This window comes from Ambystoma mexicanum, chromosome 12 (genome assembly GCF_040938575.1).
Source record: "Ambystoma mexicanum isolate Mex_15411 chromosome 12, UKY_AmexF1_1, whole genome shotgun sequence".
NCBI classification, from domain to species: Eukaryota; Metazoa; Chordata; class Amphibia; order Caudata; family Ambystomatidae; genus Ambystoma; species Ambystoma mexicanum.
The window spans coordinates 616323724-616395812 of NC_090936.1; positions in this window are offsets into that span (position 1 = coordinate 616323724).

A 72089-nucleotide genomic window follows, 5' to 3' on the forward strand; every position below is an offset into this window, starting at 1 on the left:
GTCTTTTGCGTATCTGTATACCTGATGTAGCCCCCGTACCATGAGGCGTGGCTATGCCAGACTATGCACCCACCGTTTACTTTGTCTTTTCTGTATCTAGCCCCCGTACCATGAGGCGTGGCTTTGCCAGACTGTGTATCTACCATTTATTTTGTCTTTTGTGTATCTGTATACCTGATGTAGCACCCGTACCATGAGGCATGGTTTGCCAGACTGTGCATCTACCCTGTTTGGTCTTTGCGTATCTGTATACCTGGTGTAGCCCACTATACCCTGAGGCGTGACCGCGCCAGATTGTGCACCTACTCTAATTCTGTATTTCTATGCATACCTGTACTCCTGCTGCAGCCCACTGCACCATGAGGCATGGCTCTGCCTGATTATGCTTCTCAAGATCCACCTGCATGTTGTAACCCTCATGCATGGTCTTGCACTTTGTAGAATGTCACTTTGCACTTACTGCAACTAGCGTCTAGATAACTGAGGGTTTTGTGCGCTGCTAAAAATCCAAAAATAAAATAAATACATAAATATAGATCTGAAGAAGGTACATATGTGGACCCTAAACCGTTGGCCCTATACCAGCTTTTTAATCATATATACAGTTCATTAAACAATATGTTATTCCTGGCTACAAGATAACGAATTTGTTACCAGACAGACAGGGGCACAAACAACATTTGGGCATCTGCATAGGGAGCGGCTGAAAAAAATCAAACATTTCTGTCTGATTTTGGAAAATGTAAGCAAATGTTCAAGATTCTGTAATCCAAATGATGATTGGAATTTAACAATACTTGTCTCTGGCTTGTGGGTCCAGAATATTGTAAATATCAAATATGATGATTTCAGATAAACCCTTTAAATCAGAAGTTTCAAAACAAATCCGAAAGCCACCACAGAATTGCCTGAAAACCTATCTTTGGACACCATTGACATTTCGGCCAAAATGCGGGTGTTTCAGTGGAATTTGGAAGTTCTGGAAATCGTCTACTTTTGCCAGTTCTGTCCAGTGTTGGGAAGTTCCACCCAGGTCACCTCCTTGTACTTTTCTGGGGCATAGAGTGACTGAGGACCATATGGTAAATAAATCAGCCTGTGATGGGCAAATATTCATAAAGGCACAAGCATTTTAAGAGATAATGATGCAGAATCGATGGCCAGATCAATTCTTTCAGAGTAGTACATCAAGCCCTTACTCAGATACCACAGAACTACATGGAAATCAAAGAGAATGTCTTCAACTGGGCAACGTCGTACCATGAAGACCACCATCAGTTTGTCCAAATGAACATCTCCAGATCACCATCTTTACCAATCATCCATGGAGTCTCACAGTCACCCATCATTTCACCCATGACCTACAACGACTAAATGGGCCCCTGGGGACCTGCCTCATCACCCACAATATTCACGGCCTCTAATATACAGAGTATATAATCCAGCCGTCGACTTGGAAATATCTTCCATCAAAAATATTCAGCAACTCAAGGTTTTATTGACTCTTATCCAGAACTGGATTTCCATTGTCAACTTCAAGATAAACCCCACCAAGACAGAATTCCTGCTTCTCACCAACAACAACTAAAACATACACATACATATCAGGCTGTCTAACTTGAACTTCACAGCAGACATCCTGGGCCAAATCTCTGGGTTTCCGGATGGACACCTCTCTTTATAAATGCATATAGGTAAAGACGAATCAAACTGCAGGGAACAACTAATCCATTTCTGTGGAAAATCAAGCCCTTCCTATCAGACACCATCATTAGATCCGTGCACATGCCCTTGCACCACCTCACCGAGACAGGGGAAATGCCATGCAGACTGGCCTACACAACACTTTAGAACCTAGAAGAAGCATCGTCCATGCTGATGTATCCATCCCTCATCAAAGGTCTCCACAAATGCAACCACATAATGGCCAATGTCATTAAACTTGACTCGCAAACCGACAAGCAGGCATCACCTTTAATAACCTTCAAAGCCTACTGAGTCATATAAAAACTGTCAGCCGGCACACTCCTTACCTAACAGACAAAGTCATCATCTCATCACCAGATGTCGCCACCTGGCCAGACAAACAACAGCATAAATGGAGAAAAAAAAGGAACCAGGAAAAATGCATCCTCGTTCGGTGCCACAAGACTGTGGAACCTCATAACCATCAACATCAGATTGGGCCCTAACCTCCTGCAATATAGAAGGGAAATGATGACCATCCTCATCATGGATCACACCCCATGTGATACACTCCCCCACGCCATCCAGCCCAGTGTTCGTCTTAATGACCACCCTACACAGAAGACCCCACTGCCCTGCTGCCAACCCCACATTCAACATACTTATGTTCCCCACTTACTGTACATGTTAACTATTACCTGCTACCCTAAGTGGTGTGCCATTAATAACTGCTATGTCAGGATTGCCCAGTCCCTCCTTTATCCATGTAATGTACACATGTAACCCCTGGTGATGTACAATGCTCTCTTGTTGCTTCCTAAGCGTATGTTCATACTCAATGAATATTCAATTTAAAAATAGAAAATAAAACAGATTGACGGCCAGTTCGTTCTTCAAACTGCCCTGTCTTGTACACAATAAGTGTTTAGAGCACTGACATGAATCCTTTGTTTTTTGGCATCATGTGTCAGAAGGACAGGCCTGGGCTTCGTTTATTACTGGAAAGATGCCACCGCATGATGCATAGGGCTAGCGTAGCAATGCGCCTTCAGGGTAACATCGTATTTATTCTGCGTCAATTATGTCGTGTCACTTGATTTCCCCCTTTTCTCTTCCGAGAAACTTTTAATAAATTGCTACTTGAGCAAACGAGTTAAAAGACACAATTTAAAATAAGATAATAAAGCATTATTTGTGAATGTCTTTTGAAGACATTAGTCTAAGCTGCCCTGGTTCAGGAAAATCATTGTTGAAAAAACATTTCTTCAGTCTGTTACTGGCACATTCTGTCACCTGTGAACTTTTGGACCATTCGACCATCTTCCTACTACCACCCAACTTTTTTGTAACTGTATTCTGGCTCTCATCTATAGTAGCTTTATCTTTTTGCGAATCGTCAAAGTCCCAGGCAGGTTCGCACGTACACTTGGTAATGTTGTAACCAACCAGACTAGGACTGGTTCCTAATCTCACCTTCAGCTCCCAGAGGTCTTGCTTGCAAAGGGTGCTGCTTCAATTCTCATCCTAAGAGTTCTGCCATATCTCTACAGTAACATCGACCCTAGCCGGGGCGACCATCCATTGAGACATTGCCCGTACAATGTCTCCTCGCACAACAGGGCCTCTGCCTCATGTTGGCGACGAAGAGTTTATATTACAGGCGTCAATGTGTGGAGACTCTGGGGGGATAATTTAGGCAGACTCTGCGATATTTCTGATGAGTCTCCTGAGATGTTCACACATGAAGATTTCCCACTTCAGTATTCCGTGGGGTATCTCACTCACAAGGAGAACACATGGGAAAACCATACATGTGACCCAGGAGAATATATGGCTTAGGGGCACAAACTGCTAATTAGAACTAAGTGACAGATGGGACAATACCAAGGTTGAGAAAGAGAAAATATGTGTGTGTGTGTCTGTGTATTTTTGATCTGCACTACATGCAGAATAAGCGTTTCCAGCAGAGTAGCCGAGGCCGGCCCAAGGTCAACATAGGGCCCCTCTACAGCATATCAAGGCAGTGCCTAAGGGGCACTGCCTTGATATTTCGTGGAGGGGCCATGACTGGGGTAGCCCACTTCTAACCAACATAGGCCAGTGGCACTGCCATGCTCATGCCACTATAGTCTTATATGTGCATTTATAGCAGACATAGCTGCACATGTCAGGTCTAGTAATCAAGTGCCAAGTAAAGCCCCACATTCCCAGGTGCTGCCACAACACAGAATGCCAAATCTACACTCCATCTGGGGATACGGCCATTTTATGTCTGTTATAGCCTTACAGTCTAGGTACAGTCAAAATATATTAGTTAAAGCTTTATAAAGTTGCTTCCATCATGGGCCATGTACACCCACAAATGTCTTGTAAGGCCACCCAATCCCAGTTAATGCCTCATACACCTGGTATGGTTGCAATATGCAAGGGAGAGCCTCACCTGTATGTCTAATTGCTGCTATCATATGTGAAGTGCAGCCTCACATTCCAAAGTAATGCCATTTAATGTCATGTATGCATGGTATGAGGTACTATGTGCACCGCCTCACTTGTAATTGATTCCATCATGTGCCAAGCTCACCCTCAAATGATCAATAACAACTATATAGCTCTGTTCCCTATAAGCCCGTCTCCGTGAAATGCTCGGTGGGAAAAAAATCCTTTCCATACCCATTTGGGGCCGGAAATGCAAGTGTGTCGACTGTGGTTTACACGGCGGTCGACAAACTTAAAGAAACATCATTTTTTTTATGCGCAGAAGTGCCCCATGATTTGCACAAATGTGCAAAGTGTTGGTAAATAGCATCTGAATGAGCGCATCTAAGATGAGCAGGTCCAGATGTCCTTTGTGGATTGGGCTGATGCTTTTTTGTGCAAGTGATGAGATGGACTAGCGCATCTACTCAAATGCACTAAAAACACTTTTGACAATCTTCCCCAGCAACATGATTCTGAGCCTATGCTTGGGTTTATTCACGCAAACACTTAGGCATTTATAATCAGGGACGTCATTTGGGGGCACCAGGGGTCGCAGCTGTGAACCCTGTTGTCTCCCTTGCTACCCTGTGGTCTCCCTTGCTTGCCCTAAAAAAAAAGTTTTTTAAAAAAAGGAAGCTCCTGGGCTGTGGCCAGGGCGATGCGGCTCTTTGCTTCTGGAGTGGCTGGCATTCTTATTCAGGCCTCTAAATAAACAGGGTTTCGCAAGTGTAAAACTTTGAGCAGTGACCCTAAATAAGAAAGAACAGGAATAACAAATAATTTCTATTTCTGGAATTCTATACAATAAATGGTAGACTCATTAAAGGTTTATTTCAGGCACACTTCATGGGCTGAATCACTGATTTAGCCTCTTCTTAAATACCTCAAATTCACAATGCAGACAGAAACTTCCAAAAAGTATTTAGAGTAGAATAAGCATCAATTTCTGCCGTTGCCTCTGTTGCGATCATCACAAGACATTCCATCTTAGTGTCCTCGTCACTTGACAAAATCCTTGTGCCTAAAAGCTTGTGTACAGTGTAGAAATGTTTGACTATGGCATATAAAGTGGCCCTTGATTTCATTTTGGCACAATTAATGCTCTGTTGTAATGTGTCTATCTTTTCTATCTCCATGGCACGTTGTTCAGGATGTTTGTTTGTATGGATGATGTAACGAGTGCCCAGAGTACTGCTTTCTCTGCGCGACTCTAAATTCTTAAATACACACTTACGAACCCTCCCAATGCTATATTTTTGCCAACCACTGATGCCTGAAAAGTAGATCCACGCATGCTTGACATGTGGCCAACTTTGCACCAGATGAACTGACCTGCTGTTAAATCTCAGTTACCAGTTTGATGGTATCCACTACACAGTATAATTTGCTTTCTGATTTTGAGAACATTCAGACATGTAATTGCTCATTTTACTGTAGCCGGTAATATAGCTATAGAATGTAAGATAGCTCAGTGGGTTGAGCGCTTGCTACTGCAGGTTCGAATCACCACATGGCGAGCTCAGCCTTTCATGCTTCTGGTCTTGATAACACAGGTTGGGTGATATTCTATGTATATTTGTTATATAGAAAGCACTTAAGCGTAAGTGCTATATAGCTACACATCATTATCATTTGGCCTTGGACGTCTGCTTGCATTCACGGTAATCTGGTAATATGGGCCTATACACACTGATATGCATGATACATACAGCGATTAATTCTTGTATGAAATGTACATCACATTACAGTGATATTGTGACCATATATTTCGTAGTGGAGTTAGGAACAATGCTATATGATGCCACTTTGTGTTTTGTCAAGGGGTGAAAAGTAATGTTCCATCACATCCTGTGATGTCATCAGAGGTCAATGGTTGTGTGATGTCACTTCCACTTCCCCTGGCATTTTTGGTGAAATGGCGTCCTGTTTATAATAATCCTTTCATCATATAATGCTTTTGGCAAAGCATTGAAATAAAATCATTTTACCCAGCAAGGGAAATTATTGCTCATGTGTCGACCTCAAACGGATGAAAAGTGAGTAGGCCTTGGTAGGATTCAAACCTTTGACATGCAGAACACACATAGATCCCAGCAGTGAACACTTAACCTGCTGAGCTATCTTACCAGCCGTTTCTCCTTAAATTTGCATACCACAGCATTTGGTAATGCCTTGTCTCTTGTGGATCAATTTCTTATCATAACACTTAATATTACAGTGCTTAGAAGCAGGAGAATTGTGTCATGGCCCACTAGTAAACCTGCTAATAGCAGTGTTATATTTTGTTTTAAAAAAAGGACCGGAGGGGGACAGGAGAGGGTGGTGTATAGATATCTTAATAATTGTTTCTTTTAAACTGCATAACTGATTAAACAACATAATGTGTCACAATTAGATATCTCAGCAGGTTAAACACTCAACATTGAGCCTGCACTTCCAAGTTCATATTTTAGCTGGGCCGATTCAGTCCTTCATCCTTCTGAGGTTGATAAATTAAGAATCACTACTATGCAGATGGACCTCTAGTCATCGTAACCCAAAGCAGGTCCGCCACTTAAGAAGTGAGTGCACTTTTGTGTGTAAAGCAAGTTTATTGTACAATCAGCCGGCAGGACCTAGATGGCGTTGTAGAGCCAAATTAACACGAGGCTCCCTGAACCACACAAGTTGACACATTATATACATTTTTGCAACAGTAAAAACACTTCCATATATTTTATTACAAACCACCCCACATATATGATTGGTCAAAACCTATACAAAGAAAATCCAATCTTCTCCAATTTTCCCATTCTCAGGGTCACAATTATGTTAACTAGCATGAGAGATGAGAAGCAAGAAAGCATCGAATAAGACTTGGAAGGTAACTTTTAACAATTTATAACTAAAATGGACCCTCCACCCAGCAAAATAACATCACAGGAAGGCAGATTTAAAAACAGTGATCATTTTGCAGGAACGCAAAGATCCGTAACACAGCTACGTGCCGATAAGAGCTCAAAAAATCATATCGAACAACTGCACGCCACCCAGTGGCACTAAGACTCCTTATCAGCTCACCAGCAGAGGTGAGAAATTTCTATACATGATGAATGTAATAGATAGGAATGAAATACTAAAGAAATATAGGTTTTTTCACTGAGGCACAGTGCTATTATTGTAGCGACTGGTCCCGGTGCAAAAACCACTGTGCCACAACAACAAGGATTCAATTTACCTCAAATTCACTTTCAGATTTGGTCCATATGGTGCTCCCTTTGAAGTCAAGATATAGGTTAAGGACCTATATGAATACTCAACAAAAGTAGTATCTCGGCAAACAGAGGACAACTCTACAATCACAGGTTTACAGGTCAGAGGAACAGATCATTACCACTATCTTTTTTTAAATTAAGAAAAGTAAAGTAAAAAAGCGGTGTAACAAAACTAATAGAAATACCAATATGATTTAATTTGCAGAAAAACCTTTATGGAAAAAGACACTTTCCACACCTGAAAAAGGGCGTCACTAGCCCAAAATGCATTGTGAATACAAGGTTCACTACAATAAGAAGATCATCTGTTAGGAACTATGTAATGAATCTTGAAAACATTGATTAGTGTAACAGGAAAGAGAAAAATAGGCAACAGACCTATTAAGGACTCCTATGAGACATTGATCACATGTACTTTTGGATTTAAAAGTCACTAAGAAGTATTAGACATTGTTTTGTAATGTCATGTTTATTTACTGTCTATAAATAATTGAATGCCTAAAGTTTGATTTTGAATTCTTATTTTATATAACTCAGATTAAAAAGTTGACATTAAAAATGTTACTTTGAAGAAGTATGATTTTGCATTTTTAGATGCCCAAAAGTATGCACAGAGCATTGGTCACTTTTTGCTATAAATTGTTTTACTAGCATCTTCAGCTCATGTGTGCAATACACCCCCTTTTAGGATTTGTCCATGGTAGGTCGTGACATCATCAAGAAGTTACACACTTAAACATAAACATAATTTATTACAAGTTCCAGCTGGCCTGGGACCTTCTCACCACAGACGTGACAGCACATGGTTTGCAAAGGCACTTCAAATAATATGGGGAGGGGGAAGTAAATACATTCATTTTGAATTGGTGATAACTATCTCACCCACCCAGACTTACTGGCATCCTTTTTTCATTATAATCTAAACAACTACCTATTCAATATGCATGGCTCCAGACCTAACCTGAGAAAACAATTGAATCCCATGAGATATCAGTCACTCTGCCGTAGTTGTCTCTTTCACCCATGTTTATTGCTCAGCCACAAACAGATGTCAGACCTATCTGAACAATGAATAACAGGCTCTCATGTACTTCAAAGGACTGTATCTCCTTTACGCGATACTGCCAAGCTATAAAAACTGAGAGCCTGCCTTTGTGTGACTATCTGATTATTGTTGCAGCTGCCCTTCCTCTGTCCTTCAATCCTTACCAAACCAGTTTTTCCAGTCACACATAGTTCACCTCACGAGCCCTGGCTGCAGAGTCTAACCAAATTATGAAAGAGCACATGGCCTACAGATTTTTAAATTTCCCCATTTATGTATATCAGTGCATGCATGTTTAAAACTATGGTGTCCTCTTTACAGTGGTTTCTTCAGTTGCAAATGACGTTTCTCACATGAGCATTATGAAGCTCCTCATTCCCCAGTTCTAGGCACTTACGTGGCACACCATACCTGTATTATGTTTATATTTCATCAGCAATTTTGACATTTATCTTGCTGTGCATGTGCAAATCTAAAAATATCAACTTAAACACAAAGTAACACTAAAGTAAAACATATCCCATTCTCATTAACTATGCCAGATACATATAAAATGTCATCATTGTGCCAACTTTGCCGCTCCCCCAGTCACCGATATGGCGCGTGCAACGTGAACCCCTCTTACTCATCGGGACCTTTCCTGACCACTCCAACACTACATTTCATAGTAATAACACCTATTTTTTCAGTGCATAGAAGCAGGAGGAGTCAGACATGAATTGTGATACATAAAAATGTGTCACAATACCAACTATTTCAAGGCCACAGTAACATTACAACAGGGAGTGTTTTTAAACAAAATGATATGCTCCAGAAACATACAACATTAAAGTAATTTAAGACACTCTAAGTCAGCCACTCTTCCTTAGCTACAAAGCTACAGAGATACATTTGAATCTCCAGATGCAGTTCTGCATTTATTGCACACTAGAGAATGACAAAGCTCCAGGTACTTGCTTGTTTCTAGACTGCCCTGCAATTCTTTACCAGGGGTTGCAGAGGCAGTGCCAGAGGTCGCAAGGAAGTCACCAGGAACTCTGTAGATCGCATCTCAGAAGTGGCTTCTTGAGATACATTTTCACTGCTCTCCCTGCATTCAGGGAGTGAGGAGGCGCTGAAGACCCCTGAGCCCTGGAAGCCAAGAGGGTGGGGAGGGCCAAGTCCTGGTTCATACGTAAGTCAGAAGTCACCTTGGGCTTGAAGGAAGGGGATATGTGGACAGCTAAACCCTCAAGTAAGAAGCTAAGGAAGGGGTGAGTCGAGCGCAGCATCCCCAACTCACCCATTTACCTAGCAGATACAACATCCAGAGAAAACAAGGTTTTAAAAGACAGACACTTCCAGGATGTCCTAAACCCAGAACCAAGGAAAGTTTTAAAGGGTGTGGGGACTATAGAGCCCTCAGTGTTCACGGGTGGGCCCACGTCAGAACGGGAGAGGGGTTCCTGACTCTAGCCACTTGAAAACTCTTCAGCAATTGTTCAGCATAATTCTCAGTCTCAGAAATGCCATTGCATGTGTGCCAAAAAGCTCTAATTGATCTCAATTGAGAATTAAAGAAGAACACGGCTATCCCTTTCTAAAAATCCTCCATCAGAAACTCTAGATATACAACAAATGGTGACACCATTTTCTGGAGAATCCATGTACTTTCGGTGCTTCACAGAGGAATTATGTGCAGTAGGTCTTCAGGACTCAGAGCTGTTTCAGGTGCCATACCAAACATAAACAAATTCATTAGCCCAATGCTTAAACTTCTAGGCCATAGTTCAACAAGGGATTGCAATGGGAAGAAGGCCACCTTATGGGGTATAGAGGTCACTGTAGAGACCAGAATGACGCCAATGTCATCCAAACACTAAGAGGGAACCACAGCTTCTGTCCAGTGTAGCCACTAGAGTTACACATGAGCATTCCCAGATGAACTGCAATGGGACTTCATCTAATAGGGGGAAGGGGGCAAGATAAAAAGGAAAGAATGTGTCAAGGTACGAAAGATCAATAACATCTTCTAGTGGTCTACGTTTGCACATGACACATTTGCCAGCTCAAAGTCAGTGATGGCTCCCTGGAAATGTTGTGGGTTATCAACACAAGTTTCAATGGTCTGTCACTCAATTGTCCACGATGTTCTTCGTTCCTCGAAACTAACTTACCTTTTCATGTAGCACCCAGTAACTGGCAGTCTGAGGCCTGCAGTTATAACGCCTTGCTAAGGAGAACACAAGGAATGGTGGTCCTGTCACCCCCCCCCCCAGCAATACAAAACGTGTAGAACACCTGGTTTTAATGAGGTGGTGCTTGCACTCTGCTAAGTACATCTTTGTTCATCACTGCCGGGACTGCTCACACTGTATTCTTTACCACACATAGGGTTCCACCACACCAGAAAGAATTGCACCACACATAAGCACCTACAACTGTTCGTATATGACAGAGACACAGCCTCAACACCAAGAACCAGCAGTGGGTTCATCCGGAGAAATTAGGGCGATTACTCCAGGGAACCAGAGCAGATCTGGCAGGGCCAGTGAGCAGAATAGTGAATGGAGCACCAGTAAACAGCAAAGCACATTTAATTTGTTCATATCTGTAAGGAATTCAACCAATCCATACAGTGGGTGTGTGTTCGCTTGGCTTTTTTGAAATTTTAAATAAAATTGAATGATGGTAGATCAACCTCTGGAAAATGTGTGGGGCTAATCCATACACATTTTCCTATGCTCACTGAATGACATACACATAGACCCGTGTACTCTGGGTGGACACAGCCTGCAGACACAGTCCTCCCTGTCAAGTTTAGTTGGGATCTGACAGGTGGAGTATATGATGCATCTCAGAAGGGGTAGGGCCCAAACCTACCTCCTGCCAATGCCAGCCTAATTAACTATCAAAAGTTCTATGGATTCACCCTGTCCGTTTCTTTATGCTCTTCAGATGGTGCCAGAAATTAACATAATTAACACATGGTGCCTGGCTGCAGAAGTTAACAAAAGACAGGAAAACCCCAACAATCTTTGATACGCACTTTGTCAACCTGAAGCCAGCACCCGCCTTTCAGTATCAAGGGCAGTGACCTGTAATGTCTCGAACTATGTATGCACATTAGTCATTCCCGCAGCGGGACCCAATTCAGAAGGTACGAGAATGAGGCTTGCAGGAGACAGAAAGTAAGTTCTCGTTGCAGCTTCAAAGGAGACCTGCTGCTTTAATCGGGAACCACAGAGAGCTCAATTAGCCAGACAGACCCTTTGATCCACAACAGACAGGAAGATGGATGAGACTTAGTATCACATGTTTTCCCCCTTTACCTTTTCTGTTGCAAAGCACTCTGGTTATGACCTCAGGCATACAGGAGATTGTTGGTGGGGACCCAGGATTGGATCATTAAGGTAGGCATAGCCTACACCAATCACTGTGGACCATTTGGCTTTTTAAAGAGGGCTGAGCCCTCAGATCATCTGAAGGCTTCATCAGAAGCAGGAAAGAAGAGCTCAGCATTGAAACCTGGCTGATGGTACAGTCTGCCTTAGATCTTCCACCAGTGAAAGAAGGCGAAGACCTTCAAGAGGGAAGTAAGATCCCTCGCCTAAACATCTCCAAGGGAACAGAGGGAGATCCTGAAACAAGCAGACCCTCCAGCAGCTCCCGAACTGGTACCCAGTCAGCACACTGCATGCCCTACTAGGCTCTGCAGCAAGCTTCCTAGGTGAGAAGTGCCAAAGAGTCTCTGAGCCAAACCAAGGACAACAGAGCTGCCTGCAACACTCTCCTCAGCTTTGGACTATCCACCTTAAAGGATGACACAAGCCCAGTGAAGGAGCTAGGAGGAGTGCACCAACAAGCATCTACCAACATCAGCCTGATAGGACATTTTTGAGCCAGTCAATCCCCTCAAGCTGCAACCGACTGCACCATTGATGTTTGTTAAGCCACAGTCACTAACATCATCTGAGATGCCTCGGCCAGTGCTTCAGAATCGCCAACTAACACTTGGACGATTCCTGACCCGAGCCGCCTTGTAGGTCAGCCTGCAGCCGTCCGTCTTGCCTCGCTCGCCGAACTGCCTGCAGCCTGATACCTGCATCTGTCTCCCATCTTGAACTCTGTCGTAGAAGCTGCAACGCACCCTGAAAGGTACTCTAAACTGTTGAGCATGAACAACTTCTACAAGCACAAGTTACTTTATGGTTCTGTCCCCCTGGTCCTTCTCCAAAGGCGCCTAGTAAAATTGTACGACCCATTGCTCCCTTTGTGTTCAAACCAAGTATCCTTGAACTATTGTGATTACTTACTATACCAACTACCCTTCTGTCAGTATCCAGAGTGCATCCCTTTTCCTTCTTTGAAACTGTCTGTCCTCTGCATAACTTTACAGGGTGGTTTTTATTTTGTAGCTGGCTCCAACTGTCTGTTGTGATAATAATAAAGTAGATATTTTTATGCAAACTTGACTGGACAGTCCCTTTTATCATTGGGCAATACTTATATTTTTGCTTTGTTGCAACTGACCAATGATCCATGACCTTGCAGAGATAAGCATGTCGTTCCCTCCATGCTACCAACAGTGGAAAAGGAGGTTTATAATTTGCTTGTGTTTCCAATCTGTTCGGATCCCTTCTGGTATATTAGAGGTGTGGGGCTGATTGATGGTTTACAAACCGATATTTATGCCTGGATCACTGGCGCCCTGGAATTTGATTATCACAATATCATCTAAGATCTGACTGGACTCCTTGCTGCAGTGCTAACAAAGTGTAACAAGTAAGTCAATGAAACTTTACCATTTATAGTACAATTACATATGTTTGTCTGATGTGCAAATATTCTGCAGCATGCTCGCTCTCCATAGGAGCCTCCATGAAGCAGACTGCCTGGCATGGGTTTGGGGCTGCAACTATTTCCCTGTATGATATTTAGGACCTAACTCAGAGAATGGAAGTGTTTAAAAAATGTCCAGTGATAGAATTGCCACCACTATTACTGCAATGTCTAATTCAATCATCTAAATTTATGCTTGGTAAAAAACACTTATAGCCTAATTCACAGAGCATTTTCAAATGCGTTTTTTGACATTATAAAACGCTTCTGTGAATTAGGCCCTTAATTTTGTGTGGAAGACATTTCTTCCATACAAAAGCATTACTGCATGCATCAATTGCTCAATTACCATGTGCCACAGCTACATGCAGACAGTAATACGCAATCCTCAACTTCAAAAATAGGAAGTCAAATATTGCCAATCAAAGTGGTTATCTGGAGGTTCTGCCTCCAGTGAAAGGGATCCTCCTGGAGTGTGTTAGAGGTATTTTGCATTTTTTTGGTGAGCTTGTTGGGGTATCTTGTGGTATGGTGGTGAGCTTTAAATACAGAATTGCCTTATATATTTTTATGCTGAGGTCCTCAACAGTAAGCCAAGTCTGGACCTGGTGCGCTCTAACTCATATTTTCATCTTACTGTGGTATTTTACTCACAATACCATGTTGTGCCCTTTTGGCAGTATTACAGAACAGACTTACCATGTAATCTAAATACTGTCATTCATTTAAACAGCCCCTGAGAAAGACCCAATTCACAGTGACCAGTTTTGTTCTGCACTTTACGACAAGTGGTAATATGAGGTTACCACCTGCAGCAAAATACAAATACCACCTGCTACACAGTTGTCTGTGTGCTATCACAAGAAACCAGAATACATAATAAGTAGTCATAGGCTTATTTATCTTTCTCTTTTTATTTTTTATAAAGGACTAAGATTACGCAAAATATCAAAAACAAGACATGCAGTGCACAATGTTCTCACATGAAATGTTCTGTTGATTAAAAAAATGAAAATGAAATATCCACAAAAACAACTAATTTGCAATTGCTTCCGCTGCGATAAATGAACTCTTCCCCACAATGTGCTTCAAGCACCTTTTTGTGTCGCAGTTCAAAACATGGTTATCTATTGACCTTGAAAGATAGCATTCGCTTTGCACTGTACAATGCCTTCCGTTACATTTGAAACTTGGTACTTGTCAGTGAAAAACACATGTAATAATAAGCCACATTAGTTAATGTAACACAGAATTCACCACCAGTCTGCAATTGCCTGTAAAATATTCTTGTAAAAATCATTAATTCACCTTGCACCTCAATTTACTAGAAACTCAACAAGGATAATGCTTGATTCTGTGAGCCCACGGTACAGCAAAGTCAGGCTTTCTCCCTCCACCCAGACAGTGAGAATGTTGCTTCCTTACTGCTTGGACAGAGCCAGCACGGGAAGTTTCCTTATCTGCTTCACCCCTTTCTTGGCAGGACACTCAGCGAAACTCTCTCAGAGAGAAAGCCAGCCTGCTTGCACCATCAGAAACTCCAGCCCTGGCCAACATACAGAGAGTCCGATGGAGAGAGTGACAAAGAGTATCCTCCCACTCATGGATAGCTCTTTTTAAACGCTTTTTGTGACCTGCCCATGAAATGTATGGTTCCCTACATTTTATGTAAGAAAATACCGCCTTTAAAGTGATGTCATGTGTCCATCAAAACCACCTCCCTTTAACAATCAGCCCGCCCTCTCGAAAGTTCTTGTGACAGATGTGCCTCCTGCACCGTCAGAAAACAGCAACGTAAGAAAGGTTTGACATTTCTCCTGTGCTGCATTCCAGTTCTGCAAATGAACAATGGGCCTACTTTGAGCCACATTGTATTCACCGCAACATGAATCTAGTTCATCATGTATATTTTCTTGCACTTCCAGTTAACCTTGCACAGCCTCCATTCAGTTTACCAAAACGCACCAAAAAACCATTGACTGAGGTGCATTGAATATTAGTAATGGGACATGTTAGTGGGTTTAAGGTATCAGTAGAATTGATACATGTTAGTTTATATTCTACTGCACTCAGTGCATAATTGTAGTGTGGTACAAAATGATACAATCAGCTGTTATATAAAGCCCAATTAAAACGTTCCCTTTTGCTGGCATGTGCTCCATGCCTTCACAATACTGACATATACTATATTCATTCCAGTGTTTCACCCCTGAGTCTCACACACTTTTTGTCAAGTGGGGCCAGTTTTCACCGTTGTTGAAATTCGGAGCCTCCGTTAAAATTCAAAACCTTGGCTAAAATTTGGACCCCACTCTTCCTACAAGTGGTCTCATATTAAGAAGGATGGTCAAGCCACTCATTAATGTTCCTAATGCTCCACACCTTTCCAACAGAACTCAAACCATGGCAAAGCGAGGTGAGGGGTGATCCATCCTCAGCCTGAAAGTAGGTTGGAGAGAGATAGAGAGTATGAGAGCGTGAGCACTCACACGTAGAGCAATATGCAGACTATTTGTGTGTACGTGTGTGTGTTGTGTGTGTGTGTGTGTGTAATATCCGAGAGGAAGAGGCAGGCAGAAAAAGAGTGCAAATAAAGCAGGAAAGGTAAGAAAGAGGGACATGCAGAATGCGGAAGTGAGAGATATAGAAATTGAAGGAAAGAAGGAAGCAGTGAGAGTGCAAGTGAGAATTGGCCAGCGATAGAGAGCGTGGTTGTGCTATCCACAGAGGAAAGACAAGGGTGGAAGACAGAAATACATGTGGTGAGCCCTGAAATGATTGCCCAACCTAAAAGCAGAGATCACAGCTTGATGAGACACTGCATAGGTAGGGAAGAAGTACAGAACCCCGTCGTAGCAGTGTACCGCTATCTGCCATGAATTCCCTCTGCGTCACCCTTCTCTAGCTGGTGCCCTCCCCCCTCTAGGACCACTGGATAATGCTGCAAGGAGTTCTGATAACATTAATGCACGAGTCTCCAGGTGTCTAACCAGAGAACAGGCTCTTCTTTGTAGACGTGCTTTCATTCCTTTTCTAATGTGGTAGTTTATCAAGTCTATTGATACATTGCAATAGGGTTTATTTCATCAGGTTTGCCAAATTCCCAAATAGTTGTCTATGGGAAACCAGTGGACTCAAAGAGTTTTACATACACAGTGTTTTTCCTTCCTTCAATGTTACCTTGCATGACAGAAAACACCATAAATGCAATTTAATCCATGTAATTTACTGAATAATTGCCATTATGTTATTTTGCACGCACGTAGTCCGTTGTGCTCCTTCCTCCTTCTGGACGAAATCCTACATGTTTTGCGCAATACCAGTTCATAAAGATTTGCTCTTTGCGGTCAGGTTGTTTCAGTGTTTTGTAGATGTGCTGTGCTGAAAACATTGTGCATGGGCTTAAAACTGAAAGGTGACAGGAAGTGTACTTTGCTGCCGAATTCCAAACTGTGGAAGTAAGACATCTGGAATCAAATCCTGCCCTTCACACTTAAGCACATTTTATTCTGTTACATCACTTGATTTCAGTGATGCTAAAGTTGTGTACAACATAGATGTGATTTTGTTAAGTGTGCCCCAGGGAAACAGCCTTAATCAAAGGTTACAGACCACATCAGTGTTCTGCAAAACCTTTCAACTCGCGGCACACTTGAGGACCCACTATAATTTTGCAGCACATCTACTTGTAAGGTTGCAGATTATAATATGTATACATATATATATATGTGTATATATATATATATATATATATATATATATATATATATATATATATATATATATATATATATATATATATATATATATATTATATTTTCACATAATGCTTGTTAAATGAATATTTATTTCTCTTTAGAAAAATACATAGAGAATGAAAAATGCATGGCTAGGTGGTAGGTTATTTAAATGAGATGTGTATGTCTGTTTTGTGGATCACACATTCTGTATGATGGGCTTCATATGAGAAAGAGCTACTCACAGGTCTTGGTCCAACCTGAGCAAGCCTGCCCTCTTGCTATATTTCTATTTTATTTTATTTATACATGTATATTACAATAATGTTGAAAATGTAAGGTGACACAGATACGTTGTGGAAGAGGGTAGCGCAACCAAAACAGCATCATCAGAAATTGCTGTTACTTGCAAACAAAAAGCATTGATTGGTACATATCTACATTTCCGTTGTACATTTTGATGACCTTTTGGGTCTCCAACTCTTCAAAAGCTTAAGAGACAGCAGTGTTTCGGTAGGTTTCAGCAGATGTCACAAACGCATTGTCAATCCAATTCTAACACTCAGTAGCAGTTCCCTCAATATAACACTCACATTTGTACTGGCTCATGATCAAATGTTTCTCAGGCAATTGTAAAAGCTTACGTTTGCTATTTTTTTAACCTTCTGTATCCGTTCAAACATCTCGAGTGACCCACGCGTTAAGTGCCACTTCCTTTTAAATACTTTTCATTTGTCCAAACCGGGTTGCACGTTTCTATTGGGAACTTGCACCTTGCAGTTAAATTCAACGACATGCTTGAAAACATCTGCCATAAAACAAAGCTCAGGCAAGTAGAGATAATCATGCAGTAACCTTCAATAATCTGACTCGTTTGGATGCCTCCAGAAATGTGTAATTTCATTCCAGAGTTTGCATATTCCGGATACAATGTTCCCCTAAACAGCCAATGTGCTTCGCAGTGAAGCAGTTGAGAGCGGTGTTCAGCTCTCATTTCCTCAGACAGAATTTGAAGTTTGTAAGAACTGAGAGTTTTTGATTTTTATTAAGTTAACAACTTTGACACGTTGACCCAATGCTCTTGTCAATTACTCTGGTAGGGTAGACTCTTGGCCATAAGTGCTTCATGGTGAATAAAACAAAGACACTTATAATATTAGGGCCTGATTAATGGGACTGTGCAAAGTGTCTTTTTGCCGTGCAAAGTCACTTTGCACTTTGCACTGCTCCACTCCGATTCATGGAACTGTTCCATGAATCCATGTTTAAGTCACTTTGCACAGTGCAAATTATTCCATGAACCAGGCCCTTAAACCACTGCATTTCTTTGACGTTTGAGAAGAAACCTGTTAGACTTTTCATTGCAGGAGCCCAATCAGGTATGAGTTTTAGCAGTTTTTCCATTCATGTCCTTGATTTTTCATGACTTTTCATGATTTCATATTAACTGGAACAATGTCTTTACCAGTTGTTGACTCAGGTAATACTTTATAAGAAAAGGAAACTGTTCTTTTATGGAGCCCTTGCGAATAAAACGTGCAACAGCTGTTCATTGGGCGTGGAATGTGATGTCTGTTGGTTCATCCACTTGTAAAGAAGAAAATTGAGCAATTGCTGTTTTTTCTGCAACATCACTAATACATCTTCAGACAGAGCATTAACAGGCCTGTGGATAGTTTTGTCGGAAGGAGGTCGTGCTTACCTCATTTGCTACTTAAGATTCTATAATAACGCATGCTATTTCTTTGCATACAGCGACAGCTTCCTAAATGAGGAGCTCATTGGAAACAGATTCGCACATTTGGTCAAACAACTGCAGACTATAATATTGCTCTACTGGCAACAGAGAAATAAAACAACTTAAAGTAACAATGACCACCAGCATATGCTTGCAATTTAAAGTGACAAGACTATGCCAATTTGTCATTATGTGCTTATTGTCAGAAGATGCAGGGCACCACACTTGTGTGCTTGTTATTTGAAGTGGATGATGACTGTGATTAAGTACCCCACCTTGCTCTGGTGGGGGGGTTCAGGATGGTGTGGCCAGGGGGTGGTGTGAGGCTACCTGCTATGTGAAGCAGGGCCTAGGGGCCATCTCGTGAGGGTCTCTTTGTCTATCCCAATATCTACTATTAGCTTGGCAGGGATTTGTGGCAAGACTTGGTCGCTTATTTTTGGCCGCAACGTTTTTGTTGCAGGTACCCTGTTCGTTTCGATCTCCGTTTACCCCTTATCCTCTTCAATTTCATCCGTGCCTTCTGTTGCTGCCATCCCGTATCTTCTGCCTGGACACTCCACGTTTGCCTTCTTTTGCTGCCATTCTGTGTTCCTCGTCTGAACTCCTATATTGTCTCCTTGCCTTCTGTTGCTGGCATCCTGTATCTTCTGCCTGGGCACTCCACTTTTGTCTTCTTTTGCTGCAATTCTGTGTTCCTCGTCTGAACTCCTATTTTGTCTCCTTGCCTTCTGTTGCTGGCATACTGTATCTCCTGCCTGGACACTGTACTTTTGTCTTCTTTTGCTGCCATTCTGTGTTCCCTCTCTGAACGCCTAGATTGTCTCCTTGCCTTCTGTTGCTGGCATCCTGTATCTCCTGCCTGGAAATTCTACTTTTGCCTTCTTTTGCTGCCATTAAGTGTTCTCCTTCTGAACTCCTAGATTGACGCCTTGCCTTCTGTTGCTGGCATCCTGTATCCCCTGCCTGGACATTCTACTTTTGCCTTCTTTTGCTGCCATTAAGTGTTCCCCTTCTGAACGCCTAGATTGTCGCCTTGCCTTCTGTTGCTGCAAACCTGTGTTCCCTGCCTGGACTCTCTAGTTCTGCCTGTTTACCTTATCTTCATTCAGTGCGTTTTCCCTTCATGCCCAGCGCTGAATCAACAGCATGTTAGGGGTTTTATTCCTCAGCAGGTTCTTCCCCACCTGGACCGTGCTTTTCCTGGGGTAGGTCTGGCTGGAGGCTGCTTTCTCAGCCTTCAGGCCGGCCTCACATAGGGATGGACCCGATGTTTTCAAATCCAGAGACCACAGACAGAGCCGAAATAACACAAACACATAAAAGTAAGATATTGGTGAAATGTGTACAGCTCATGACAGATCCGACAGACTCGCCAGGTCTCGCTGGACAAGCTGGTGTCACCTGAGGCAGGAGACTGTTCACCCAACTCACAAAAGCCAATGAATGCTTTACCAGAGTCTTTTTGGTCTTTCAGTGATAGTGAGGTGATAAACATACATAACGCTGAAACTGTAGGGTTTTCAATTGATCCCTCTAAAAGTTACCTTGTGTTCTGCAGTACCCATTGCAACTAGAAGCTAAGGAAGGAATTACCCCTGTTGCTGAGACCCTCCTGAAACAAGGTATTATTATGCCTACCAACAGTCCATGTAACACTCTGATTTTGCCTCTCAATAAGCCTGGTAGAAATGCTTATAGTTTTGTATCTGACCTGAGGGCAGTGAACTTTGTTATTATTCCATCCTTTCCTGTTGTCCACCAATCCAGCTACCATTTTATCCTGCATATCACTATCAGCCACGCACTTTACAGTAGTGGACCTGTGTTCTGATTTCTTCTCCATACCCATACATAAAGACAACATCTATTTGTGTGCATTGTCATGTAGGAGAATTCAATGACTAGGCTGGCCGAGGGTTACACCGAGTCCCCGTCCCTGTTTTCTCCGAAACTGAAGAAAGATCTAGATGACATCAACTTTTCAGGAAAGTCAGTGCAAGGGCAGTAGATTGAGGACTTATTGTTAGCATTCCCTTCTTATGTGGCATGCAAATTAGACACAAGGGTGTTAATGGCCGCACTAGCTGACAAGGGTCATAAATCCTAAAACCAGAATCTGACATTTTGTAAGGAAAGAGAATATTATTTAAGACATAGGCCCACATTACAACTGAGCTGCTAAGTGCACCAACTTTACCACCATGGTGTAAACTACGTTTACACCATGGTGGATGGCGGATTTACCGCCCCATTACAAGGTGAGTGGGGCGGTAAATCCCCATTTCCCATTTTCCCTTCCCCATTCCCATTTTTGCCCCATAGGGCATAATGGGAGTGGGGAAGGCGCTAATTACGGCACCGTAAATTACGGTGCCGTAATTAGCACCAAGGTGCCTTAGCACCATGGAACTTAACGCCTGCAAAAAGCAGGCGTTAAGGTGGGAATCAGGCGTTAAGGGTTAACGGTGGCGTTAACCCTTAACGCCTGAGTTGTAATGAGGGCCATAATATTGTATTGGATCATAGAGTCATCAACCTGCCAGAAAAAAGTTAGTGTATAAAATTCCAAAACCACAAACAGCTGCACAAATGAAAGCATTTTTAGCTATGGGAGTGTACTATAGAAAATTGACTTTGGGATACGCAGAGATAGTAAAACCATTATAACACTATACGAAGGCCAGCGCTATAGAAAAGGTGTAATGGTCACCAGAGGCTGACGAACCATTTGAAATCATAAAGAGAAATGTGCATTGTATTGCCATGATAGAAATAAGTGTGTTTGCTCTTGCAGTACCGACACAAACTCATGGATGCCATCAGAGACCCATGGCATATTCTAGCAACGATCTAGTGGCCGCGGGCATGCTGCCTTGCTTGCAGTCAGTGGCTGCAGCAGCAATAGCTATTCAGCTCAGTGAAAATATTGCATTAGGATCACCCCTGGAAGCAGCTGTTCCTCCCTCAGTAGTGGGGTTACTGTTCAAAACCAAACACACAACATGTCTGTTTCCCGTGCCAGCAAGTATGAGATTCTGCGGCTGAACACTTCCAACATTACACTAACCCAATGTCCTGTGTTGGATCCAGCATCACTACTGCCCACTCCCCAAGATGGTCAACCATATGAAACATAGTGATTTCCTCCTAACTCTGCGAAACAATCTGACTGATAATCCAGATCTGATATATATTTTGTGGATGGATCATATTATCGAGATCAGAACGCTGATTGGTGGCAGGTCTTGCCATATGTGCCCAGGGAGAGGCGATATCGCCTAATGTGAAGATCGTTGAGCTTGTGAGACTCACAAGGGCTTGTAAGATGGTGGAACAACCGTCTGTAAACATGTACACTGTTTCAAGGTACTCCTTTGGTGCGGCACAAGACAACGGATAGTTGTTGCATCATAGGGAACTCTAACCGTCTTCAGGTTCCCCCTTAAAAACCATCAGCACGTGAGAGCAGTTCTGGGTGTTTTTATGCTCCCTAAACAAATAGCAATAAACACATCGGCAGCACATCAGTCACTGGATCGTGAAGGCTCCACTGCAAACGGGTGGCTGTGTGACTATATTCTTCCAATTAGGAAGATGGCAGAGCCGCCCCCTTGAGGAACTAGCCTAGACACAAGAAAATGCTCCCTAGATCGAAAAAAAGTGTTGGATTCGTAGAGCTTGTAGATTACGCAAAGACTCTTTGTTGAGAGATGAACAGGATGACTTGGTACCCCAGCAAATATCATTGAGACCCTCAGTTAGAATACACCAAGGGCAAACGTCTGCCGGAAAAAGTAGGCTGATTTCAACATTGAGGAAACAGTGCAGGCATTGCTATCTGCCTTCAGAACAACGTGGGGAAGGCGATCCGCACTACACAAGGAGCGCCCCTGACACCTTATGGTAGCTTTGTGAACTTGTATGGTTTTATTTAACTGCCATGTTATCCTGGATGTTTTCGCTGGTTGGGTGGAAGCATACCCATTAATTGAAACCTGTTCCTGATTGCCATGGGCCTCAGTGGAAGTATAATCAATCCCACGTGATAAAGACAGCCAATGTTGCATCAAGGCCCAGGCTCAGGTGTCTCCAGCGGTATGTTGTGTCCTGGCAAAGTGGGATATTTGGCCTAAATGCAAGTTAGGAGTGTGGTATCGATCTACTTTTGGGTTTCTTACCAACACCAGCTCAATATCAGCCTGGACAAGTCCTTTATCCACGTGAAGCCCTCCCAAAATGGCTCTTTGACAAAAGCTATGCCCATCACTGGCTGCAGAGTGCTAGACTTTAACTCAATCCCCAATTACGCAGATGGATACTTTACTTAGTTACATTAACCCCGCTGCTGCTACTGAACATGCGGCTGAGCCGACAGGCCTTTCCAAGCTAATGCCTTGTTGCTACTCTATTTTATATTTTAGGAGAGGGAATTGGGAAATGGAACGGACCATTGTCTGGTTCTATAATGGGTCAATACTTACTGAGGTGACGAATGCCACAGTGCAAAGGTCAACTCAAGAAGAAATAAGCATAGCATTAGCTAACCTACAGGGATTTCACACAGTGGCTGTTACGCGCATGTGTCGTTTAGAGGTGAGGGCCCAGAATATACAATGATACTAGTGAGCTGTTTTGATTTCTAATAACTACTTGGAGATCCAGGAACACTACGGAGGCAGGTAAGGTTTGTTCTAATGTGTCTCAGGTAATCTGCCAGTACAGTATGCAGAAGGAGAATCAGACATGTTAATTATTACAATATATGGATTCTATTGCTTTTGTAACAATTCCAAGACTGGTTCGCTATCTCCAAGTTATGAAACGGTTACTGAGATCGTTAGGTCCAGGCGTAGGTATGTGATTATTAATGCATCCTTGTCTCAGGAGGATAGCTCAGGGGCAACATGCTCGCCTTGGAAGCAAGACCACACGGAGCAACATAGGTTCGATCCCCGGGTCAGCGCTTAGAAACCTCTGGGTATTAAGCGCATTATAAATAACATATATCATATCCACAGACACTAAAGCGTTTTCAATCCGTTTGTCAGTCTTGTAGGTCGTAACTCAGTTTGCAACCTGCTCCGAGAATCAGTGGCAGGGTCGGATTGGCCCCTCGGCCTTTTGGACTGTGGCCGGGCCAAAATTGTCCCTGGGGAGTGTGGGCCGGTTTGAAAGAAAAAAAAAAGATTTTTTTGTAAATTTTTTTTCTTTTTTTTTTTCAAAAAGCCTTTCATCCCTCTTAGGTAGATAAATGAGTACCAACACAGGTTCGGTGATATTGTATGCATATATATATTTTTTTTTTTAAAGAGCTTAAGCGTAAGTGTTATACAATAACATATCATTTAGCCTTGGACGTCTGCTTGGATCCACAGTAATTTAGTGTACTTAGGTAATAGTATTTGATGCCACTTCCTGTTTTTTCAAGGGGGGAAAGATCGTGTTTCATCACTTCCTGGCATGTCATTTTGGGGTGGGGTCAAATGACATCACTTCCGGTGATGTCTTCAGAGGTCAAGGGCCGTGAGGCGAGGGATGGGCCACTTTCTTTTGGGTGACCGGGCCTATTTCTTGTCCCAGTCCGACCCTGAGCAGCGGTAAGATTGCGTCAGCAGAATGAAGTATTGTTTCCTAGAAGGATTAAGAAATAATTGGTTGACGGGTTTGGAATGATGTAAGTACAACCCTTGCAGATGGAGGTGTCTACAAGGGACAGGCATTATATGGTCGACTGGGTAGATTAGAGCGGCTACAGGGTTTATCACTAAGGTACACTTTACCAACAAAGAAGCAATCTTGGTGAGTTACACGTGAGTGGAACGTTAAGTACTGCCACCTGAGACATGCTGATTCAGCTGATGCAAGGAATAGTGTCATCAAGAACAATGCTAGAGTGGGTCTCTTCCTGATTCCCTGTGCAGAGCTCAAGACTTCCTGATCAATAAGCTGCTAAGCATTAGAAATAGATGTTTTGCACAAGAGCTGGCCAAGAATCCTCGGCAATGACTCTGGAATCCAAGAAAACCTGTGCCCAGGAACAACATTGACCTGCAGCTAGGTATCGGTCCTTGGAATGTTGCACCCCTGCAACCTCCACAGCTGCATTGTCTTAGCAAGTTAGCCAGTAGACAGGTTGTACTAGTGAGTAAAATAATATGCTGGAATGGATGGGCCTCAAGTGTTGCTTTGCAAGGCAAGCTATTTTTCTAAAAGGAGGATAGGTGGGTAGAATTGTGATCTTTGCCGTCTTTGGAAATCCATTTTGTAGACAAGGGTTGGGGCCAGTCGCTGGGAATCCTTTTAGTTCGTACTATTGGGGTGAATTCTTCAAATAGGCCAGTCTGTTTCTAGAATGGTTTCAATGGTAAATGGTTTGCAGCTGCTGTTATCTCTCTCTCTCTGACTGTTGCTGGCATAACCCTCTTATTTGGAGTTCATTTTGGTACTCTGGGGTCAGCATGTCAGTGTAGATGTTGAGTATTCATTTTGTGGATGGTAAGATTGCAAATCATTTCCTTTGCATGTGGATTTGTTTCTCACATGGGTTCTCTTTAAAGCAGTGGCTGCAGAGAACTCTCAGTCCAGCCGCAGCTGTGAGGGAGATATGAGCTTTCTTTCCTCTTTCCAGGTTTCTCCCTAGTGTGGGTAAGAATGTGACTTTAATCTGGATGCCTGGTTGCTGGTGGTGTTTCTAGGGCAAGGGGTGCACGTTCCCTATGACTATCCTCTTTGTAGGGTAGAAAACACTTCTGTGGGGGGCTAAGGCCCTCAAAATAGGCTTTTGGACCCAAGATCTGTAATTATGTTTTTCCTTTCTGGTACAGCTGTTTCCTATGTGGAAAAGAGGGATTGTGGATGACGTTATTGTTCTAAGGGGAGTATGTTAGCCTGGGTTCATATAATGTGGGCTTGGATCATGTCCTCTCATGTCCCTCCACATATTTCTTTGTTCTGAATCTGTAGTTGACTCTCCTGAATCCATTCCAGGATTTCCCCATTACAGATGGGAATTCCAGAAGATATATTTCCTGAATCATAGGGTGCCCACAATAGGCGGGGTAATGTGGCTTGGGGATGTAGCTTTCTGGGTCACATCTGGCTTCAAGGACAAACAGATGCAATTACCAGGTCTATGTGACGAGCACCCCGAGGTCACTTTATTATACTCTGCACCTGGAAACATATGGGATTTTTAACACATTTCGATTTTTCTAGCTGTTTACGGCATAACATATGCCAGTTCTATCATATCTCAAAGGTCAATATCGGTCGGTAATTCATATGGTAATTTCTGTCGAGGGGTGTACCGAACTTTAGCTTCAAGTAAGTATTCGTCCGAATTCTGACTGAAAACCAATTGTACAGCTTTGGCCGAATAGCTACTGGGAGCCTTACTAGAAGCCGAAGTTCAATACACCTCTGTATGTCATTTTTATTTGGTGCTAGTATGGTGCAGTATTGCATTAAAGCCACCAGAGGGCAGCATTGCCATATGCACATGTTGTGTGGACCTCGACACACTGAGGGATTGTTTCTGGATGACTCCGTCCTGCCCTGCAGTTCGAGCATCAGCGAGCTCTTCATTTACTACCCATAATCCAGAAAGCCACAAATAATTAACAGCAAGATTGGTAAATGACAGTGTCCTAAATGTGAGAAGCAATGTGCATTTGGCTGGGCTCAGTGACATATTGGCGACCGTCTGTACTGTCCCTCTGCCGGTTCCCACTGCCATGGAATCTATGCAGTGCTCTCTCTACCCACATCACTTTTAACACTGGCAGGCAGGAAAAGCCAAGGGGACTATCTATCTGATTGGTTTCCATTCAAGGCCTGAATCTGAAGTGGGCGTTAAGTACCAAAAGGTTATCAAAAGCTTTAACAACCCTTTCGGTACTTAGGGCCTATTCTGAAGGTGGTACATTCTTTCGAAGTCGGTATGAATGTGCCACTTTCGGAATATACGTAGTGATTGCTAGGATGGGGGGGAAACCAACCTGGCAACCGCCAAATTCGTTACCGCCACTTAACACAGGTGTTCCTGTGGCACTCCTCCACTTTTTTTTAATGTGCGCTGAAGTGGCGCACGTATATGGTACCATTTCAGTGGTGGTATTGTGGAGGAGTGTCACAGGAAGCCAGTCGCAGTGCAGATGGGCGGCCAATCATAGAGTCTGGGCGGTGGGACAGTACATAGAAAAAGTAAATAAATATATTTCTATTATATATATATATGTATATATAAATATATACATTTATATATTATAATATATTTATATTTCTATATGTATTTCTCTGCAGCGCTTTGGCTAAATAGCGGATATGTCATTATTTAAGGAAAGTGCTCATGCATACCTGTATTCTCAGCAGCACTTTCGTAAAATAACGATGATGTCGTTATTTATCGAAATTGCTGCCGAGATTTCTCCATTGCACCTGTTATACTAAAAAAACAGGTGCAATGAAGGCGATGCACTATCGTGCACTATGAGGACGCCCATTCCCACTTTGGAATAGTGGTGGAGCCTGGGCGTCCAGATTTGGCGCAGTCATTCATACTTTTTAGCACGTTCACTGCGCCAACTTCAGAATCGGGGCCTGACATTCAGTGCGCCTGATTAATAGGAAAGCGTCCCTCAGCCTGAGAGATGTGGCTGCCGAGGGAGCTGCGGTGCTTAGCTGAGGAGGCTTAGATAGCGAATGAAGGATTTACTGTGCCTTACAAACATGTGCGCTCGCTGGCAGCCAGTGCCATTTGCAAGTGAATGCAGTGTGAGGGTACCAAGAGGAGGGCTCTCCACTGAGATGGCAAGAATCTCGGTGTCTGGAGTATTGGTCAATGAGACCTTTCGAATCCATCTTCAGTGCACACGTGCACAGCTTGCATATCACCAGGAATGCCGACAAATTCTGGGTGTCCGTGCAAGTCCGGTAGCAAAGCAGCCTTTCAACACCCCTACTTATAAAATATTACATTCCCACTGATTAAAATACTGTGCACCTCTACTAACCGAACATCTGCATTCCCCCACTGATTAAAAGTACTGTTCAGTGCTACTGATGGAACATCTATTTTTCCTCCGATCAAAAATACGGTACACTCCTACTAATAGAATATGTGCATTCCCACTGATAACAAGATACTGTGCACTCCTAAACATGCTCCCTGATAGAATAGCTACATTCCCGCTGATTAAAAACACTGCACACTTCCACTGACAGAATAGCTACATTGAAACTGATTCAAAATACTGTACACATGTACATTCCAGCTGATTCAAATTGCTGCATACTCATACCAATATAGTAACTTCATTCCCACTGATACAAAGATACCTAACACTCACACTAATAGCATATTCACCATTCCGACTGACGACAAACAGTGTTCATTCCCACTGATAAACGTACTCTACATTCCGGCTGTTGGCAGCGCTCAAGCCATTCAACAGGCGTCCAAAGTTATGGGCAGTCACCGCATGTCTGCTGAAAGTGTTCTACTTCCATCCCTCCTGCATGGTGCAAAACAATGCGCACTGATGGAACTGACAGCCTGCAGCATACACACAGCCACAATGAGCCCCCTAGTGGAATACAATGGGGTCTTTAGTAGTGGGTTGATGTTGGTGGTTGAATGTAGGCGACAGTGATGTACATAAAGGTCACTTCATTTTGATAATAATTATGCAGCAGGCAAGACAGTGACATCCAGAGACAGCCCCAGTTCCCTACCCATTTTATTTTCAAACAATGAAAGCAAGCAAAAATAATACTCCCCTTTTAGAGCTTAGCTTACAGGTATGGTATCTGGTAGTTTGGTACGCAAAAAAGAAAGACTAATTTGATGTGGGTATTCAAACTTTCTTAACACAATGCAAAACAACAAACTGGAAGTTTGTGGGAAAGAACCCCACATATACTGTGTTGCCAAAGTGGCTGATCTTTGGAACATAATGTAATCTCACTGGGCATTGCCTGCAAATAAACAACAGGGTGCATATGTTGACACATGTGTAGTAGTAAACCACTATTCGGTCACTATCCGGCTCCGGCCAAATAGTTAGCCCAACTATTCGGTATTCGGCCAAATAGAACATTTACTATTCGGTACACCCCTACTTCTGTCCCCCTTCTCAAATATCGGAATTATCACTGATCACTTTCAGGAAGGATGCATAGGTCCCTGTGACTTATTAATGGTCATTGAAAAGGCTAAACGTATCAGTTGGAATGAGAGGTATGCATGGTATATGAACAGTATCTGAGTTCTATAGATCATACAGGCCTCTATGATGTGTCTTTGTAGATGGGGAATTGTCAACCTTGTTCCATTGCAAGGTCCCCGTGATGGCATAAGATTGCGTGGTTGCATGATTAAAGCATCTACTTCCTGTTAAAGCTCGTGAGGAGGCATTCGTCCTACAGCGTTAAGCTCTTTAGAGACTAAAACGTTGAGCCATTAGTGTTCATTGGCACTAGAACCGCCATGCCCTGTGTGAAGAGAACTGGGGGTGGAAAGAAGTAACTTCCGAATGTTTGAGATAGTGGAAGGTGAATGCGGCTACATTTAAGCATGCTCATTCTGTGTGTTGAAATTATAGCAGTTGTTGAAGCGGGTGCACCTTGCCATGTGTACAGCAGAGGACAACCTAACACTGATAAATTGCATCCGTATGTTGAAATTATAGCTGTTGCTGAAGTGGGTGCACTTTGCAATTTGGACAGCAGAGGACAACCTGATACTGACAAATTGTATTAGCTGAATAGGGAAACAAGTGTTTTATATTTATAAATAACAGCGTGACCACTTTACTAAAACGATAATGTACGGCCTACTACAGTATGTGCTAACAATGCGCTACATGTAGGTTCAACTGAGGCTAGTCTTCATTTCATTTCACAGTGTACAAACAGTAATTCAGAAAATGACAGTGAGACCTGCTATTGAAATGTGTTCTTTTCATTTTGCTTAGTCGCAGTGGTTGGCAAAGTATTACATCAGCCCTGTTTAAAATTAGGAAGAGTGTGGTGGAGACTATGTTCGGTATACAGTGTTAATACCGACAGGAGAAATAATGATAAGATTTTCAGTGAATTAAAAATAATTAAAAATCTTTTGTTCAATAACATAAATAACGAATGAATGAATTTTATATCGACATATTATAACATATAAAACTATAATTCTTTTAAATATATTTTCCAACTGTAATAATATGTTCCCCCAATAGGTATCACGCTTTCTATGGCCTTTGGCAATGTATTCCGACCGAAAACACTCCGACGCCATTTATGGCTTCAACTTTGTACGGGATTGGATGCTTTTCGAGTTCCTGTTTTCTTTGGATTTTACTTTTTTTCATGGTTTTTCAACTGCTGGTTGCCTGACGTCTTCAATTTAGCATACCTGGATTCGGTTTGACACTGCTTCTTCAGATTGCTTGGACCACTTCTCGCACAATGGACTTCAGGAATCCGGTTGGATTTCTTCGGATAACATGGGATATTCTAAACTTTATTTATGGATTTCTTCCTGCCTCAGTTACTGGATGTGGATTTGGGTTTTTTGGGTACACTGGACTTCATGTTTCTGGTTGGATTTCTTTGTTTATCTTGGGATTCTTTTCCACATTATTATGGTTTTCTTCATGACGTGGTTCCTGGATGTGGATTTTGGCTTTCTCTGTTAGGTGGACTTCTGGTTTCTGTTTGGATTTCTTTGCCTATCTTGTGTGTTTGTCATCCTTTTTATGGTTTTCTTCATGACTTGGTGGTTCCTGGATGTGGATATTGGGTTTATTTTTCTGTGTTCCAGATTCTCACATGGATTTAATTGGATTTGCTTTTCAATGGCAATCGGAACTATTTGCTTTCTGGATGCCTCTTGGTAAGTCTTTTTTGCTTTATTTGGAACTGCAAATGAAATGCGAGGCTGTGTAAATATGCGATTTCCTCTATTTTGCAGGACTCACTATGGTTTCATTTTATACATGTTTTGTTTCATTTTTGTTATTTGGACACTTTACATCGGACGCAATGCATTTCGTGATTAGTGTTTTCGTTATTAGATTTTCGTTATTTAATCATTTCGATATTTAGTTTTTGTTATAAAGACATGGAACCACATGTCCCACTAGTTAATAGACCAAGCCTCAAACTGGTTTGAAAGCTGGGTGCACCAATTAATATGGGAGACAGATCATATTTGGAAGATGCAGTAAAGGACTGACTTAAACAGTTCCAAGAGTGAAAGAGATTGTGTTCTGTGTTTCTCCTGCCTGTTCCAGTGAAGTAGCTGCCACTACATGCTGCTTGCAACTGATGGGCTCTAGAGTTTGATGAGAGTGTAACAATTCATAACCCAAGACTACATTTCCTCCTTTGTGTTGCCCCTCTGTGGTCCTAATGGTTGCCAGACATTTCGTCGAAAAAAATTGGTCGACCAGACAAATGGTCGAACCAATTTGGTCGAAAACCAAATGGTCGAAAAAATTTGTTTTTTTATTTTAACCCTTTTTTTTTTTTGTTTTTGGGGGGGTCCCCCCCCAACCCCCTTTTTTTCTCTAAAAACCCCTTTTTTAACTAAACGAAAACCCGAAAAATAAATATATAAATAAAAAAAAAAATTCGACCATTTGGTTTTCGACCAAATTGCGTCGACCAAATTGCAGTCGACCAGTTTTTTTTCGACGAGTTGTCTGGACACCGTCCTAATTATGTATTGAGACTAAGGGGCCCCAAAATGATGCACTCTTAAGGCATCCGAGTGCATGGCTTTACAAAGTAAGGTTGATGCCTTCAAGAGAGAAACTGCTTCCACATATGTTGTGTTATGTTATTTGATATTTGCATAGCGCCTACTGCCATTCATTTGGCCTCAAAGCACTGTGGTGGATTAATGCCCTTTGGTAAACCATAGTCTGAGCAGACATGTAAATAAAAGGAGCAGTACAATGCGTGCCTGCAGTTATTGACAAATTGGTCAAAAGCAGAGATGACTCGGTTAAAGCAATTGTTTTTAGTCATGCAGCGCATATTGCAAAGACGTGAGGAAGAGTGTTGTATCAATGGCTATTTGACAGCTTGACCACATTTCTTGTGGGTCTCAGCTGCATTCTATGGGTTGCAGCACGAGGGAGAACAAGGGTGATGTACGAAGCCTATCAATCCGCAGGGGAACTGTCTTCAGTTGATGGCTCTGCTGTATGCATATGCAGGACACCTGCCTTGATGGCTAACATGCAGTCGACATGCGCAATACATGCACAATTGTAGGACAGGAAACAGATACCACCAGTATTACATCCTCTAGTCTGTACCATCTTTTTTGTTGAGTAGAAAATACTGAGTTGGCCTGAAGCGTGGTGGTGATAATCCACAGTCACCTATGGTGTTGGGAATCGGGGGTGAAATTCAGGCTTCCTGTGCTCACAGAGAACTAATGATGGGCACTAGGAATAACACAGTGACCTTCATTAAAGCTACCTGAGAAACAGCAAAATAGCTGAACTTCACAAATACTGCTGTTTTACCACACAGCACACAATGGGCCTGATTCATGGAATGTTTTCCTATGGGATTGCACCATTATAAAACCCTTCCATGAATCAGGCCCAATATGTTTGGGATTATTTACCACCTGCAGTGCTCCAAGGGATTCTGCTAGTGCTGTTCTGCAAATATTACAAGATTTACTTTCACCATGTAATACCTCCAATTTTAATCTTCAACCAAACACTGAAGGTAAAACATTGGAAAAGCATCACCGTTTGGTTTTGCAGTAAATAGAAGTGAACATTCTTCCATTCCATTAAGTTATTGGCATGTGGCAAGAGTGTAGAAACCCTGTCATTTTTTATTTTGATTAATTAGTACAATGATGCTGGAAATTCCATCTCATAACATGTGGTCTGCTAACTTTTATTAAGCTCCATTTCAAAAGCATAGTGACACCTGTGCCCTGTTGTATCTGTCTCCTGATCCGCAGCCCCTACTTCGCAGTTGCACAGAGTAGGTTGAGAGGTCACAGGTGCACCTTTGACAGCTCTTGGGACAGGTAAGTCACTTCAGCACAGAGGTTTCACTTGAATCTCCTCCTTTGCTCCACAACTACATAACTATGGTGAATTTACATCTTGGTGGAAATGTAAACTTTCAACATAAGCCATACCTGAGTTTGGGGTATGGTGGTGTATAATTCACATCTATTTATATATTCATATTTATGAACATATGTATTTATATATACAGGAGGAACAATGCTCTTTTGACCACAAAACGACGTTCAATAGATAAGATATCAGATTTGATTTATGTGAGAACCTGAAGGTGTCGCACCCGCTAGTCCCCGGGGATTTGACCTCCAGGTGGCCAGGACACGGCCATCGCTATTGGATCCAGTTCCTGATTGTGGACCAGTGCGGGAGGATGCCCTGGATGAGGGGTCCTCGGGGAGTGGAAGTGGGTCACCGACGGGTTAAACACGGTACCCCCTTCCTTATATTACGGAGTGAGCAGATTGTGTTTACTCTGAGTGTACTGCTAACCTGTTTTGGCGATCCTTGCTGTCTGCTGCCTTTCATCAGTGCGAAATTCGTTCTGCTCCTGCTATGCTCACAGAACGTGACGATCCTCGTGCACGCACAAACTGGAGTCTGTTTTCAATTGCACTCGAAATTCCAGGAGGAGGAGCCCATAAATCTTACTGCCTCGGCAGAGCCGAGACGTGTTTGGTTGGAGGTGGTGAGGTAGACCATGAGTAAGACATATCAATTATACCATACAGAGGTGCCTACAGAGGTGTCTGCCTTTTGCTGCCCTTGCCTCCGCCGGCTTGGAGAATCAGCCTCTGGGTGATCTACAAACTTCTTAATTTTTGTTTTTTTGTTTACTTTTTCTGAAAGAAAAGGTGCCTTGGTCTTGAACAAGCAGCGGCACACCTTGTTCTCTGAAAGTACTTAATCGTTGCTCTTAATACCGGGTGTGCTTGGTGTGACCTTTGCTTCAACCATCGTGGTGTGTTATCTTGAGGACTGTGGGAAATGTTCCTTTGACCCAGGTAGCATGCGAATTGTCTCCTTAAAGAGCAATTCACTAGCACTGTAACCAGCAACCACAGGCAGGTAGTCCCTGGCACCACCCAGTACCTCGTGGAGGTCTGAAGACGCTGTTGTTGAACATCATCTGGCCTCTTATAGGGAATTGAAACCCTTAATGTCGACCCAAGTTCAAGAGTGTAACCTGTTTCTACATACTTGTTTGTTCATAGTGTGCTGCTACGTGAGCAGGGGAGACTGCAGAGCCTCGCCCTTTGATCCTGCCCGCGATGTACTTCCGATAGCCCTCTGTGCCTCCTACATCTACAGGCAACCCCTGGCTGGTTCTGTCTTTACGGCAACTTGGACTTCTAATACAGACAATTCATGAAGACATCCTTGCCTGTATGCTGAGCTTGGTCGCCTCCATCTAGCCCTACAGATTCTGCACCCACCTTAAGGTCATTTTGGTGCGACTTTTGTCAACTGCCCTCTTGTGCTGCAACTTTCTTACAGTTGCGGGCCCAGGGATGCGATGCCCGGCACCGGTCTCTGTTCTATGGTGGGCTTTGCTGGCCCGATGGTGAGGTTGAGGAGCCGGCTGCCAGCGGTCCCCGCTGCTTGCCTCCCCTGGGAGCAGGCGCAGCGTGTCAGGTAGACAACCTGTGCTCTGGTGTTGCAGCCGAACCCCTGAACCCTGCCCCTTTCACCGCCCCTCTTAGTACCTGCCAACTGGATAGCTTGATGCAGACGGTGGCTGCTCCACCTGTCGCCCGTAGTGAGATGACACATGTTCCACTGGCCATACAAAAAGAAAACCTGCCTTGCCCACAGGACAATGTGGAGCAGGTTCAGGAGCATGTGACTGAACCACATCATATTGACAACATTAAACCTGACACTTTAACCATCACTCCCACATTGACACAGAACAGGGTGCTGATAATCTTCCTTGTAAATCTCGGCAAGCATCCCTTATCGATAGTCTACCAGCACTGATGCAAAAAGAGAAAGTTGCCATAGCTAAGAAAATATTGGAAAAAAAACATGTGCAGACTACCAAACCTCCGGGAGACATCCAGAAGAGTTGCAGTGCAGCAGAGGCAAGGAAAGCTTGTTTATCCCTTGACATCACAGAGATTGAGGAGGTGATGAATAGTCGAGAAAAAAGAAACAAAATCTTTCACCCCTCAAACAAACCTAATTATGTAGATATGTGGAATGCCTCAACTCCACGATCCACTACACCATCACACCCCATGGTTACACACCTGAACTCCCCCCTTAGACAACCACACGATACATGGAACGATCCTCCCAAATTGAAAGAGGAACCTAATCTGTCAAAAGGCCAATGTAACGGCGAGACAACAACAAGAGTCCATCCCCACAACGATGGTCGATCTACAAAACCTATTACTAGCAGTTAACTCCCAAGCCCTGCTCCCATGCATTAAACTACAATAGGCCAGTGGAGAAGTGCAAAAAGATCAAGCTAGGCCACTGGCACTCATCCATTCTAAACTGATATATCTCGAGACCTTTGTAAATACCAACTTCAATCGAATAAACATAGAGGCGGAAACTAGTGCTGAATGGCAATCAAGCCTATTTCAAATCGCAAGGAAAGATTGCGAAGAGAAAACCACCATGACAACTGCCATCTTAGCTTTACTTTCTAAAGACAAGATATCCCCTATCTCAAGTGCACTACCGAATACGGAACAGGGTCTAGTCAAAAACGTAACCCATGTTGTTGATGTTGACGCCCTAACTATGAGAAACGGCATACAACTCACACGTATCTTCTCGGCCCTTGCTGGTAGGAACGTGACTAGTGAGATTGACTTGGGAATATTCTTTGGACTGTTCTGTATTGCGGGTCTGCACCCATGCGTGGTGTGGGAAACGGTTTTCCTTCCCTGCACGCAGACTGAAAGTGTCCTTCCCTGCCACAGTTGCAACATTTTTGGGAGAGAGCGGGGCAAGATCCAGCATGCGGAAATGCCATCCCACATCTGTAACATTGTCTTTGCATTTGTGGGGTCGATGTGCTATTTGGGTTGCTGCTTCTTTCGTTACCCTTGAGGTTGCCTGAGTGGATTTCTGCTATAATGTTACTTTTGTTGTGTTTGGTGACTGGGTTGCTCGCCATGTGTGTGGCTTGTTTTTCCACTCTTTCAAGTTGTCGTGCCATCTCACTCACTTCTTCAATGGTGACAGGTTTTTTGAGAAGTTGTTTCTGTAGTGCAGATGACACACACCCCTCAATTTCTCTGAGCCGAATCGCCTCATCTAGCGAGAACTCATCAAACTGACAGTGCACACCTTTGACGCAAAGTCTTGTGATGAACTCATCCACCGTTTCGTCATTGCGCTGTGTGCACTGGTTGAAGACATATCTTTCATAATCCCTGTTGGGGGCGATGACAAGACGTTTGTTTAGTGCTGTTATGAGGCTTGCGAAGTCAGTGACTTCCGTTGGTGGAATAGTTTTGACTAATGTCTTTATTTCGGTACCCGCCGTGTTAATAAAGATGCTGCGCAGGCGTGGGGAGGTTTCTTCCCCTGCGGCCTCAATGAAATTATTGAAATCCTCCAGCCATTCAACCCACCTTGCTCCTTTATCAGCTTGTGGTGTCATGGAGAACAGAGGAGGCATGCGCCATGCCGTGGCAGTGGACCTCGTGACTGTTGGTGCTGGTTGTGAGCTAGAAGTCACTTGTTCACTTGCAGTACTCATGATATGGTTGATTGGTGCTTGCACGGTACTCACTTTATGATGGTATTAGTGTTGGTTTTCTTTGGCTTGCGGATGAACTAGAGTTGTATGGGTGGCCTGCGCGTTGTTTGTCCTTGTTGTGGCTCATCGGTCAGGGGTTCAGCCTGGAATACCTTCTGGTGCTATCTGGTGGTGGGATCACCACAGTGGTTTCCTCGTGAGTCCCACAGGAGGGGTGGACTGGGACGAGGAAGATGGTTGCAGTGAGGAATGAAGATTGATGTTTTTTTTTGTTTTTTTCTGTACGCTCGGTGAGCTCCTGACTGCAGAGGCGCTGGTTGGAGAGGCAGGACATGGCAGGATCCCTGAGTTCACCTGGCGGGATCACACGTGTTTCAGGAGACTGGGGGGGTTTGTAAACGGCGGGATCGCCCGTGTACTAGGAGGCAGGAGTGTCTGGGCACACAGCGGGATTGCGCGTGTGCGTGGAGACGGAGGAATCCGGATGCGTCATACACATGGGCGATGATGCCGGCTGTAGGAGCAGGGGATCGTTGGCTAGTGGGATCATTGGCATTCATTCTGGAACACACGCGGCAGGATCACCGGCTTGTAAATGAGGAGGACCGCTGGTGAGGACGTACCTCATCGCCAGCCAGTTGCTAAGGGCTGGAGGGCCCTCAAATCAAACTCGGACACCAGCGTGGAGGTTTTGTACCTTCTTTACTGCTATGTATCGATTAACTGCCTTTCCGCCGGGCCCTATCCCCTTCCTCCACGTCACTTCGCTCAGTGACGTTTTCCCATGCAGGGAGCTGCCTTAAAGGGGCAGTCTCCCATAACATTTACCTCGGCGGATAGTACAAAAAAAAAAAATTCTAGATGCAATTCCACAACTTCTTAAAATTGGGATTCACTAGCACACTGATATTCAGCCTTACCAGATTCTCCTCCCATGGTGTTTGTGACATTAAACAAGAATGCAGTCCCAGAACAACTAAAGGAAAACGTGTGTGGCCTTGCAATGCATCCAAAAAGAAATACCTCCCAACAAGTAACGCAAGAATTTCTCCAAAAGATTCAGCCCAACGTCCTCTCAGGAAATACACAAAACAATTCATCTGGAGAGACCTATCATGGAGTAATTCATCACAGAACTCTACGATGAATACACAAAGATAACCATTAACATCTCAACAAAACAAAGTTCTCTCATTGTGTTCCTGGGATACTCGAGGTTCCAATCATCTTTTTAACAACTCCATGGAGAACCTCTTGATACACCACTTTATTTGCCTCCAGGAAACATGGCTTTCATCGCCACCAGGGTGTGACGGCTATATCACTGTGATCAATCCTGCCATTTCAAGAGACAAAGGACGTTCCTCATCCAGCCAATTTACGCTGATTAAGAACGAACCTTCCATACGAATGGTTGAAACCAAAAACCTAAATTTGTGGGTACAACTAACGACAGTTGAATACAGTATAGGATCACAGATCCTCCACGACGAAAATCGTCCAACACAACGGAAACAGCTCCTTGGGATTGTGAATATATATTGGAATCCCTTAGCAACCAATTCTGATGAATTCATTGACATTGTTTTTTCAACTATTGATGAGGCCATATTTGCTCATTATTACATCCAACTAATAATTTGCGGAGACCTTAACTCTTTATTAATCTTTATGATAACATGGGAAATCCGATACTGGAAAACGGTCTCTCGCCTCATGCGATAAGTTAGAATAACAAAATGAAACTCAGAAATGTGATGCTTTATAATTCCTCCACAACAGAAGAACGAACATCCAAACCGATATGGTCATCTGGGAAACATTCTGCTATACTGGACTATATTTAAATGTCCCAATCACTTATAAACCGAATAACAAACATATGAAACATCAAATCGCCTACCGCTGCAGGATGAATAAAATTAACTAACGAATGGATGCTCAGACCATTCTTACAAAACATAAATCATAACCACATACCCAAGAAATCCCACCCACACTCGTTTAACCAACAATTGGTGGAGAATAAAAGGGAACTACGGTAAAATCTTACACGTCTTAAAAAATTAACCCATCAAAAAGGTATATTGTTGATGAAAAAAGCGAAACAAAGATACAGAAATTGGGTAAAGTATGCCAAAGCACGGTTGATGCAAAATGATGCCGAGAAGAGAAACTGACACAGGTCATCACAGAAGACGCCTGGATAACCCATTTCGTCTCTATATACACACAAGAAAATTCATCGATAACAAGTCTCAGACAGCAGCCACAGGCGAAATAAAATGGCCAACAACTTGGGAACAAGAGTCAATCTTGACGTCAATTAGGAAACTTAATGCCTCAAGAGCTCCCGGGCCTGACGGTCTATGCAACACTATAATATACAGAATCCAGTTGAATGGGCTACTCTGTGTGCACATCTATTTGTTAACATAGAAGAGTGCAAGCAAATTCCTAACTCATGGAGCATAGCAATACTAATGCCTATCTATAAAAGTGGAGATCGGAACGACCCTATGAACTACCGACCGATCGCCTTGTTAGATCCAATTGGTAAAATATTTGCTACTCTACTCCTAAAATATTTAACCACCTGGATCCAAACCAACAAACAAATTGACATTAGACAAACCGGTTTCATAAAAAACACAGGAACCAATGTCAATCTGTTAATATTGAATATGCTAAAGCATGAAGCTCTGTTTAAGACATTCTCCATCTATGCCGCTTTTATCGATCTACATGCAGCATTTGATTTGGTCAACAGGCAAAACTATGGCAAAAACTGAGGATGTGGAATTGCCCATCGGAAATAATGGAGCCTATAAAACAACTGTGTAGTAATACAACCATCAAGATCAGGCTCTCACAAGACACAACGCTATCCGCTCCGATTACATCCACCAAGGGTCTGAAACAGGGCTGCCCCCTTGCAGCAACACCTTTTCATTTGTACACCTCAGATATTCCTGATGAAAACTGATTTCAAACTGCCAATCCAACGAAACTTAATCTCAACCCACATTTACTATATGCAGATGACATTGTGATTCTAGACAAAACCCTGGTGGGCCTTCAAAGAAGCCTTACACAACTGGGGAAATATATGAAGACCAATGATCTAGAAATCAATATGAATAAACAAAAATCAGTCTGAAATAGAGAAAGACTGGATGACACAGCTTAAAACAAAAACATCCTCCGTAGCGCGTCAAGGATCGTTGATACACTTCAAATATGAACATTCTCACTGAAACTGATTATAACATTCTATCGGCAAAAGGTGACCGCTATCATCACGTAGGGGAGCAAAACGATGATTAACATAGATCAAGATATCTAGGATTCATTAGAAGGCATCTTCTGGTGTAAAATCTTAAAGTTCCCTAGGTTGTTTCCCGTTGTAAGAATTCGCCGTGAGCTTGCCACCCAATCTCTCAAATCCATAGTCACCTGGAAGCAACTCGACCTTTACAGGAAAATCTCCAACACCATTGAGATTCCGGCTATTGACATCCTTCGCAATAGAGAGAACTCGACCGCGGACACAGTACTGTATCTATAGAAACACACGATCAAGCAAATAATGAGAGAAAATGAGATAACTGTGGAGACACTCATTAATCGTCCACAATCAGCAACGAAACGACTTCTACAGAACAACTGGATAAGGACAATAAATAATAAGAACAACTATAGGATGAACATTAATTGTGAACTGGACATTAGACCTATTAATCAGCTGCCATCATACTTATCTTTATTCCCAGATCGTAACATCAGAGATCAATTCCTCAGATTTCACCTTAATCTTCTACCTACACGCAAATCACTTGCAATAACAAGACAAATACCTATTTCATCATCCTTTTGTCGTTTCTGTGAGCAGGAAGAAACAGTTGAGACACTTTTTCATATGCAAATATGAAATCATAATGGAATGTCCTAACCTAACTCGAAAAAGAAACTTTTTTAGAGAAATGCTCACGAACCCTGTCAATCTCCAGATCCCCATGATCGATGGGCTCAACTGCTGGCAGGAGTAAATAAGAATGTGACAATCACCATTATACAATTTTGGAATAGTATAATCGGAAATTACAAAAATGTTAGTTGGCGCTCCTCTCCAGAAAGAACATGGCATGATAACCTGTTCTCAGATGAGAGTTTGCAGCACACGCTTTTTGCTCACCGTACCTTTCACAGATGGGAAATATCCATTTGCATATCAGTCTTTGTCCCGCCCACAAGGGCAGTCCAGCACTGAAATGCTATGGCGATTCCTCTCTGAACAAGAGTACCAACAGCAACCCCATACACGTGTTTCAGCCTTGTTGGGCCTCATCAGTGAGGTGAAGCTGCGCCTCTCTGAGCACAGTGAGCAAGGAGTCCACGTCTGGTTGCCCACAGGTAACTTAGGGTGACGAACCCCAAGTTCCTGCAAAAATTTCAAAAAAAGTAGCTGGCGCTCCTCTCCAGAAAGAACATGGCATGATAACATATTCTTAGATGAGAGTTTGCAGCACACACTTTTTGCTCACCGTACCTTTCACAGGTGGGAAATATCCATTTGCATATCAATCTTTGTCCCACCCACATGGGCAGTCCAGCACCGAAATGCTGTGCAATTCCTCTCTGAACAAGAGTACCAACAGCAACCCCATACACGTGTTTCAGCCTTGTTGGGCCTCATCAGTGAAGTGAAGCTGCGCCTCTCTGAGCACAGTGAGCAGGGAGTCCACGTCTGGTTGCCCCCAAGTAACTTAGGGTGACAAACCCCAAGTTCCTTGCAAAAATTTCAAAAAGGTGGCTGTCGCTCTTCTCCAGAAAGAACATGGCATGATAACCTGTTCTCAGATGAGAGTTTGCAGCACACGCTTTTTGCTCACTGTACCTTTCACAGATGGGAAATATCTATTTGCATATCAATCTATAATCGGAAATGAATAACTTATTAGCATGCCTAACCTTGTCACCTTCTGGCGATTTTATTCAACAACATACAGAAAAATGCCAACTGAGTTTTGTGGACACTTTTTCGTGACTACTTGGTCCGGACATTTGGCCATTATTATTTTCCTTTGCTCTTATGACATCTCTCTTTTTTTCCTTTTTTTTCTTTCTTCATGTTTATTTTTATTATTTTTCTTTTTTATTGGTTTTTGTGTAAAATAATGCACGATAAAATGCAAATGAAGAGTTTGTAATGACACCTTTCTCCCATTCCACCCCATAGGATATTCAGAATTTCTACCACCCGCCCCCTTCCGACATGAACACTTTCTTACACCAAGAAAGACAACAGACTAACACCAAAGCTGTTTACCTGACATGTCCCAACACTAGGGTCAGGCAGAGTCAAGCAATTGACAATAACTACACACACCTGACGCCGCTTTCCCTTCCCCACAGAAATAAAAGGTGGAACACGAGAGCACACTTTGAGCAAGGCAAAATGCATGAAGAGGCAGCTCTTCCAGGATGGCAGTTCAAAAGGAGGAGAAAGGTGGCATAGACCTGACAGGATGACAAGGAGGGAAGTGCCCTTGACCTTTTTGGCCCAGCCCCGTGAAGCCTCCTTGAAAGGAATCAAAAGACCGGGAACTACAGCTAACATGTGGTGCAACAGATGTCAACGGTGCACAAGACCCTCCAATACTGATAACCATGGTATAGAGAGGTGCTTGCTACCGTGGTACCGTACTTGACTCCAAAGACAAGAAACGCCAAGGAGTTCAGCACAGCTGGTGAGTCGGAAGGAGAACCAATAGTAGACCGAGCTATGTTGAGCAAAGTTTGCAAACGGCAACATAATATTAATTGAAAGAATTTATGAACAAAGAACTTGTGTGTTACTGAACTTTTAAAGCCCAGGGAAAGACCAGCTGCAGAGTGGTCCGGCGCCACGTGGGCGCTTGTTCGAAAGACTCTCTGGTTGGTTCCCTTTTGTTAAAACTACAGATACTAGGAGGCCCTAGGAGAGTCCGACGTGAGAGGTCAAAATGATCATACAAGGGTCAAATAAAACCCCTCGTACAATCAAAGGTCTTTGGCCCGTAACCAAGAGGAAAGCAAAGTGAATTGTGTAGCTGGCAAATGTGAACCTGGTTGAGGACTTCCTGCAAAGCGCAGTGAGGCAAAATAACCCTGTGAACATTGTGTTGCCAAGAGTGAACCCGGCTGAGGGATGTCCACAGTGAAAGGTTGTTTAAAATTGAGATGCATGAATAGTACAGGTGAAAATATTTGGAGTGAAAAGCCATAGAGAAACCGACAGAGGGAGGCTAACATTCAATAAGGATCGGAGCCCAGTTGAGGGGGATCTAGGGTAGAAGAGTCATCACCCAACGTAAAAGATTACAGAAAGGAACTTTTGTTTTGTTATTTTGACACATCAGGCCCTCGGAGGCAAAAGATTTTGTATAAAAGAGACTTGACCACCGAAGGTTCTGATATTGCTGAAAAGAACTGTAACCTTGTGCTGGAGAAGCCCAGTTGTGTATTTTGCTCAGGAGTCCCGCCTTGTCCTGTGATGAAAAATGTGGGGAAGGGAGACCCCCACTATACCATCCTGACATCATTTTATGAACACTTCTTTCTTTTCTGGTGAACATTATCCAACACTATATTTTAACTTAGCTGTAAGGATTGGCAATCCTTTTTTCTTTAGTATAGGCCATTTTTATTTAACTAGATACCACTAGGACTGCCTTATTATTATTTGATGGTCGTAGCTTTCTCCCATCTTTGATTTAGGTCTAGGTTAGGCGTTTTTCTCACCCATTTATACAGTTTAATAAACACCCTTGAACTGTGATCACTTGTGTCTTTCTTTACTGTTGCCACCATGAGTCCCTTACACTGGGAAGCAGTGGAATTCTTACAATGGGGTGAATTTGAGAGACGTTCTAACCAGGTGTGGAAGGGAGTAAATGGAACAGTCACCAGGGACCATACATAAGTGGACATACATAGATTAAAGACAATGAACATTGGACACTTTTAAGTGCAAGTAGGCGGTACGGCATGCTGTGTTCAGGGATGTGACCGTGATGGGTGTAGTGCTAGAGTGGAGGCAGAGAAAGTGAGAGACAGAGGCAGGTTAGAGGCAAGGGAAAAATGTTAGCTAGCAGGCAGATGAGAGGTTGGTTGAGGGAAACTCAGAGGCTTTTGTTTTGGTTTTGGACAAATCCGTGTGGACTTTTTCTCAGATGTTCGGGAGAAAAGTATTCTGTGCAAGTGGAGTGAGAATAGTGAAAGAGCATTAGCAAGAGGGAGGGTGAGAAGCCACAAGGATTGTTGATGAGGCAGAGCGGAGATTATGAGAAGACTTGTAGAGTTGGAAAGAGGATGATAGATACAGTGGTGCCTTATCATGGATAGATTTGTGAACAAGGAGAAGAAATTTAAATCTGGCCTTTTTTTGCATCATCAGCCTTGCAGCCTGGTGATGTTACGAGGAAGTAGGTGTGAAGTGAGGGAGTTCACAGAGAGTCCTGTTAGCGCAGTTAATGATCTTGTCGAGAGGACAGAATGCATATTAGGGGAGCCCATGCTGGCACAGTAGCCCAGTTTAGAGAAGACAAGAGTAGTTAAGATATGCTTGCCTATGTTGAAAGGAAGTAGGTGCTTGATTTTCTAAATACTGAGAAGTTGAGGTGAGCTACTGTTCCAGTTTTGCAGATGAAAGTAGAAAAGGTGTGAGAAGGGTCAAAGATGATGCTGAGGTTTCTAGCTGAAGAAGAGTAGGGGAGAATGTCATGTGGGAACTGGATTGGAAGAGGAAGAGATGAGAGAGAGCTTTTAGCAGGGAAGAAGAGCACCTCTGTTTTGGTAGAGTTTAACATCAGAGAGTGCTATAGCTTCCAATGCTTAATGGCAGAGAGACAGTTTGAAATTATGATAGAACGATCAGAGGAGAGTTCAGGAAATTAGAAGAAGATTTGGATGTGGTCCGTGAAGAGTTGGTACGGGAACCCAAAGGAGGAGATTAGTGCCCCAACAGCAGAGGTGTAGAGTGTAAGGAGCAGCAGACTCAAGACAGGGCCTTGTGAAACACCAACAGTTAGAGGAGTGAGTTGTGAGGTGTTGTTGCTCCAGGAGACAGAGAACTGGCAAGGTACAAGGTAGGATTAAATCCAGGAAAGGGCTCCATCGCGAATCCCTACAAGAAAGAGAGTATTAAGGAGAACTGAGTGATTGACAGTGTCAGAGGAAGCAGACAGGTGAAGGAGAATTAGGATATGTTGAAGTGCTTAGCAGAAGGGATAAAGTTAGACACATTAATGAGAGCGGTTTTCATGAAGTGCCAGGAGCAGAAACCTGCTTGCAGTGGGTCTCGAAGGTTGTGGATGTCTAAGAAATTGGTAGGACGGTGAACACAGCCCTTTTGAGCATTTTAGAGTAGTACGGAAGTAGAGACACAGGGCAAAAGTTAGCCAGTGCATTCGGGTCAGCCCCTTTCTTTTTTAGGAGATGGATGACCGTGGCTGTTTTGAAAACAGAGGGAAAGCAAGCAGAGTTGAAGGACAGGTTGAAGAGTTCAGCGATGTGAGAGGCCACTAAACAGGCAATAAGCTTGACTAGATTCAGGAGCAAGAGGTTCTGATGGGGCACAAGACGGGTAAGCCTTCCTCAGTAGAATAGCACTTCATCAGTATTAGTGTGACTAAAGTGGTATTATGGTTGAGTAGGCAGAGTGTTACATGTAAGAGGAGGGAGTGTGAGGAAAGTCAAGAGAGAGTCTATAGTTTTGGATGTTTCTGCAGCAAAGTATTCAGCCAGGTCATTGATAGTCATAGACTTTGAAGGAGTGACAAGTTAGTTTACAGTGCCCTGTAGCTGCGAGGATGGTTGGAGTGAGAGTCATCGAGGGTTAGGTAGAATTCCCTTTTCACTCTATCAAGAGTGGACTTGAGAGAGTTCAGGGCAGAAAGGTAGAGTTTCCGGTCCTCATGGGGGTGGGTACACCTCCATTTGTGCAGCAGCAGACACATGCCTGTGTGGAGAGAACATATGAATGGGTAGACCCATGGCTGAGGATGCTGAGACTTAGGGGTGAAAGTGAGCAGTGGGAAATTAGTGGAGAATGAGTCATATAGTAGGAACTGGAATCTGGAGAAGGCAGTGTTGAGGGAAAGGGCATCGGTGTGAAGGAGGAGAGTTTGAACTGTAGGTCAGAGAGAAAGGAGGGAATGATGGAAGGTTTCCATTTCCATTTAGTACTAGGTGAAGCAAGCGATGAGGAAAGGTCCGAGGGTGGAAAGGAGATTGGTTTAGAAACAACTGAGTGATCAGATATATTTATTAAAACCACACCTGATTTGAATCATACATATGCCAACACTGTGGGTCACAGGTCAGCTGTGGCAAGGTTGTGTGTACATAGGTCAGAATCCTGTCTCTGCTCAGCCAACATGACTAGAAACTGAAACACTATGCTTCTCTTTTGATCCTTTGAGATGTCAGGTAACACCTCTCTAGAGCTGGACAGCCCTCAGCAGGTGGCGTTCTGGCAAACGGGAATCAAAGGGCACACTCTAAACAGAAGGACTAGCCTCACACCATGGTGTTGCATACCGAAGAGTCATTGATGCTATTGTTCTGAGAAAGGGGTGGTGTTAGTCTAGTCAGAGGGGTCTCTTACACTTTCTTTTGCAAAGAGCACTTTGGGTATGATGCAGCTCGGCAAAGACCACTTGTCACAAGAACAGGAACTGCACGTTTGAAGCAGGCTTGCTTTCATTCAATCCTATGGGCCTTTGAAATATAAAATAGGCTCCTCCCACCCCTACATTGATTCATTTTGGACCTCTATTGGGACAGCAGTACTCTCCAAAGCTCTCAAGCAGTGAGGTGAACATTGAATGTTCTAAGGCAGAGGCAAGCTCTGCTCCATACCCACTCTCATGGTACATTGGTGGTGTCCTGCTTCTGGATCAAGAGTTGCCTCTGTGCCAGCTACACCAGTACCCAGGACTTCTTGGAAGGTGATGGACCCCTGCAAGGGTTTGCCAAGTTCTTCTGTGTTGGCAAAATTAGAAGACATTTTCACCTTTCCCCTGAGCCTCTGGCTTGCGACTCACAGCATACTGAGAGCCTGAAAGCTTAAATCCCTGTAATTAGCTAACAAACCACTTCGATTCATCTTCGAAACATGTTCAACACCCTCTTAACCGAGGGGATACACAGATTCTGCTGTTGGCATACTCTGAACACTTTGAACTGTGGCTGCTGCACCTTCTAACTGGCTCACCGCTGCATCGTACCAAGCAAAGCTAATCCCTTTATCGGCTCGAACCACCAGCTCATTGTCAAACCTGAATTCAAACCACTGGAATCATTGCATCACACATCAATCTGAACCAGTTGTTACCAACCTCCCAAACTGGTTCGATCTCAAACCACCACCTCATTGAACTGTACATCAGATCATTAGGATCACTGCTTTGAACTGTCATCAGCCCTTGACACGACACGCAGAAGCATCACTTCTCAATCATAATCAGCAGTTACTAAATGTCTCGGGCCAGCTCGACCTTTGAACCAACCCTTGTGCACCATTCAAGCTGCAATGATCAAATGCCACCTTCAAACCAACTCAATGCCCCTGCTCGCTTCTTGGACCTACATGACTCATCACATCCAAACCTGGTCCGACCCACTTGCACAATGATAAGAAGCCTATTTGATGCCTTCGAACCACCAAGAACTGAATAAGGTACTGTTGAAAGGCAGCAACCTCCCTGAGTCTGTTTAAGCCCCCTTTTGCACCTTTCTAACAAGACATATCCCCTTTGAACCTCATGTTGCCTGTTTTTCCCCCTTCTAAGTATCCAGAGTGCTGCATCATTACATTCTGAATTAACCTGTTTTCCTTTTATTGGGGTGGGCTTTTATAGTGTTTTTGATAGTAAAGTGTACACATGATTTGTGTAATTAAAGTATATATTTTTATAGAACCTTGGTTGGACATTATTTCATTTTGGAACCGTTGTACTAGTGATACCTGGGTCCTACGGCTCAAATGAGAGTACAGCCTTCTATGACAAAAGATGAGGGAGGTATAGCTCTTAACTGTGCCTGTTTTACCTTTATGATTCAGATCACTGTTGGTTTGTACAACTGTGGGTGCTGAATAAGAGGGTTAGCCACTGCCCACCCTTGTACTCCTGCATAACAGAAGTCATTTTGTCACACTTCCGCATACCAGAGGAGAAACACTTTTGCTTGAGGAACCCCAAAAGGGGTGAAAAATGTGCATCGCTGATGCCCATTTTCTCACCCCTTTTCCAATGCATTGCAGAAAGTGGTAAAAAATGACCATTGCCTGTATTGTAAAAGGTTATTAAGTAGTACTAAGATCCAGTACTGTGCATAATGCATTGCCGTTCTCATTATGGGGATAGACATGGTAAAACAAAAATAAAACCCAAAAAATTGAGATGAGAGTATTTAAGTCTGCTACTTCTAATGCCTTAACAACAGCAATCCTGTAATGAGGTAGTGCCCCTCATATTACTCTTGGTGGAAACTGATAAAACCGCCAAAATTATCCCCCTGTGCTGCTATGAGGCCCAAAGTGTTCAACTCTTTGATTTAAATGTGTTTTCTTGGATTGTCTAAAAAATGAAACAGCTGCTGCTCCTGTGCTGGTTTTACAAAACCTTTTTTTTTTTAAAATGTCAAACAAGGCCCTATACACTTTAATCTATCCTTGATCATTTGCAGCAAAGGTATTTCTCAGTGAGTGTCAGACCAGACTACATTAACCTGACTGAAAAGTTGTTTCCCAATGCTAAACTGTATATCATTTAGGTTATTGCTTATAGCTGGCATAAGAAATAAAAAACGCCTGAGACTGTTCAGAATACACACCAAGGGCTGTGGCAGGTTTTGTGGCAAAGGCATATTTTTAAACCCAATGAACGGTTTAAGAGAGAGCGGGTGAAGATCTTTGACCGTCAGCAAGGGAATCCCAGAGACTTCATTTGGGGGTTGCCACGAGCAATGTTCCCCCTAATTCGGCCCTTGCTGATTTTTACAACCACTCCTTTGCCTTGGGATCCTTCCCCTCCCCTCTGAAGCACTCCTTTGTGCATCCTCTTCTCAAGAAACCCACAGCTAATCTTTCTTGTCCAGCTAACTATCGCCCAATTTCCATTACTCCCTTTCTGGGCAAACTCCTGGAAAAGTTGGTCATCTCTCAGCTTAACCTTCATTCCAATTCTGTTGGCTGTCTCCATGACCACCAGTCTGGCTTCAGAGCTGCCAGAAGCACAGAAACTGCTCTCCTGAACAACCATGAAGATCTGCTCTCCAACCTTGACTCTGACATTCCCTCTGTCCTCATCCTCCTCGATCTCTCTTCTGCCTTCGACACAGTCAACCATACGATCCTGCTCAACCGTCTCTGTGAAAACCTGGGTATCACTGATCAGGCTCTGGCCTGGCTGATCTGTTTCCTCTCAGATCGATCCTCCCAGGTCCAAATTGGGTCCTTCCTTTCATCTATCTTCCTCTCTACCTGTGGTGTTCCCCAGGGGTCTAACCTCTCGCCCTGGCTTTTCAACCAATACCTGGCAACTCTCACCCACTGCATTGCCACTTTCTGCTCAAATTTCCAGTGCTACACTGATGACACTCAACTCATTTTCAGTCTGCCCTCTGCCACCTCCTCTCCCTCTCTCATCTCTGATTGCCTAACTGCCATTCAAGATTGGTGTGCCGCCAATGATCTTTGTCTGAATGCCAGCAAGACGGAGATCCTCCTCATCAGCACACCTTTACCATCCTTTCCCCTCACTCTCTGGCCGGCCTCCCTTGGCCCTCCTCCTACCCCCACTGCGAGGCTAAGAACCTCGGGGCCATCTTTGACTCCACCCTTTCCTTCTCTGCCCACATCTCTGAGGTCTCTAAAAAGTCAAATGTCCTACTGCACCTCCTCAGAGGTACTCTGCCTTTCCTCTCCTTCCCCCAGAAGCTCATGCTATCCCAAGCCCTGGCTCTCTCTAGCTTGGACTATTGTAACAGCCTCTTTCTAAATCTACCTGCCTCTACTCTCTGCCCTCTGCAACTAATCCAGAACAGGACTGCAAGACTTGCCCTTGGCCTCAAGCCCTGGGATCATATCTCTCCAGCTCTGAAATCTCTCCGTTGTCTCCCAGTGGATGCAAGGATTACATTCAAAACCATCTGCATTGTCCACAAGGCTTTCAGGGGCCTGGGTCCAAAATACCTTCAGCAATCCCTCTGCAAATACCTTCCCTCTCGAGCTCTTCGCTCCTCTACCTCCAACTCCCTCAGGGTCAGTCGTTTTTCAAAGAAACAAGCTGGGGTAGATCTCTGTCTTTGGCTGGGGCCTCCCTCTGGAACAGCCTCCCTGCCACTGTAAAACTTGAGGAGAACCATCTCTGGTTCCGAAGAACCTCAAGACCTTCCACTTTTCTTCTGCCTTCACTCCCTTGACCCCTGCTGATCTGTTCTCTCTTGGCACTAAGCACCTGGTCACCCTCTGTCCTCCGGGCCCAGGTACCTGCTCACCCTGCCACCCTCCTGCACTGCCTCCGGGACACCCCTTGCACTGGGGTCTGTATCTGTACCCATACAGCCCCCCCTTTTTCTTCCTGCACTTATCAGACCTACCCTGTCTGCTGCCTTAAACCTAGCACTTGCAAATTGCTGGCTGCACTACCACTGTTTGTTGCCTTTATTATTTATTTATTGTTATTTATCCGTTTCTACTCTGCTTCGCACTTTCCACTTCTCCCTCTTCCATGCACTTTTCCCCTCCCCCTCTCCAATGCACTTGCACGTTCTCATTGTCACTAGGCCTAGTAAGATCGCTGTTTTGTTCTCCCCTGTTCCCCTCCCTTGCCTTGTTGTGCTCTGAAACACTTGTGTACGAGCGCAATAGAAATAAAATATCAATATCAATATCAATAATTATTTTCCTCTAAGTGTGGAACTGGCTGGCTGTTGTACACACTTTATTTTCCATGTGCGCAACTGAATTACAGGGTAAGCCACTTTGTGAGCATACGTAGTTAGTGAGCTACTGTCTCTAAAGACAGTTGGGAAAGGAATTTCCCCTTCCAATCCACTGCACTTCATTACAAATCTGTGCACACCTTTTCCAAACACACAGGCTAAAAATGTTTACTATAAAGACAACTTATCAACTAGTCCAATGCTTCAAGATCTGCCACAGTATGTAGCAAAAGTACTCCTGTGCAGGGAAAAGGGTTTTATGCCACTGACATCAACAAATTCAGACAAAATACAATATTTGCAGATGGAATAATGACAACTAAAAGGAATGTATCAGAAAACATGCCAATAGGAGTTCATGTGCCACTTTAATAAATACATTCAAGGGCCAGGAGAACATGTAAAGTTTGGGTGAGAATGAGCAATGTGTATTCAGAATAACTGCACTTCAGAATATGATGGTCTAAATGTCTGGGCCTCTGCTTACACATTATATTGTCTTGTAAGTTGTAACAACACTTACTCAAAACCAGCGTTACAGCTAAGAGACATGCACACCATACATTTCCCCTCCCTAAAAACGGGAAAATGTGCCCAACAAAAATGGGAAACAATGAACCCACGGCAGCCTACTCCCTGCTTCTATTCGACCCACAAAGCTGCACTGCTATTTTTGAAGTTAGTAACCAGCAGAGCAGTGGCATAGGAAAAAGCTCTAATAAGATTTCTGTTCCATCTCAAGAGGAATTTTAAGAGGAAACAACATATTTTAATAAGCAGAAAATATCCCTGTTGGAAAAGCTAATGACTTTTTTACTCCCTGTCAATTCATTTGAATCCAAGTAGGCAGCAACATCCTATCAGAGCCCTGCTTGCAACCCTGACATAGGAAGTGAAATGACAAGGCTCATAATACCACCTATAGTTTTGCCCTCTCTTCCTCGCCACTGCCTAGACAACATTCTGCAAGGGCCTTACTGAGGTTTATAATGGAGCTGTGTTAAAGAAAATCACATATATATGCCTTTTAATTTAATAGCAGCAATGCTCAGCAGAACAACAGACTGAGTGCCTTCTTCTGTAACCAGGGATCCCTCTTCTGTAATTCATTGTTATCACTTTAAAAAGTTGCATGGGGATGCTTGAGTCAATAAAGAAAGAACACATGCTTATATAGAAAAGCCCTCACCAGTGGAGCATAGATAGAAACAGAAGGTGCATTTTCCTTTAGCAAACACACAACACATTTCCCTCCCTGTACTGTAATGCCTAAACGTTTGACTTTGTTTTTGAAATGTGCTGATTTGTTCATCACAAAAGAGTTTTCTACTGTGCCCTTCCACCTGTACCCCCGCAACTCCCACCTTGTGTGCTAGCCTCCAATACTAGATGACAGAGTACAGTAAAAAGTGAGTGATTGTAGCTGTAGACAATCACTGGGATATTTGCATACCCACAATACTGTGCAGGCAAAACATATTTAATGTCTCATTATGATATTATGTGCATTTTACGACAATGACACAAATCAGCATGTACAACATTCATCATGTTGCAGTGCATACATGGATTCCCCACCCCTACAACCCTATTGTATTTTACAATTTCTCAGTGAAGCTGTTTTTGTTTATCAGCGAGTTACCATATAATTTGTTAAAGTCTATTCCAAATGGAACTCTGAACACTTGGAAAGGATGCAGATTGTGTGAAAAAGCATTCTACGGTCTGAATATCCATCGCCCTGCCCTAATATTATAGAGAAGTAATGCCAGGCAAAGTCTGTACCCATTATCCCTAGTTGCTGGCATGGTAAATGACATTACAATGTTGCTCTCTACTCACAGGGTAATTTTAGCAATACTAAAGTAGGCTACGCTGAGCATGACGCTTGTCTACTCCAAATTCTATTAATATTAATCACATTCATATTTGAGGTTCATAATGTGTTAACTTGCAAGGGGACTGTCCCAAAGCACTTGCGTGACATATGTACAAAGAAAAGGAAGCATTACATGAGGCTACACATCCAAATAGCCTGCTTGCTTACAAGTCAGTATCCAATATTTGGTTGAAAGCTAGGTTACATAGTGTGGGTGACGCTTTTGGTAAGGCACCATGAGCATTATAAATTCTGGCACTTGAACCTTATTCATATTACAACAAATATAAAACAAGTGGATGTAGGTACAAGTTTGCTAACAGTCCTTAAAGCCAAGAGAGGAAGAGTTCAGGTTGATATCTAAATGTGTTCTGGAGCAGAAGTTAGAGTCATAAGGTAAAAGCGTGGTAGAGTGAGAGGAAGGAGTGGACATTCAAGCCCCCCCCCCTTATTCCCATGCTTCCCAGGTGGGCCCAGTTATGACTGCTGCAGGGCCCCGGACTTGGGGCACTCATGTGAGAACACCTCAGGGAACCATCACCCCTTTCGTACAAACACCTTTATGAGCACTGCCATACCCTTATGCATGCCATTATTAAGGTTAAATCAAGACTCCATTTTGTACCACACAGACTCCATCTTGCGAATAGACGAGAGGACATTTAAGATTTTACCCCAGCTTGTAATCGTCTCCGAAAGCGCACAGCTAGCGCAACTCTCCCCCCCACAACCTCCCCTCTGCCGTCCGCATAACTGCCTGGTTCCCATGAGAAGGCTGGCAGTAGAAAAGCAACAAAATCCACACTGCATCACTTGCCGTCCGAAATCCCTTTAGTGATTCAGAGACAACTCGGGGAGAGGAGGCGGAGGCCAGGGCTATCTGTCTCCGTAAACCTGCCTTGCACCCCTCAGACCTGGTCCATAGAAACCTAATCTCTGTGTACCCCAAAGCAGAGTCAACAACAAGCGAGATCCTTAAAATGGCAAATGTATCTCCCCTTTTCAACTTATATGTATAGAAGAACGCCCTCTCATTGTGTGTGGAATCAATGTAAACCCACTGACACCTTAAGCGAGCTAACAAACGTAATAGTGTAAATATATATATATACATATATATATATTGTGAAAAAACCAGAGGAGAGGGGACGGACCGCACTCTCTGTGGACCCAATGAGGTCCTACAAACCCAAAAGGGAAGAGAACCCAGAAATATAGAGCTCACACAGTAAGAGTAGGAAGTTATTTTAATAGTAGAAGACTGCACAATTGTGCAGAGCAAAATGCTGGGGAAACAGCAAGACAAACGGGCAGGACGCCTAGTGCACAGCCCACCTACAACGCGTTTCACGCTCAACTGAGCGCTTGATCACGTAGCACAACAAAGGACAAAGACACAGTTAAAAAAGACATGTAGTCCATCATCTATGTCAGTTTGGAATAGAGGTGCAACTGAGGACTGATTCCATGGCGGCCATGTTGGAATGGAGAGTCAAAACTAAGCCAACAGGGTGACACTTATACCCACCTATAATATAAAGCGCAAAAGTATCCCCAATAGGCAGAAGAAAAGTTCCTTACAGAAAGCCATATGAGCCAAATCCCTTGCACCTCAAGTTCCAACGTGTGTTACTGGTTTTAAAAACAAGATATTACAATGCATATTTGATAATTAAATGAGTGCATAGTGCGCTTGAAAAGATAAGATTGCAGCTTATGAAAATCAATCTGTCAATTGTAAAACAGGCTAAAAGGCAACGTAATGCCATGTACAATCTGGCTTTGTGCAAATCCGCAAAATAGCAGCATAAGTATGCAAAATTTAGCTTTGTGCAAACGAGCAAAATAGCAGCATAAACATGTGCAGAATAGCAAACATTGCATTACATTGTCATTATTGACGGTTCCAACGGCTCAGTGCCGATAAATTAGTCATGGAGGGACCATCAATCTTGTAGGATGATCGGAATACGAAGATATGTATAAAATGATCAGAATTACAATTCTGATAATAAAATACAGGGCAACAATGATTTTTACAAATAAATCAAAGGACATTTCATATTCTAGCCAGTACTGAAATAAAGTGCAAGTGCAAGTCAGTCAAAAGCAGCATGAAAAATGTGCAAACAAGCAAAATCACGTAGGCAATATTGACATAAAGTGCAAGTGCAAGTCAATCAAAAGCAGCATAAAGGTTGTGCAAATAGGCAAAATCACGTAGGCAACTATAATTAGCAGCAGTATGGCAGATTAATTGGCAGATGGTATCGTAACTTACATAGATGAACACTTTTTTAAGCCTAACTGAATACCTAGACTGAAGCATGCAAATTTGAAATGATCTTGTATAAGACGCACAAAAAAATGTATTGTAATGAAAACAACAACTAAGACAACCAAGTAACCAAGATGGAGAAGGTGACAAAAAGCACCAAGTTATTAAACACCAAAGACTACAACAGAAAAGTAAATAAAAAGTGCCAACTGTCCCGCTAGGTCGCGAATATAGCAGCTTAAAAAATAAGGCTGAGAATAAAACCAATCCCAATTATAAACCTTAGTGATAATATAACCACCATGGTGGTAATGAGAAAGGGTGAAACTTGAGCACAGGTCAGGGACTGAAAAGTGAAATGGGAACAACATGTTCATTCCAGAAAGCAAAAGAAAAAACACTCAATAATGAGAAAGCACAATCCCATCAACTAATTATAATCAGAGACGGATTGATAACTGAAGGAAAACCAATCCAAAACAAACAGTTAACGAAAAATACTCTCTTATGTGCCTAGAAACGTATAAAGCTCCTCATCGAGATTGTGACCATTAGGGAACTTGGTGTCGAAATCCAAAATAAATCTGGTCTCTAGCTGTCTTAGCTTTAACACACGATCCCCACCTCTAGGATGGATTGGGATATGCGCCACTGCAAAGAATTTAAGGAGAGAAAGGTCATTGTTATGTTCTTGTTTAAAGTGCTTGGCCATAGGGTATGCGGGATCTGAGTTTTTGATTGCCCTAAGATGCTGTAATATTCTGAGCTTAAGCTTACATGTGGTACTCCCGACATACCATCTCATGCAGGGACATGAGAGCACATAAACCACAAAAGTGGTATCACAGTTCATTGAATGCTTGATTAGCTGGTTGCATTGGGTGACCGGATGTAAAAAGGATTTACATGCAGTGGCATGAGCGCAGGCCTTACATTTAAAACATTTAGTAAAGCCTATGGGGGATTCCATCAGTGATTTCATGAGAGATGGATTGGTGTGAATAGGTGACAAGAAGCTAGAGACCAGATTATCCCTGAGTGAGGGTACACGTTTGTACGTGATGGTAGGACGGTTAGAAAGCAGAGGACATAAGTCTTTGTCAACAATGAGAACCCGCCAATGTCGCTCTATAATTTTGCGAACATGATTGGAAGCATTGTCGAATGTGACAATCAGACGGGGTTCATCGTTGACAGTAGTTCTAGCAGGCTTAATGCCATACAATAGGCGGTCCCTGCATAGTCCACGTGCTTTGGTGTAGGGCAATTCTATGATTCTGCGCTCATAGCCTTGCTTAACAAAGTCTGGAGCCGCCAAGGCACAATGATGATCAAAGGATACTAGATCTGTACAATTCCTGCGATATCTGATAAATTCCCCATATGGAATACTATGTTTACATGACGTAGGATGACAGCTTGTGGCATCTAAGGGCAGACCGGTGTTTGAGGGTTTTTTGTATAGTGCTGTATGAAGGCCAGATCTTTCAAGAGTCACCACTATATCAAGATAGACAATTTCAGTCATGCTGTTACACTCTGTGAAGCTCAGATTAGACATGTTGGTATTAATCTGTTTCACAAATGATTGCCATTCAACTTCTGTCCCCTTCCATATGACGAATACATCGTCAATATATCGCCACCAGGCGACAATATGTGTGGCAAAGCTAGATGCAAGTAGATCACTAAGGAAAGTGGCCTCCCACCATCCCATTATCAGGTTTGCATATGGAGGAGCAAAAGTACTACCCATGGCAGTGCCCCTTACCTGACGGAAAAAAGAACCCTCGAACAAGAAAACATTGTTATTTAGGCAGAAAGAGAGAATTTCAAGAATCATGGAACTGTGACTGTGGAAATTCAATGAGCGGGTATCAAGAAAATATTTGCAGGCACCCATACCAACTTGATGGTCAATGGAGGTATAGAGGGAGACAACATCAAGGGTTGCTAGAAGCAGACCATCCTCCCAGGGTATGTTCGAAATATGTTGCAGAACATCTTTAGTATCCCGCAAATAAGAAGGTAGAACTGACACAAGAGGAAATAAAGTTTCGTCAACAAACTGGGCCAAATGCTCAAGGAGAGAACCACACAGAGTAACAATAGGTCTGCCCGGTGGATGAACAAGAGATTTGTGAGTTTTGGGTAAAAAATAGATTGTAGGTATAGTGAAACAGGATGGAGCCAAAAATTTAACAAAAAAATCATCTATGAGGTCAATGTCAACCCATTTAGTGCATACATTTTTAAGTTCAGACTGTATGTCACAAAAGGGATTTTTCGAAAGTTGGGCATAACACAGTCGATCTTTGAGTTGACGATTGGCCTCCGTTACGTAATGTACTTGATCTTGAATTACAATGTTTGAACCCTTATCGGCCGGTTTAATAATAATATTCGGCAAGCTTTGTAATTCGCCGATGGCCGTGAGTTGAGCAGAAGTGAGACTGTGTTTGCTCTTGATGGTACTTCTCCGTAGTTTTCTGAAATCACTAATGCACAAATCATAGAATGCTTCAATGCATCCACCAACATGGAACTGTGGATTGAATTCAGATTTACCCTTCGGTTTGGTGCGTACATCCCAGTCAGGGTCAATGTCGAAATCAGCAAGACAAGCATTTGAGGGATCATAGTCAGAGTCTTCAAGACAGGCCAGGTCCATGAGAGATGGGATATCACAGATCAGAAGGTTGGTGTGGCCAATACGAGGTGTTGGTGGTTTTGGCACAGTTGGATTTAAAGAAAAAAATGTCTTGAGTCTGATCTTTCGGATAAATTTATCCAGGTCAATGCGTGACTGGACATAATCAAATGCTTTGGTGGGGCAAAAGTTAAGTCCAAGTGAAAGGACTGAGGTTTGGGCTTTGGTGAGGACATGAGAGGACAGATTGATAATTTGACACAGCTTCATATTATCACTGGTTATATTTTGGTCCCAGAGCGCGTTGCTCTGCTCTCTTGGCATGCTTCTGGGCCGTTTCCCACGCTGGCCTCGCCGAGTTGTTTTGCTCCTCGTGATTTCTGTCCCCTTCATCTTCCTTTTCCTCTGCCTCGCCCCTTTCCGCGTTGCTTCTGATTCTTCCCATCCTGGCATAACATTCTCATCTCGTCTAAAAAATGTAGTCTGACAGAGGGCTCCTCATTTTCAAAAACTGAGACATCTGATTCAGACGAGATAGAACCAGGATCACCACCAGCTGTAGGCTGAATTGCTGTTTTTTTGCGTAGTGAATCAAATCTTCTGGCAAAAGTGAAGATCCTGCCTGTTTCATAGTCAATTTTATCCCTGATGAACTTGCAATGCTTTCGTTGCTTAATATCATCTTCATATACAAGTAAAGATTCATTGATTTTGACACAGAGTTGTTTCCCCTCCTCAGAATGCTGCATTTTGTTAAGTTCCGTTTCCTTTTTCGCAAGCTTTTCCAATGCCTTTGCTCGGTCTGATTTGGCATATTTGACTAAGATGGTAAGGAAGTGTGCTGAACACCCTTTACTGGCATCTCCCCATTCCTGGAGCATGCCAGGATCTTGATCCTCAAAGGAGGGCATTGTCAGAATTCGTAGTCCTCGTGGTATGCGCCCGACGTCCAAATAGTTTTGTAAAGAGTGTTCCTCCCACCATTTGGAGATTTCCCTTCTTCGTAGTTTTTCAATGTCTCTGAGTAAAGTTATTTCCGGATTGAGACTTGCATTATTATTTTTTGACCCAATGGAGGGTACTGAAGTAGGCATCACTTGAGATTCACTAAAAAGGTCCCTGGCCTGTGCAAGCCGAGCTGCTGCCCAGGCGTCCTGCATGTCTGAAATGCTGCGTATCACCCTGCCACTTGGAATGTCCAGAAGAAAAAAATTATTTCAATGGACAAGAACTTCCAACATGAATGCAAAACATTCATCACGTGTAAGCAAAAAAGTACATTGATTTAGAGTGGGATAGCCACGGCATGCCCAAACTATTGCAACCGGCAATATAGAATGGCAACAAGGAAAACTAGGGCGGAGTACCAGGGCAGTACAATACCATCGTAATGACAGATGAGAAAAGATGCAGAACACACAAGACAATCACCTACCATACGGCCACAGTCCGCGCGTCCTCCGGCACGCGTCTCGTATTCGCATAGGCAGGTATTCTCGGGCTATGCTTCCTCATCGGTATGGCTCGGCTCCAATTTGCAGAGAAGTCTGCCCCCAGTAGCAGCGATTCCGCTTGAAAAAACGACTCTAAGCGGAGGCGCGCCAGAAAAAAAGAAACTTGGTGCAGATCCAACACGGTACGCTCCGTGTATAAATAATGAAAAAACCAGAGGAGAGGGGACGGACCACACTCTCCGTGGACCCAATGAGGTCCTACAATCCCAAAAGGGAAGAGAACCCAGAAATATAGAGCTCACTCGGTAAGAGTAGGAAGTTATTTTAATAGTAGAAGACTGCACAATTGTGCAGAGCAAAAGGCTGGGGAAACAGCAAGACAAACAGGGGCAGGACGCCTAGTGCCCGGCCCACCTACAACGCGTTTCACGCTCAACTGAGCGCTTGATCACGTAGCACAACAAAGGACAAAGACACAGTTAAAAAAGACATGTAGTCCATCATCTATGTCAGTTTGGAATAGAGGTGCAACTGAGGACTGATTCCATGGCGGCCATGTTGGAATGGAGAGTCAAAACTAAGCCAACAGGGTGACACTTATACCCACCTATAATATAAAGCGCAAAAGTATCCCCAATAGGCAGAAGAAAAGTTCCTTACAGAAAGCCATATGAGCCAAATCCCTTGCACCTCAAGTAACAACGTGTGTTACTGGTTTTAAAAACAAGATATTACAATGCATATTTGATAATTAAATGAGTGCATAGTGCGCTTGAAAAGATAAGATTGCAGCTTATGAAAATCAATCTGTCAATTGTAAAACAGGCTAAAACGCAACGTAATGCCATGTACAATCTGGCTTTATTCAAATCCGCAAAATAGCAGCATAAGTATGCAAAATGTAACTTTGTACAAACGAGCAAAAGAGCAGCATAAACATGTGCAGAATAGCAAACATTGCATCACATTGTCATTATTGACGGTTCCAACGGCTCAGTGCCGATAAATTAGTCATGGAGGGACCATCAATCTTGTAGAATGATCGGAATACGAAGATATGTATAAAATGATCAGAATTACAATTCTGATAATAAAATACAGGGCAACAATGATTTTTACAAATAAATCAAAGGACATTTCATATTCTAGCCAGTATTGACATAAAGTGCAAGTGCAAGTCAGTCAAAAGCAGCATGTAAAATGTGCAAACAGGCACATATATGCATGTTATTAGAAGTTTATATGCTAACCTGAATATATTAAAAGTAAAGGTGGCTTATAACATTTAAATGCCTGTATAACAAACGTGCATTTCCGTAACGAGTAAACAAACCAGAAATCAATGCAAACTCACACAATGCTACCTCACTGCTGATAATGAAGAATGCAAGAATATGCCTACCATTAGATAGACTCATATGAACTGTGATCGGGTTTAGTTATTCGTGCGGTTATTTGTGCCATATTGAGTATGTGTCAGTCATCCCTTTCCCACCACCCCCGTTCTTATGTTATGACATTGCTCAAATGATATGACGTTAGAACGGTGCCATAAGTGTATTTCTCTCAAGTAAAGAAGCAGCTAAATGTAAATGAAGCAGTAACCTGTTATATGTAAATATAAAAGACCCCAGCCATTTTGGTGATGTGAAACTAAAAACCTCAGAAGGAAGACCATAAGCCCATTCTGAACCCTGGCCCAGTATTGAGTTATGTTGTTTGGACACCTAATCAGTGAGACCCCTCCAAGGAAGGACACGTCTAAGATTAAATATATTTCTTGAAATCCAGACGCAGCAACCATATACCCCCGCCACCCCCTGTCAATATTGAACAAATACCCCCAACCCAGTATCCAAACGTGTGTTGACATAAAGGATATTTAACTTTGATAAAGACATATAATTGATGTTCCATAATGGAGAATCATGCCTTGGTTTTACATGTGAGACCTACTGGCCTTGATGCCAAAAGAAACAATCAAATGTCTGAATGGATGGGAATGTGTGGCCACAAGGCAAAACGTGATAGTACCAGGATGTAATGTATCACTTCATCGGATGTTGGACAGATGATCCCCTCTGAACTACTGACCGCACGTACTACATCATGATGTCAACTCACCACCCACCCATGGACCAATCATCTATCGCCGACCATATAGCACCCATAGGTGCCTCCTCTTAGCAACCAATCCCAATCTTTCATGTGCCCCCTAGGCCTCCCCCTTTTGGATGCGTCATTATGTGTATAAAAATGAAATGTAACATGTTTTCTGCAGAGCGCTCTCGGCGTGAGCAGAGTAGATTCTGTTTGCCCTAACTTTAGATAAAAGCCTTTAACCGCACTCTCACTTGGTCTTGGTCTTATTCCCTCCTGGGATGTACCTTTATTGACTCTGTTGGTAGTTCACCAGAGGGCCTGTGGGGGCTTCTCACCTTCATTGGTGACCCTGATATGATAACGTTCTTTTCCATCCTTCTGGCACGAGACACCCCCCTGCTTTGACCCTGAGCGCGCTCCCTCAAGAGCAACCCGCCAATGCCAACCGGTACACCTAGACGTGCGCACGCAGTAGGGCGAGCGGGTACGGGATCCCTCTTAACAAAACCCATACGTACCACTCGCCGGAACTGGGCGTGGTCTTTGAGCGAGGAGCAGCGCCTCACCGATTGGGTCCAGAGGGTTTCCGATCAAGACGGACACGTGAGTATTAAGTGCGAGTGATATTAAAGGCGCGGGTGGGAGTCAGATTAGGAAGGTTTGGGGAAAAACAAAGAAAATAATTTGGGTAGTACCGCGGGAGTGTAAAGGTGAATTCGAGGGGGAGTGACAAGAGGTTCTGGAGTCTGGGGTCTTTTCCTATCTTTCCTACTCCTATTGCATATGGCCGTTAGGACAGGAATGAAGTAAAAAAGGGACAAGAAGTTAACAGGGATCCTATCTCCGTGGGGAGTAGAAGGCGGGCTGCATAGTGCTATCTCGACTAGTAAAGGATATAAAGGTGTAAGAAGTTGAAGTGAAAAGGAAAGAAGAATAAAAGGTATCGAGGGGTCAGCAGGTAGACCCAGAGTATTAGGTAGAAACACTTTTTTCTGACCTTTTTTCTAACCTCATTCTTCTCCTAGCCCTCCTAAGTGGGTGGATTGGTACAAGGGAGGGGAAGGGGTTAAAACTCGAGAAAAATAACGAGGGAGTGGATGAGAAGAAAAGGACATTGGGAATGGTGGGAAGTGTTGTGTGTGTCTATGTTTCCTGTTGTCTATGTGAGCATTAAATGTCTATTCCGCATGTGAAATTACTATTTTTTGTTGTACAATGTGTAATGCAGACTTGTGATTCAAAAAGGGAATTGCTTGGCAAATAGCACAGTGTGAAAATACTAAAAGGTAATTAAACAGTTGAACATTGTAACACAGTAAGTTGAGTATACGAGCAACTAATAAGTACAAGGTAGACCAACCAGGTAAGGTATAGTAAGAGTGAAGTACAATGGATGCAGAAACGCCCCTTGCTCATATTTGTAATACGCTACCAGGATATGCCGACAAGTTTAGGAAGTATCATGAGATGTGGGTCACAGAATTAAAGGGGGAGGGATTACCCCAAGTATGGCCAGAAGGGGGGGCTTTTGACAAGGAAGTATTGGATATGGTCGCCACTTGTTTGTTCATTAAGTACAAGGGGAAGAAGTTCCATAATAGGAGAGAAATATTGCATCTGTGGTGCCTATTTGAGGAGGTACCCCCAGGTAAAGATAGCGATCCCCTGACAACAGCTGGCAATGTAGGGTCGCCCATTCAACATGAAAAATGAAAAAAACGTAGAGGTAACACATGTTTATCCCTTGTTGTCAAAACCAGAACCTGCAGAAGGGTACAGTATCCCCATGTATGTAGCGCAGCCCACAGCCCCGCCAGTACACAAGCCATCCGCTACTGCACCACCCCTACATGAAAGCCAAAGTGTAACACGACCCCTGTATAGCTCAACAGTCGATATCGGAAAATTATCCCAGGATTTGGAATCGCGCCTCACAATGGCCCGCACAGAGCTGTCCCACATAAGGGCGCTGGGGGGAGGGACATCCACCCCACGGTCAAACCAAGATGACACCCCCCAACCGAGTATGGGAACAGGGGAAGATGGATGGAAGAAGGGAGAGATCTTGTTCCGAATTAATGATACCCCAACACGAATAGTAGAAATAAACACTGTAGAGAGTGAGTGGGAAGCAGAAAAAGGAGGGGCACTGTCAGAGAGAGAGGAGGAGTGGTGGAGTGACATAGAGGAACAGGAGGAGGACAGAAGGTTAGGGATTGCCGCCGGTGGTGCATCGGTCACAGAAGGGTTGTCTCCGATAGAGGAATGGACAGGGAGGCTGAGAAACAGGACAAGGCGTATAGCGGTGATCAGAAAGAAAGGGAAGAAGGTGAGTACTAAGAAGGGGTGGAAAAATGTGCAGCTGCCTCTGATACACCGGGGGGCGGAAGGCCAAATTACATACCATGGGCCCAAATGGACAAGGCCAACCTGCTCAGGCCGTTACCTCCACTCTCTGGAGGCACCAGCAAGTGGATATACGCATTCGAAAAACACACGGCAGGAGTGCCCTTGGCAGTGGGGGATGTTAAAAGCCTGCTTGTGTCTGCAGTGGTAGATCAGGCTAACAGGGTCTGGGCAAAGGCGGGGTTCCCAGGAATAACGTTAGATTGTGACCACCATGATGGGGCCTCGTTTAACACAGTGCGAGTGCGCGTGTGGGATGCACTGAGGGAAACATTCCCAGACACTCCTGATTTACAGTCAGTGATGCAATGTACCATGAATGATGAGGAAGATGCAATGTCCTTCATTCTCCGGGTGCAGGACATGTGGAGAGCGGAAACTGGTACGGCCTGGGATCAATCAACGTCCCTGTTTTACTTTATTATTAAAAGAGGGCTCCCAAAGGAAGTGCAGAAGACCCTTGATAAAATAGCTGGGATAGAAGTCAGGGGGTGGCCTGAAATTCAAATCATCATAGTGCACCACTGCAAAAGGATCAAAGAAAAAGAGAAGGAGATAGCGCAGCGGTGGCTGGCAGATGAAGCTAAATTAGTACAGAGGAAGTTACTGAAGGCCAATGCAGCGGTATCCACCAGTGCGGCAGGAAGGGAGCGGGAGGAAGAAGACGGGCAGATGGGAATACCAATGCAGATGGTGGCCAACTGGACAGGTAACAGTGAGGAACGATGGTTAGAAGAGAACGGATACGTGGGGCAACAGTGGCAGTCGAGAGGTGGGCGAGGAAACAGAGGGGGATTTATGGGGCCAAGTGCAGGGTGGGCGCAGGGTATGGAGGGCCAGCAGGGGGAATGCAAGGGCAATGTTGGCAGTGCGGGAGGTGGAGCCATTTCATGCGAGAGTGTCGAAGTAGGTCAAACAACACATACGCAAGTGGACATCCTCACCCATGAAGCCCGTATGGGCTGCCGATGCGTAGTGGGAGGAGAGACAGTCAGTCCGATCACAGGCACATGAGTGAGTGCCCCATGCCCCCGCAGGGCACATCTACACACCTCCAGTGTCACAACCACGTGGCCCATGTGCGCAACCAGACTTATGCCACTACCGTCAATGGGGCCCCAGCAGCACCATGCAGAGGAACCGCAGTAGAAACGGGGAATGTTTTTGACGTAGATGAACTCCCGTGGAATTCAGCATAGGACCGCCCACAGAGAGCACGTGCGTGTCCAGTACTATCGGTAACCCGCGATGCAGCAGAGGAACCACTCGTAGGGGCAGTGATAGGAAACAACAATATATTTTCATGGTGGATTTGGGAGCGGAAAAATCGTGTCTTAAGGAAGGCAGGTTTCCGCTTTCAAATCGGACCTTGGAGACGCAGGGGTTCTCTGGGGCAGTGGTCGAAGTTCCATCACAGAAGAACTAGACATAACAGTAGGAGGGAAGACTGTACGCGCCCCCCCTTCTATATTACGAGGAATCACCCATTAACTTTCTGGGAAGGGACCTTCTGAGTAAACTCAATATGTCCATCTCATTAACAGAGGGAGGGATAGTGTGCTCCACACCAGGCATATGCACAATGCGGGAAATGTTATTAATACACACACAAGCAGTCTTCCCGCAAACACGAGGCATACATGTGAATCCTGATGTGTTCATACAGGGGCTGAGAATTCTAACACGAGTGGTGCCAGAATTGAAGAGTAATAAATGAAGCGTGCCCTCCGAATTCATCTTCCGCCCAGTGGCAGACCCGGAGATAGTACCAGGGTCCATTGTGTCCCTAGACATACACGCTGTGCAAGTATCTGCGCAAAGGATAGCAGTAATAGCAATGGATATGCAGAGGTGCCAGTGGAGAACAATACTGTGCATTGACGCCAATATGGCCCTGCGAGATTTATCCGATGAAGAACTTTTCAGTGACACAGAAGACACAGGGGAAATAGTGATGGAAATTGCAATCCCTTGTGAAATAATGATCCAAAGGCGAGAGGTACAGTTACCCCTTGTAGCCATGATCAGAGCCCCACCAGTGTATTTTGAAGAAGACATGTCTCTAGTGCCTCAACAGCTGTGGACAACAGCTGTGGACAACAGGCCCACATGATGTAGGGCTGCTACACGAAGTAACACCAGTAAAGATTAAACTCAAACCTGGGACCATTTTACCCCAAGTGAAGCAATACCCTATATCCAGGGAAGCGGAGGAAGGAATAAAGGATACAATTTATGCACTAATAGTGCAGGGCATAATAGTTCCTTCGAGCTCGCCTTGTAACACCTGCATCTACCTGATTAAGAAGACGAAGGGAGGGGCATGGAGGATGATCCAAGATGTACGCCCCCTCAATGATGTGGGACAGAAGGAATTCCCTCTAGTTCCAAATCCTGCCTCAATACTATGCAGCATTCCAACAGAAGCAACCCACTTCACAGTGGTAGACTTGAAAAATGCATTCTTTTCAATACCACTTGATCGAGGGGCATGGTGTTTGACAGCATTCACCCTAGGGGGTAAAGGTATGAACATTGTCGGTTGCCCCAAGGATATATTCGAAAGCCCCAGCATATTTAAGAGAATATTGCATGAAGACCTCGGGAACATACACACAGCGAGCCCCATAATTCAGTACGTAGACGATTTGTTGGTCTGTGGAAAAAATTAGAATGAGTGCAGAAAATACTCAATTGTTATATTGACACACCTGGCCCAGAAGGGGTACAAGGTAGATAGACAGAAGTTGCAATACTGCCTAACAGAGGTAGGCCAATTGGTCTCGAAAGATGGTAAAAAAATTATACCTGACAGAGCAGCAGCAATAAAAGCAGTTAAAGAGCCCAGTACAGTGAAGGAGATGCAGACATCTCGGCATGTGTAATTACTGCTGTGCATGGAAATTAGACTATGCATCGTGCACAAAGCCCCTGTTGCAGCTCCTCAAAGAGGCACAAAGGGAGAACACTAAACTGCAATGGACACAAGAAATGCACACAGCCTTTGACACACTTAAGGAACTAATATCCACTGCACCGTTTCTTGCGACCCCAAATTATGAACAGGAATTTTACCTGTTCTCGCATTTCAATGGTTCACTCATGACTGTAGTGCTGACACAAAAAACATCACTAGGCCACAAACCCCTGGCATTCTATAGTGGAAAACTTGACACAGTGATGCAGTGACACTTTGCTTTGCAGCCACCGTGTTCGCAATAGAAAAAAGTTCTACTATCGTGATAGAGGACTCCGTCACGTTGTATTTAGAACATTCCCTGTTTGCCATACTCGAAAGGTCAAAAAGCACATTGACAACACAAAGGGCCACAGCCTATGAACTAATTATTTCCAGCCCCAACATTCACATAGTGTGGTGTAAAAGTGTAGATCCAGCCACGTTCATCACAGAGGCATGCACCATAGAAGATATGCAACAACATGACTGTGCCACGTACACAGGGAGTGACGAAGATACACAGCAGGCACACAAAACTGCATTATCAGAAGGAGAAGTGTACTTTGTTAATGGGTCTGCTTCTATAGATTGTGAGACAGGATAAAAACACGTAGGAGCAGCAGTAGTACGGGTAAAGGATGGGGAGTTTGAAGTGATCGTACAAAAGAGGCTGCCCCCACATTTTTCAGCCCAGGCAGCAGAACTAGTAGCTCTGATAGAAGCACTACATGCAGCAAAGGGATGTATGGTAACTATTTGCACAGACACTGCATACATGACAACCACGGTACACAGGGGACTAGCGCGGTGGGGTAGAAGGGGATTCAGGAGAGCTGATGGGTCCCCAGTACAACATGCAGCATTACTAAGTGATCTGATCACCGCTCTAAAAGAGCCCACACTTGTCGCGGTCGTGAAATGTCAGGCCCACACTTGAGGTGATGACGTCATCTCATTAGGGAATGCGGCAGCGAACGCTGCTGCCAAAGAAGCCTCCTACCTACCTAAGAGCCCAACAGGTGAGTAAATACCTCAGAAGGTAGTAAAAGAGGAACAGCCGGAGAGCTTCAATGCATTACCAGTTTCCCAAATAAGCATGATGCATCTGGCGAGGAAAATGAAATGTGGGTGAAAAGAGGGTGTAGTCAGTCCCCTACTGACCTACTTTGGAGACAAAACATCACCGGCAAAGTGGTGATGCCAACCAAATTGCTAGAGGTAGCATTTAAGCAGTTGCACTTCCCAGCCCACAACGCAAAACAGCACATCATTGCAGATATTCAGGAAAACTGGTTTGCCCCTGGATTACAGGAACATGTCACAAAGTTGATAGTAGAATGCGTTACGTGTCAGACATATAGTTCTGGCATGACACTACGTACACTCAGAGGAACACTACCAAAACCTGAGGGCCCTTTAGAGAACTATACATAGACTACGCTGACATGGGAGAATGGTGTAATGGAGCCAGATACTTAATTGTTGTTGTGTGCCCATTCTCCCGGTGGGTGGAAACAGGACCATGTGCCCACCCAGACGCCTGATGTGCGGCTAGATTCCTAGTGAGGGAGGCGTTCCCTCGCAGGGGCATTTGTGACATCATCTGTTCCGGCAACGGAACATATTTTGTGAATGACATGTTCAAGCACATTACAGTGATGCTAGGCATAACACACAAGCTCTGCACGATTTATCATCTGCAATCGAATGGCGTTGTAGAAAAAATTAACGGACTGCTCAAGAGTAGGTTGTCAAAACTGTGCCATACCTTCAAAAAGAACTGGGTGTATTGTTTACCCCTAGTGCTTTTTGAAATGAGGAACCAACCCAGCAAAGACCACCACCTGTCACCACATGAAATTGTGACAGGTTGGAGAATGCACACAGCTCACTCACCGCTGCACAGACAGTCAGATGCCCATCAAAGCGCCACAGTCTTAGGAGAGGAGTTTCATGAGTATCTCAGAAACTTAACAAAAGCGGCACGTGCGACAACAAAACAAATAGCACCCCCTTCACGCATGATGTACCGACGAACACAGTAGCACCTACAACAGAAAATACAGATTGCCAGTTGATGACAGGTGACATGGTTTATGTCAGGAGTTTTGTAGGGAGATGGAACGGACCCAGATTCAATGGCCCATATAAGGTAATATTCTGCACACCTACAGCTGTCAAGGTAGAAGGGTTACATTACTCGGAGAACTTGACTGACGTACGCAGGGCCTACAGGAACATAAATGATCACAATGCACAAGAAAGTGTGGAAGAAGGTGACACTCAAATGCAATAATGGGACGGGGTGAGACATTGGTATCCCATTAAATGCTTTACAAACCCCAGAGAGGGTAAGAAATGTAAATATTAGTGTAAATATGACAGTGATATGTGGTAACGAGAAACATGTGGAAGATAATGAAAATGACTGTATTTTATGGGTTAAGGTATGGTGTACAATAACGATGTGTGAATAACGCCTTTTTTCTCCCTAACAGTGAAAGTGGTTCAAGCATGGCACATGCCTCCCTTACTCTCCCCTCCCAAGCGTATGATGTGGGAGGAGTGACGGACGGACATAGCCAGGAATGTAAATAATACAAATTATAAGCAAGAATGATAAGAAAGGTTAACCAACAAGAGATAATGATGAAAGTTTAAAGTGACTCATTCATGGTTAGACATATAATGTATACACTGCTATGCATGATTAACACATGCTTATGTTTCATTTATTAGGAAGCTCACCGGGCATGGACAAGCCTTTGAATACAGCTAGTGATAGTGTAGAGAGGAGTAGAAGGAGGAGAGAGTTGTATCCTAGCTATTCGTATGAATGTGTGTTATTTTTGGTGCCGTGGTGTTCTTTACAGTGTTATTTGGTTTGTTCCTGTATTGGTTATAGTTTACATTTCAATTGATGTCAGTAAGGGGGGGTGCAGGCATGGAAACAATAAAGAAAGGAACCCACCTGATTTGGGATGGGGCAAAGTTCATATGGGGTCAGTGGACCCCGGAAGACGAAGTGAACACTACAATTCATGCCACTGAGGCGCACAACACAACATCACCCTAAACTGTGAAAAATGCCCGTTGTAACGTATACACGATGAATGATAAAACACTTTCAGAGCTAACGTGGGTGTTTAACCATCTGTATCCCACCATTATGGCAAAAAAAGAAATCAACAGACACCCTGCTCAACTACTAATGGGGGGTGTGATGAAGGGGGAGTAATGTTCGGAGATAATGACAACTTCTATAATGTTGTGAAGAATAAACAAAGGGGGGCCGAGGGGAAGGCATTGGAGAGGAAAAGAAGGGAAACAGAGGCAGAAGGGTGGGAAGAAGAATACAAATTTGACTTAGATACAGTTGATAACCCCCAACACCCCCATCAAGCAAACAAATGGTATGCCAACACGAGCCACACGGCACAACAAACAACTAATGAGAGCTGCTACGTCTGCTCCCTTATTCCCCATGCCTCAGGTTCTCTCAAAGTGTAATTGCCACAAGAAATACCAGTTGCAGAGGCCCAATGACTTGTACATCTTATGCTGTGTCGAATCAAAAATACTTTTCAGGCGCACACAGTCTCTTTTGCAATGATACAGAACGAACGCACATGCTACTCCCAGCCGCAAGGAGTAATCTGCATAAAGGAACCTTTTTTTGTAATAAACGGCATGTTGCACGCTGACAAGAAGTGGCAGAAGAAAGAGGTATTGTGCAAAGCAGAAGCACTCCGGGGTCTCGCGGAAGATAAGCTCACATGCGTACGAAGAACATGCACTCCCACATGGACTAAACACATAAACAAACTGACATGGGTCAGCACCATCGGAAAACCCTTCAAGTTACAGAAAAACATCTCGTATGAACTATGCTTCCATGGGGAAGGGGAAAGAGACATGGGGAGAAACGAAAACTGCAGCAAGTTGCTTATAATCCCTGACATGAAGAAAGGCACTGCAGCTTTGATGGACACATAGTGGGTTTGCGGCAACATGGCCTACCTGCATCTTCCGCAGTCCTGGAAGGGAACATGCTCCATGGCAACACTGCATTCTGCACGAATGGTGATCCCAGAGAGCCACATCAATGGAAAACGTGAAACACCAGCAAGTGCAGATACACCTTTCCCAACACCATTCAAGAGAGAGCCTGCAGACGTTATGAACAAGGGAGAGGAGCAAGGCACGTACAGGAGAAAGAGAAGGTCATCCAATTATATCTCCCCAAAGTCATCGGAGCTGTTGGCCCAGATCCTGGACAAATACAGACTATTTAGTTCAGTGGAGACATTCTTTGCATCAAATGTTCCCAGCATCCAGGCAAGAGCAAATGCCAAGTGGTTGCAGATCACCCGGTGGGAGCTTTTCCAGCTGGCCAATGACACTGAAGAAGGATTCAACATCATCAAAGTGGAACTACGGGCCTTGCGATTAATGACAATGCAGAATTGATACGTACTGGATTTATTGACAGCAATCAATGGAGGTGTTTGCCGAAAAATCGGGAGTGCATGTTGCACGTTCGTACCCTCTGCAGATGCCGAGAATGGCTCCCTTTCACACGTAATAGCTGCGGTACACCACCTTGGTGAGCGGATGGAGAACGAAGGAGGAGCAGAGCCCAGTGCCTGGTTCGACAATCTATTCTCGTGGGTGCCCACATGGCTCGGAATGACTGTAAATGTACTCATGCCTCTCATCGTCTTTTTGCTCCTAATATTCTGTGTGTGCCAATTAGGAATTCTATGCTGTGCAAATGCAGTACCAAACGGCGCGCTAATGATGGTGACAATGGGACGTGCAAATGGTGTGGCACAAATAAAACATGAGGCGGAAGTGCAAACGAGGGATGCCCCGGGTCCCAAATACAGAATGACTGCACTATATAAAACAGGCCACACAACCATAAAAGAACCCGGTGAGCTATACTGGTATAAGGAGGTATGGGTAGACCTAGAAGGGGATGGAGGGTGTATGTATCTGAGCTGCACCCCTGATGAGTATGCAAGATGGGGACATAGCCTACGTGCACTATGCAGAGCATGGATGCCAATAAAAGGGACCCCTGCATGGGACGAAGCAGTGGCGGAGGAGGAAGAACGTAAGAGGTTGGGACTATTGCAGTATTCGTTACTTAAGTCACGAAAGGGGGGAAATGAATGGAAGGAGGGGACATTGAAGCCTCCCCCTTATTCCCATGCTTCCTAGGTGGACCCAGTCATGACTGCCTCAGGTTCCAGTGCCCCGGACTTGGGGTACTCATGTGAGAACACCTCAGGGAACCATCACCCCTTTCGTACAAACACATTTATGAGCACTGCCATACCCTTATGCGTGCCATTTTTAACGTTAAATCAAGACTCCAGTTTGTACTACACAGACTCCATCTTGTGAATAGACGAGAGGACATTCAAGATTTCACCCCAGCTTGTAATCGTCTCCGAAAGCACACAGCCAGCGCAACCTTCCCCGCCACCACCTCCCCTCTGCTGTCCGCATAACTGCCTGGTGCCCATGAGAAGGCTGGCAGCAGAAAATCAACACAATCCACACTGTATCACTTGCCTTCCAAACTCCCTTTAGTTATTCAAAGACAACTCGGGGGGAGGAGGCGGAGGACAGGGCTACTGTCTCCGTAAACCTGCCTTGCACCCCTCAGACCGAGGCCATAGAAACCTAATCTCTGTGTACCCCAGAGCAGAGTGAAGAACAAGAGAGATCCTTAAAATGGCGAATATATCTCCCCTTTCCAACTTATATGTATTGTGTGTGGTATCAATGTAAACCCACTGACACCTTAAACGAGCTAA